This window comes from Halichoerus grypus, chromosome 4, assembly GCF_964656455.1.
Source record: "Halichoerus grypus chromosome 4, mHalGry1.hap1.1, whole genome shotgun sequence".
In the NCBI taxonomy this organism is placed as follows: Eukaryota; Metazoa; Chordata; class Mammalia; order Carnivora; family Phocidae; genus Halichoerus; species Halichoerus grypus.
This window is the reverse complement of record NC_135715.1, coordinates 52,461,289-52,533,377: the sequence shown is the minus strand read 5'-3', so window position 1 is coordinate 52,533,377 and position 72,089 is coordinate 52,461,289. Positions and strand designations below refer to the sequence as shown.

General features: G+C 40.9%; 1 long non-coding RNA gene across 1 annotated transcript; it reads right to left on the bottom strand.

The window, feature by feature from the left end:
• Positions 1–36,126: 36,126 nt before the first annotated feature.
• Positions 36,127–64,982, bottom strand: LOC144381478 (uncharacterized). Its single transcript, XR_013446727.1, has 3 exons — positions 64,866–64,982; positions 62,431–62,536; positions 36,127–36,235 (listed from the first exon to the last, which is right to left on the bottom strand). It is a non-coding gene; the product is annotated as an uncharacterized LOC144381478 (long non-coding RNA).
• Positions 64,983–72,089: the final 7,107 nt, after the last annotated feature.

The window sequence follows — 72,089 nt, the reverse complement described above, 5'->3', positions numbered from 1 at the left end:
TTGTTTTACAAAATGGAATCATGTCACACATGGTGTCTTATATTCTGCTTACGTCACTCACAGTACATTCATTGTAAACATCTCTCCAAGTCAATGACTATAATCTACAACATGGGCCCTCATCAAAAGCTGCATCTAGTAGCTAGGGATGTTCAAAGTTCTTTCAATCTGAGACTTCATAAAAACCATAAAAGAACACAGAATTGTATCACGAATTAAGTATGGTTTATTATCCGATGAACTTAAGTAGGAAAGTACATGAAACAACCCACATCCAGAACACTCATTCAGTTACAATGCAACTCTCTTCCTAACTAGCAATATCTCCCTAATAAGAGATGTGGCCAAGAGTCAGCTTTCTGCTCTGGTTCTGGTTTTTGTTGCCCTATTTTGGGGTCATCTGCCGATCCTTGTTGCACTCCATCTGTGCCTACAAACCACACCAAACATCATCAGATGGTATCAGAATTTACCTACAAATTTCAAAGAATTTCTAGGCTTTCTGCAATTACTCAAAAGTTGATTTTTTTTCAAAGCACAGAATCTTTATTTCCTTCGTTGTTTCTAACCACGTCTATTTTTATTTGTCACTTCATAGATTCCAATTATATGACGGCATAAGCTATATAGAGCACCCAGCATGGCACACAGTAATTATTCCGTAAGTGTTATTGGTTACTGTCATCTATACAAATGCTGTAAACATAACTCCCCAGTGAGTCCACAGAATGACTGCTCTACAATGTCTCACTGTGGTAGGAGAAAGAGTTTTAAAGCCTCTCCTAGCTTTTGGCAGGAAAGAATCAATTTCTGTTCTGTGTAATTCCTAAAAGACCTCCAACTTCTCCATTTTATAGATGTCAGTTACTCTACATGTATTTTTCATATATCACAATATCCCTCCCCAGCCACTCTAATTACGGTCAAGAAAGCAACCTTTTTGCTGCCTCACCAGGGCCCTTCTGTGGAACATTAATCATAATGATATGCATGTTGTATTTGCACATCTGAACAGGAAACTGGATTTCAGACTTACAGAGGTACAAGGAATGTGTACATCTCTTACACAAGTCATAATCTAGCTGTGTCCTCATTATCCCATTTGTGACCTGGGGATTACAAAGCATTTGCAACATTCCTGTTTACACAGCAACTTTAGAAATATTGAAATAACAGTATTTAAGCTCTGGTGAGTAAAAAGCCTCCAGAAAGAAGTACTCTAGTACACGGATCTCACTTATTCACATAGGTCTGGTTTTGCCACTATAGTATTTATATGGTACTGTTTAAATACAAGAAGGGCTCTGTCTGCATAGTTTGCTGTTGCTCAAACCTTGTGTTTCTTTAAGTTAAAAAAGATCTATTCATATTTCCCTTTCTTGTTTATTTGTTATCAGTCTATCCACAGGCATCCCAATTCTCCTTTCACTTATGAGTTACATTGCTATCTTTGTTTTTCAACTTCCCCATATGGATGCTAACCTCTGTGGGTTATGGGTTATTTAAATACTTGACCTTCCCTAGCTTCTCCTTCTGTTTCTCTCATGGTCTTTGTTCTTTCTGGGACCCAGACCCACCTTCTGAAAACGTAGTGCTCCCAAATTCTAGTCCTGCAGGGTGTTTACCTGACTGATCTATGCTAATGTGTGGATGAAAAGGAACAGACATACTCCGTAAAGATCACCGTACCTCGACACAACCTTCTGGAGTTAATGTCGTCACCCAAAGGAAAGCCTGTGAAGAAGCAATTTTCCAACTACAAAGACTGCTGCAGGACAGGCATTTGAAGCAAATAAAGCTTTTAGCACTTCTGAAATCATAGGATGTAAGTAGCTCTTTATTCTTCTTAAGGGTAGGCCTTCTCCTAAGGCACATATGTCCTTGTAAGAAGTGTCACCAGATGCAAAGTGGGGGGAACCGGGGAGTGTTAATCTTATGCCAGAGGGGGAGATAATCATTACGTATACAATTTACTTTACTGCTTCTGCTGGGGAGGAAAGAAAGGCGATGAACATTTATTGAACCTCAACCGTGAGCTAACCATCGTCTTAGGAACTTCATATGTACCATTTCATGAATCCTAAGAATAGCTACCATTTATTAAGTGCTTGCTTTGTGCCACATCCTAGACTAAGAGTTTCAAATGTGTTACTTATTTGAATCCTCCCAATAATCCTATCATCAATCCTATACTGTCCTAAAACACTATGTAAGTATTATATATGTATATAAAATACTATATAAGCCAGGAAGTAAGGCTAGAAAAGTCCATTTGCCCAGGACCATGAAGTTAGTAAATGGCCGAGCAAGAGTCAAACTTTGATCCAACTATAAAACTTGTGTTCTTAACACAGTCCTGAAGATAGCTATTATGGTTCCATTTTTCAGATAAGGAAACTGAGACTCAGAGAGGTTAAGTGGTTTGCTCTATGTCTCAGAGCCAATCAGTTGATAGATCTCACTCCTTCAAACCCAATTCTACCTAAGTATAAAGCCCACAAACTCCCTACCTGCTGACTCTTGGCAGGAGTTGAAGAGATGCTGTCCTCCCAAAGACCTTTGTTGAAGTACATGACAATGCCAAGATAAATAATGTGGGTGAAAATCAAAACAGTATGTACAAAGCGCACAATGACCAGTCCTTAAAATAAAAATTGGCCTAAATGTCTGGGGTCTAATCTCTGGGAACATTAGTATGCCAATGTCCCAATGTCTCTCTCTCTCAATTTTATCATCATCATACTTCCATGTAAGATGAGGAAGGACTTGGTTGTTGAGGGAAGGCTCCAAATATATTTGCTGCCGGTAACTGCTTATGTTGCTTATTCTGATGAAATCAAGAATGGTAGGAGTGCCGAGGGCAGAAATGGGAGTAGAGCAAATGTTGAAGTGAGAAGCAATGCGTGGGTGCTCAAACAAATTATTCTGGAGCAGAGATGGGTGGGGGGGGGGGGGAGGGAAGTGGATAATTGAGAAAAGAACCAAACTTGGGATGTTGGGGAAGAGAGGAAGAAACAGATAAGAGACACATACTAGCTTCCAACCATTCTGTAGTGGGGAAAAGAACACCAGCAAGGACCTTACCTCTTTCTCCAGAGCTGTTCGTGGGTGGCTGCTGGCTCTCAGCAATCCTGGGGGGCTGCTGGGTGGCATTGGTCTGCACTTCTCTGGCGTTGATTTCATGACCCCTCCTCACTGTAACGAGGCTGGGGGCACAAAGTTAGAGCCCCCCCCCCTTGAATTCAATACAGACATTGGTGGGAATGACTGCATGCAGTGAAGGGTGGTGGCCAGGGGAAAGAGTATTGATTCTGGGGCCAGGAGACTCGGGTCAAAACTCAGCTCTAACAGAGTTTAACTTCTCAGGGCCCCACTCTGCCTGACTGTAACATGGGCGTGCTGTGCCTGTCTTGCAAGGTTGGAGGAGTAAATTCAAGAAAGTACATGAAACCGTCTCACACAAAGCCCAGCGTGTGGGACATTTCCATCTTCCCCCTTGTCTGGTGACTTTTAGTGTAAGAAGATATCAATTCTCCCTACCTTGGCTTTAAACTATGACTAATTGTTTAACCTCCTCCCATAGGCTTAGGTTAAAAAAATATATAGTCTTCTTCAAAATCTGTATAAAATTATTTTAATATTTTCATGATACCAAATCTTAAATCGTTTTTTTTTTTTAGGATTTTATTTATTTATTTATTTATTTATTTTGTTTGACAGAGAGAGAGAGAGCACAAGCAGGGGGGAGCTGCAGGCTGAGGCAGAGGGAGAAGCAGGCTCCCCGATGAAAAGGGAGCCCAATGGGATCATGACCTGAGCCAAAGGCAGATGCCTATCCAACTGAGTCACCCAGGCGCCCCCAAATCTAAAATCTTTAATCGTGGCCTTGATTTGGAGAAACATCCAAAAATCACTAAGCACCAAACATGACAGACAAACTAGTTTGTTTTTTTTTTTAAGTTTAAAAATATAGATGGAAAGAAGAAAAGAAGGAAGGGAGAGGGTAGGGGAAAAGGGAAGGAGGGAGGAAGACAGAAAAACACCCTGAGACACTGACTTTTTTGGGTGACTCAAAATGACAAAATGTTAGCCCAAAAGTATGTTTCTAAAAATGGCTACAGCAGTAGCAGCAATCTGGAATAAGAACCTACTTTGAAGGGGACAAGAGGACAACATTACTGGAGATGAATGTCATTTTGTACTTTGGGTAAAAAAAAAAAAAGGCGTGCAGTCACACCTTGTAAGCCTCGGAACACAGGACAGAGGGAGGGGTGGAATGGTGTACAAACCCCCCACTCTCCCTCTCTCAGAGACCCTATTGGGTTGTAGAGTCACCTACTTACATGCCTCTTGGTGACTTTCTGTGTACCTCTAGATGGTCAAATAGACTGCAGTACATTTACTCTGACGTTTTCTCTGGTTTACAAGGTATCCTGAGATAGGGCACAGAGACATCAGCCTGCAACCGGAAGTTACCAGAAGCAGATTCAAATGCTAATTCTGTGGGACACTGGGTCTGACTTACCCTCTCTGAGCCTTGTTTCCTCCTCTCTTCATCTGTGAAACATCAGGGTGGATTTTTTTTTTTTTTTAAAGATTTTATTTTTCAACAGAGAGAGAGAGACAGCGAGAGAGAGAACACAAGCAGGGGGAGTGGGAGAGGGAGAAGCAGGCTTCCTGCTGAGCAGGGAGCCCGATGTGTGACTCGATTCCAGGACCCTGGGATCATGACCTGAGCTGAAGGCAGACGCTTAACGACTAAGCCACCCAGGCGCCCCCATCAGGGTGGATTTTAAGGTCTTTTTTGACCAACACTTCCTGTGGTTCCTGCCACTTCCCTTTCTTCCCAGAGAAGCAACATGAATCCCACTTTCTATAGATGCACAAGTGGATTTATGGGGAAGTAGTGAAGCTTAAGATTCAGGGCCGCTCTCCTGCACAAGGCCCTTCTTGGCCTCTGTGAGGGGCAGCGTGTAACTTTTGTAAAATTTCCTCAAGTAGACGGGCGCCTGGGTGGCTCAGTCATTGGGAGTCTGCCTTCAGCTCGGGTCATGATCCCGGGGTTCCAGGATCGAGCCCCACGTTGGGCTCCCTGCTCAGCGGGAAGCCTGCTTCTCCCTCTCCCACTCCCCCTGCTTGTGTTCCCTCTCTCACTGTCTCTCTCTCTCTGTCAAATAAATAAATAAAATCTGAAAAAAAAAAAAATTTGCCCGAGTAGATATTTTCATATTCCTTTCCTTAAAGAGGACCTCTACCACAGTTTAAGGTTCAAGCTCCACAAAATTTGTCTTTGCCCCTGTACAGAGGATATATTTCTTGCCAAACCCAGCAATAAAATACAGAGCACATGGAAAGTAGACAAAATCATCAAGTCACCAGATGAGTCCTGAAGCTGGTTTAAAAAGCCAAACACTCTCGAGTTTCTCTATTTGTCATCTCCCCTTTGGCTTTTCTGTTTTTTTCCAGCAAAAAGCTCTGATCCCGAGCAGCAAAATGGCTGACCCAAATTTGCAACCTGAACTGAAATCATAAACTGCATTCCTGATGAGAGGGTGCTGTTCTGTGCCCTCCCTTGCCCTGGAGGAACCCAGAGCCCCGAAAACATTGGGTCAATCGAATTTACTAACAAGAAATTGCAAACCGCACAGAACCACCGGTGGGACTGGATCGAGCCAGCTGCCATCCCTAGAAGGTCGGCTTTTCAGCGTTCACATGCACCTCATGTTTTTCTACATCATTTAAAATAGAGTCGCTGGTGGCTGTTTTTCAGGCACTGCAGAGATTATTTTTACTCTCAGTTACAGTGACCAAAATAGCAACTACAGCACTGGGAATAGAGAAAGCACTGGCATCTATTTAATTGGTTTGCAAGACAGAGTCAGTTTTCATAAAAAATTGGTTCGTTGAGTTTAGTGCTTTTTTTTTTTTTTTTTTTAAATGGTTTCTCCCCATTGCTTGATACTCCTTGGGGCTTTCTTTCCTGGATGACATCTGTAAATCCCATGCCTCTGCCTTGCCTTTGTGCAACTAAGCGGTCAGTCTCCTGCCAGAGCTTCACCCGCCATCTCAAGGCTCTTGGCTTTGGCACCCAGGTCCCGGGACCATGCTCTGCAGGCTGCACCCAGTCTGTCTTCCAGCTCCTCTTATCGTGGAGAGCATCAGCAGCAGGGCATTCCATTCCCAGAGGAGTAAGTCACCACGCGATTACTAAACACCAGTTCTGAGTCCAGCGTGGGGGAGCCAGGAGAAGCGTTCTCGGGAGGGGTTAACACACAAACATATTTATTCAACTTGTTGGGAATGTAAGCTACTAAGTGATATTTCACAAGCCACTTATGCAATGGTCAGCCTACTTCCCGAAACTTATACGGCTAGTGGTGCGGGTAGGAAAAATCTATCAAGGAAAATTTTCTAAACCAACAGTAATTATCCAAGTATTAAACTCTACATTCTTTTGTCCTTGCAAATTGTTGCTTCCCCCTATCTCTTCCTCTGACCTGTCTCTGGCTCTCTGCTCTGCCTCTACCCATAGTCAGTATTGTCCTCTAGAGACATTCATCGTCAAACACATTTAGCATTCATTCAGAAAAGTATTCATGGAGTGCCTACCTCCCACCAACACTGTGTTTTGAAGGAGAAATGGCTTCTGCCCTCGTTGAGTCGAGTGGGAGTGCTGGAGACATAAAACAGCACACGAGGGCATTGTAGTAAGTGTTGTGATGGACAGCAAGGTTCAGTGGTGGGACACCTACGTCTGAATCCGTGCAAGTGCTTTTAGGGGCTGCCTCAGGGGAATGCGCCTTGGAGCCATGCTCTACATTTGACCAAAGGAGCTCTGCAGTGATCCAAATATTTCTTTTGAAGAAAATGTTCTACTGCTTCTAACACACATAATTAATACCTGGTGTACTGGTTTTCTATCACTGCCATAATAAATGAACACAAACCTAGCAGCTTAAAACAACACTAATGTATCACCTTCCAGTTCTGTAGGTCAGAAGTTCAGCAGGCTCAGCAGGTCTCATGAGGTCAAAGTTAGGGTGTCAGTTGGCCTAGGCTCTTGCTGAAGGCTTTAGGAGAGAATCTGCTTCCAGGATCATTTGGGTTGTTGGCAGAATTTATTTCCTTCTCACGGTCTCCAAATGGCCCCCTCTAGCTTCAAGCCAGTAACAGTGAGTTGAGCTTTTTCTCATACTTTGAATCCCTCTGTCTTCCTCTTCTGAGTTCAAGGATTCATGGGATGACATTGGGTTCCATTGTGTAGTCCAGGATAATTGCCCTACTGTAAGGTCAGCTGATTAGGAACCTTAATTACATCTGTAAAGTCCCTCCTACTGTGTAACCACAGACCTAAGACCAGGGGCAGAAAGCAGGGGCTACCAAAATTCTGCCCACTCTAGTCTACCCTGTGCCCTGCCCCCAGGGTTCACATCTACCCCATATGCAAAATACATTCATCCCACCCCAGGTTCTCCAAAAGTTTGAAACCAGTAACCAAAGGATTAATGGGTCCAACAAATGCGGCCACAAATTTTTACTCGGGCTTTTTTTTCCCATTTGCCTTTAAATTTCCCTGACTCTCCTTCAGAGAGGCAGTTTAAGGCTTGTTCCTGAACCCTCATTTGGCTGCTTCTAGAATAAACCCTTTCCTTACAGCGTACTCCATGTCTCAGTGATTGACTTTCTACACATCAGGCAGATGAACTTGGGTTCCATTACAGTTTCCATCTATTATCGCATCAAAACCCCACCTAAATCTCATCAGTTCAAAAGTCCCACATCTCATTCCCTTGGCCATCTAAATCAGGGACACGGGAGGCTCTGGGTAGACTCCACTAAGGACAACTCCTGGGGTACAATCCTCCATCTGTGAACCCATGAAACTAAAGAAACATTATCTGCTCCCAACAGACAAAGACAGGACAGGCATAGGATAACAGTTAAAGACATTTATGTTCAAAATGGAGAAAAGAAAAGGTAAAAAGTAGTCACAAGTCCAAACCAGCCAGACAAACTCCTTTAGGTTTCAATGCTTGGAAATCAAATTTCCATGGCTCTCAATTCTGCCATCTTGAGTCACCAGGTAAATTGAAAAGCACTAACCATATTCCGGGCACTGTGCTACGGGTTTTACATATATTGACTCATTTAATCCTCCAACTATCCCATGATGTACACTGTTATTAATTATCCCCATTTTATAGATAAAGGTTCTGAGGCATAAGTGGGCACAGAGCTTACAGTCAGGCAGTGGAAGATCTGGACTCAACCCAGGACCACTATCCTTCCACTATCCTTACACTCAGCTGTCCTGCCAAATCAGTAATAATTTTAAACCACTGAGTTCTGCTCAGGAAGGAAGGAGTTTAGAAAATGTTCCAGGGTTTTCCCATTACCCACAGTATTACCTCTGAGATGTGTGTGTATGTTTATACGTGAATGTGTAGTGCCCAGTTTCGGAACAGGGAGTTAAGGAACATCTGGTGTCTCTGTGGCGGGATATAGAGGTAAACATATGAAAGGAAATCCCAAGTCTTGGACTACTTACATGCAGGACTCTTCTCCAGAAAACATGAATCTATATGTGTCTTCCTCCCACCTCAAAATAATCTGTCCCTTCTTTTTAAGAAAAGAATGTCATAACCCTTTATGTACATAAATACAATTATTTTTGAGTTACCCTTTAGTCTTTTCCCTGATGGAAGAACACAATTGTTTAATATTTCCTCATGGGGAGGGAGGATCCCACTGTGGTTAGGAGTGAGGGCTCAGGGATTGGACTGAGTGTGAATTCTGGACCCTCTCTTCAGAACTGCTTAATCCTGTATGACTTACTTCAATTCTCTAAGATTCATTTGTAAAACAGGAACACAGTGAACCTATTTTATAGAGATATTGTGATAATTAAATGTATACAAACACTATGTGACTGAGATCCAGTAAGTGTTCAATAAATCTTAGTTACTATTATTTTCCTATCTAAAATCATTTTCCTTGTTTTTGTTTTATACCTTTTGCAATTCCTTCAATGCTAAATTGCATATAATATAGATACAGATCTATGGATCAAAGACCTATTCTTTTTATTTTATTTATTTTTATTGTTTGAAATATGTGTGGTTTAGAAACTTTCACTATGAAAATGTTTTCTATAAAGTAATTTATTCCACAGTCTAATAATGATCTGAACTGAAACACCAACAGTTTTCCTTAAATTTTACATTTTGCATTGCATACTCATTTTCATACAAGCCTAGTTTCATTGTGGCTTTTCAGGCATAATTCATTGATACACAATATCTTGCAAACCACTTTCTCTTGCTTAGGTAACATGTCAGTTTTTCCCAATATTTTGTCTGTAGAATTTTTGTTCTAACACTAAGTAGGAAGTTGGCAGTTAACCCTAACAAAAGAGATAGCCAAAATTCATGGAAGTTCAATCACAAGAAAGAAGTTTGTGATAGAGAAAATCAAAAATTTTAAGTTCTACAACTTACACCCATTAAGATGACTACTATCAAATCATCATCATCATCATCATCATCATCATCATGACAATAACCGAAAATAACAAATATTGGTAAGATATGGAGAACCTGGAAACCTTGTGCACTATTAATGGGATTGTAAAATGGTTCAACCACTATGGAAAATGGTTTGAAGGTACTTTAAAAAATTAAAAAAAGAACTATCATGTGATCCAACAATCCCATTTCTGGGTGAATATCCAAAAGATTTGAAAGCAATGTTTCAAAGAGATACTTGCATACCCATGTTTGTAGCAGCATTATCCACAATAGCCAAGAGGTAGAAGGAACTCAAATATTCATTGAGGATGATTAGATTAACAAACGTGGTATACACATATAGTGTAATATTATTCAGCCTTAAAAAGAAAGAAAATCCTAACACATGCTACAACATGGATGAACTTTGAGAAAATTATGTTAAACAAAATAAGCCAGTCACAAAAAAACAAGTACTGGATGATTCCACTTATAGGAGGTATCTAAAGTAGTCAAATTCATAGAAACAGAAAATAGAATAGTGGTTATCAGGGGTTTCAGGAAAGGGACAAAGGAGAGTTGTCATTTAATGGGCATAAAGTTTCTATTCTGCAAGATGAAGAAGTTCTAGAGTTCTCCTTCACAACAATGTGAATATACTTAACACTACTGAACTGTACACTTAAAAATGGTTAAGACAATAAAAGCCATATGTTTTTACCATGATTGAAAAAAAAAAACCAAAAGCACAGAACCCTAATGTAAACTATGAGCTTCCGGTGTTGGTGACATGTCAGTGTAGGCTCATCAATTGTAACACGTGTACCACTCTGGTGGGGGATTTTGATAGTAGGGGGAGGTTGTGGGGGAACAAGGGCATATATGGAAACTCTATATTTTATGATCAATTTTTCTGTAAACCTGAAACTGCTCTAAAAAATTAATGTGTTTTTTTTCCTTTAGTTCTGAATTCTCCACTATGTAAATATTGTAAACATACCTTCAGAAAGATTTAGTTTCATGTGCCAACTACATGGGTGAGGATGTCAGTGGATGGCCTCAAAGCTATCAGCCGTGTGTTGTAACACAAGCTATAACCATGGTTAATTCATGCTCATTTGGGACTCAGTCCTTTGGAACAGGCAGGGCTCGCTATTTCTTCATCTGCAACAAAAGGGGCCACATTAAATGACCACTAAGGCCAAATTGACCAATACATGACCTTATGAGGCTATGAGTATAGGCCTTATACGTGATTTTCATTGAGTAAAAAATTGTAAAATAGATGACTTAACTTGGGATTTGTGTTTGTGATTCATGGTTATGTAATACTTTCCGGATTCACCATTTAGAGATGAAATAAAAATGACTGTTTCTATGAATACCACTCCGCTATAAGTTGAATTTACATTTGCAATCCCCAAAAGCAACTTAGTGGTCCTTCTTTTAAAATAATTCCAGCCACAAAATAAGTCTTAATAAATTCTTGTAAAGATTGAAATTATACAAAATGCCTCTTCCAATCACAATAAAGTGAAACTAAAAATCGGTAACAGAAGGAGAATTGGAAAATCTACAAACATGTGGAATTAAACAGCACTTTTAAACAACCAGTAGGTCACAAAAAAGTCACAAGGGGAATTAGAAAATATCTTTAGGCAAATAAGTATGAAACTTATAAGATGCAGCAAAGGCAGTGCCAAGAGGGAATTTTATAGCGATAAACACATACAATACAAATAAAGTAAGACCTAAGATCTTAAAGGAACAAACTATACTTCAACAAATTAGAACAAGAAGAACAGGGCGCCTGGGTGGCTCAGTTGGTTAAGCGACTGCCTTCGGCTCAGGTCATGATCCTGGAGTCCCAGGATCGAGTCCCGCATCGGGCTCCCTGCTCAGCAGGGAGTCTGCTTCTCCCTCTGACCCTCCTCCCTCTCATGCTCTCTGTCTCTCATTCTCTCTCTCTCAAATAAATAAATAAAATCTTTAAAAAAAAAAAAAAAGAACAAGAAGAACACACTAAACCTAAAGTTAACAGGAGGAAAATAATGGAGATTAAAGCACAGATAATGAAATAGAAAATAGAAAAAAATCAAATAATAGAACAACAGAAATGAAACAAAAACTAAGACTTGGTTTTTCTGAAAACATCAACAAAATTGACAAGTCTTTAGCTAGATTAACTAAGAAAAAAAGTGAGAAGCTCAAATAACTGAAATCAGAAATGTCACAGAAATAAAAAGAATTATAAGAGAATATGAACAACTGTATGCCAACAAATTAGATAGCCTAGAAGAAATGTATAAATTTCTAGAGCACATAACCTGCCAAAACTGAATCGTGAAGAAAAAGAAAATCCGAACACACTGATAATTAGTAAGAAAATTGAATCAGTAATCCAAAACCTAACAAAGAAATTCCCAGGACCAGATGGCTGCACTAGAGAATTCTACCAAACACCTAAAGAAGAATTAACAACAAATCTCCTTAAACTCTTCCAAAAAATTGAAAAGGAAAGAATACTTCCAAGCTCATTCTATGAAGCCAGTGTTATCCTGATACCAAGCCAGGCAAACACAGTTCAAATCAATATCCTTGATGAATATTTATGTGAAAATTCTCAACAAAATACAGTTGAGCATTGAAAAACATGGGGGGTAGGAGCACCAATACCCCCACATAGTGCAAAATCTGTGTATAACTTTTGACTCTCCCAAAACTAAACTACTAGTAGTTTACTGTTGACTAGAAACCTTACTGATAAAAACACCCAATTAACACATACTTTGTATGTTATATGTATCGTATACTATATTTTTATAATAAGATAAGCTAAAGAAAACAAAATGTTATTTAAAAACATAAGGAAGAGAAAATACAAGGGTCAACTGTAATAGCAAACAGAATTCAACAGCACACTCTAAGGATTATATACTATGACCAATTGGGATTTATTCTTAGAATGCAAGGATGGTTTGACATACAAAAATCAATCAATATAATATATCACATTAACAGAACAAAGGATAAAAACCAATGACCACCTCAACTGATGCAGGAAAAGTATTTGACAGGATCCACACTTTCCATTTGATGAGATGATAAAAACACTCCATAAACTAGGAATAGAAGGAAACTACCTCAAAATAATAATAAAGTCCATAAATAAAAAGTTCACAAATACCATCATACTCAATGGTAAAAGACTGAAAGTTTTCTTCTAAGATCAAGAAGGAGACAAACTTGCTCATTCTCACCACTTCTATTTAACATCATATTGGAAGTCCTACCCAGAGCAATTAGATAAGAAAAATAAATAAATAAAAGGCATCCAAATTGGAAGAAGAGAAGTAAAATTATCTGTTCACAGATGACATGATCTCATAAAAAGGAAACCCTAAAGATTCCACATAAAAACTAATCAACAAATTCAGCAAAGTTGCAGGATACAAAATGAACACACAGAAATCAGTTGCATTTCTATACACTAATGTTGAATAATCAGAAAAGGAAATTGTGAAAATAATTCCATTTACAATAGTATCAAAAAGGATACAATATTAGGAATAAACCTAACCAGGGAGGTGAAAGATCTGTACACTGAAAACTACAAAACATTGCTGAAAAAATTAAAGAAAACACAAATAAATAGGAAAACATCCCATGTTAATGAACTGGAATATTTAATATTGTTAAAATGTCAATATTACCCAAAGTGACTACAGATTCAGTGCAATCCCTATTGAAATCCCATGGCATATTTTAGAGAAATAGGAAATTTCATCCTAAAATTAATATGTAATCTTAAGGAATCCTGAATAGCCACAATTTTGAAAAAGAAGAACATCTGGAGGACTTACATTTCTTGATTTCAAAAATTATTAGAAAGCCATAGTACTCAAAACAGTATGGTACTGATGTAAAGAAAGACAAATGGGCCAATGGGCTAGAATAGAGAGCCCAGACTAAAATCAAAAACACAAGAAAGAACAAGTGTTGGCAAGAATGTGGAGAAAAACCAACCCTTATGCACTGTTGGTGGGGATGCAAACTGGTGCAACCACTGTGGAAAACAGTATGGAGGTTCCTCAAAAAATTAAAAATGGAATTATCATAATGTACAGTAATTCCACTACTGGGTATTTACCCAAGGAAAATGAAAACACTAATTCAAAAAGGTATATGCACCCCTATGTTTATTGCAGCATTATTTACAACAGCCAAAATATGGAAGCAACCCAAGTGTCCATTGACAGATGAATGGATTAAGAAGATGATATATATATATATATATATATATATAATGGAATATTAGTCACAATGGAATATTAGTCATCCATAAAAAAGAATGAAATCTTGCCATTTGCAACAACATGGGTGGATCTAGAAGGTATAATGCTAAATGAAAGGACTCAGTCAGAAAGCAAATGATCAAAGAAAAAAGAGATAAAAAAACTGACTCTCAAATATAGAGAACAAACTGATGGTAATCAAAGTGGAGGTGGGGAGGGGATGAGTGCATTAAGTGAAGGGAATTAAGAGTACATGTATCATGATGAGCACTGAGTAATGTATAGAATGGTTGAATTACTATGTAGTACATCTGAAACTAGCATAACAGTGTACATTAATTATACTGGAATTACAAAAACAAGCAGACAAATTTTAAAAAAAGAATAGAGAGCTCAGAAATAAACCCATATATATGATCAAATGATCTTTGACCAGTGCCAAGATCATTCAAAGGGGGAAAGAACAATCCCCTCAACAAATGGTGTTAGGAAAACTAGGTATCCACATGCAAAGAATGAATTTGGACTCTATCTTCCACCATATACAAATATTAACTCAAAATGGATTAAGACCTAAATGGAAAACCCAAAACTATAGAACTCCCAGAAGAAAACATGACATTGAATTTGGCAATGATTTCTTGAACATGACATCAAAAGTATAGGCAACAAAAACAAAAATAGACAAATGGGAAAACATCAAACTTAAAATTTTTTGTTCATCAAAAAGAAGATGTAGGATATATATATAATGGAATATTACTCAGCCATAAAAAAGAACGCAATCTTGCCATTTGCAACAACATGGATGGAGCTAGAGAGTATTGTGCTAAAGCAAAATAAGTCAGTCAGAGAAGACAAATTCCATATGATTTCACTCGTATGTGGAATTCAAGAAACAAAACAAAGAGCAAGGAGGATAAAAGAGAGAGAGAGACAAACAAAGAAACAGACTTATAACTATAGAGAACAGACTGATGGTTACCAGAGGGGAGGTGGGGGGGGGGATGGGTGAAAGAGGTGATGGGGATTAAGGAGGGCACTTGTGATGAGCACCGGGTGTTGCGTAGAAGTGTTGCATCACCATATTGTACACCTGAAACTAATATTACACTGTATGGTAACTAACTGGAATTTAAATAAGAAGTTAAAAAACAAAACAGAACTTTTTTTAGTTCATCAAAGGACATCATCAACAGAGTGAAGAGACAACCTATAGAAGGGAGAGAATATTTGCAAATCATATATCCAAGTTAATATCCAAAAGATATAAAGGACTCCTACAACTCAACAACAAAATACAAATAATCCAATTTAAAAATAGGCAAAGAACTTGAATAAACATTTCTCCAAATAAGATAAACAAATGGCCAACAAACATAAGAGGCTCAACATCTCACTAATCATCAGAGAAATATAAATCAAAACAATGAGAAATCTGCTCATACCTTTCAGGATAGTTACTATCAAAAAATAATAGTAAGTGTTGAGAATGTGGGAAAATCGAAACCCTTGTGTACTGCTGATGGAATTGTAAAATAATGCAGCCATTATGGAAAACAGCATGATGGCTCCTCAAATAATTAGAAATAGAACTACCATGTGACCCAGCAATCCCACTTCTGAGTACATATCAATGAATTGAAAGCAACGTCTCAAAGAGATATTTGCATACCCATCTTCATAGCAGCACTATTCATGATAGCCAAGAGGTGGAAGCAACCAAAATGCCCAAAGGGGATAAATGAATAAACAAAATATGATATATACATACAATGAAATACTATGCAGCTTTAAAAAGGAAGGCAATCCTATCACATGCTACAATAAGAATTATGCTAGGTGAAATAAGCCAATCCCAAAAAGATGAATAATGTATGATTCCATTTATATGAGTTATCTAAAGTAGTCAGATTCATAGATATTGAAAGGAGAATGATGAGGAATTGTTGTTCAATGAGTATAGAGTTTCTGTTTACTAGATTAAAAAGTTCTTGGTTATCTGTTTCACAACAATGTGAATATCCTGAACACTACTAAACTGTACACTTAGAAGTGGCTAAGATGGTAAAATTTATGACATGTGTTTTCTACCACAATAAAACATATACTTAAAAGTCAGCTTTTCCACTACAGCTGGATAGTGTCACTAGTTTATCACCCTTGCCCCCAAATACGCAGACATTCATTGTGATTTGGTGGGAGAGACTTGTGAAGGTCCCAAGGCTTACACTACATCTGGGAGGAGCCTCACAAGCTGGAGAGCCCAGTGGGGACCGGGGATGCAGGGTCACGCCTCTCTCCCTCTTCTCCTTTGCCCCAGAGCCAGCTCATTGCGTCAGTGGGCAAATCCTCTCCTACAACAAGCAGGCAGGATGGGACTCTGTTCTTGACTTCATGGACCCAGAACAATTTCTCTCCAAGATTCTGTGTTCTGTCTGCTATCTTCTCTTCCATGTTTTGTTTGTTTATTTTCCCTAGCCCTTTGGAGCCTTCCTTCTCCTGTAAACACCTAAAACTCTTCCAAAAACACATCACATTCTCCATCCCCTGGGCTTGGAATGAGTTTGGGTTCTCCCTGGAAGTATACCCCTTCTTCTGGGTGTCCTCTACAAAGAGGCTGGAATTCTCACAATGGTGGGCCCATAATAAATAGTGAGTGAGTGAGTGAGTGAGTGAGTGAGTCAGTCAGTCAGTCAGTCAGTCAGTAAGTCAGTCTCTTGGTGTGGCTTCACAATACTTTCATGGCCCCTGATAAGCTGTAGCCCCCATCCTTCTCAGAAACTAGTTTTTCTGTTAATCACCATACATTATATCATTAGTTCTTGATGTAGTGTTCCATGATTCATTGTTTGCGTATAACACCCAGTGCTCCATTCAACACGTGCCCTCTTTAATACCCATCACCACACTAACCCATCCCCCCACCCCCTCCCCTCTAGAACCCTCAGTTTGTTTCTCAGAATCCATAGTCTCTCATGGTTCATCTCCCCCTCCAACTTCCCCTCCCTTCCTACTATCTTCTTCTTTTTTTTAACATAACATAATAAAATTTAAAAAAAAACAAAAAACAAAAAACTGGGTATTATACACAAACAATGAATCATGGAACACTACCTCAAAAACTGATGATGTAATGTATGGTGATTAACGTAACATAATAAAATAAAATTTAAAAAAAGAAGCTAGTTTGTCTTAATCATCCTTCTTCTACCTACAGCTCTCTTCTCTCTCCCCCTTCTCTCTTCCCTCTCTTCCTTCCTCCCTCCCTCCCTCTCTATTTCTTCCTCCCCTTTAGTATGAAGACGCATTCAAGTCTTTCATCGTAAAAAGCACCCTCCCTCAATCTTTCACTTTCTTGCCTTATTTTCATGTGAAGTTTCTTTACAAGTGTGTCAGCACCAGATGTCTCTACTTTCACGTTTTCTGTCATGTCATTTTGTAAATTTTCATCGTGACAAAATTACTACATACAGTTATACAGTCATAATACCCCATACACATACTATAAAAACGGATAATCTTAACACTTATATTTGCTTCAAATCTTATTTTTAAAGAAATATTATAGACATGGTTGAAATTTCTGTGTATACCTCCATAATTTCATTTTTTCCTCTCTCTTCTGAGATAGTAACTAACCTGATTCTGATGTTTATTAATCTGATGAAAATTATTACACTACTATTGCAGATGTGTGTTCATATACAATTTATAGTATTTTTATAGATTTTCTTTAACTTTTCATAAATGGTATCATTTCTCTGTCTTCATTTGTTTACTATTCGAAATATATTTATGGCATCCATGCTATATGCCATGCACAACTCTAGGATCTTAGAAGATACTAGCGAAACATAACCAAAACCCCTGCTCCTCTGGATTTTATTGTTCTTAAAGGAAAGAGATAATAAACAGTAAGCAATAAAATAAATTATAAGACATATATTGGAATGTGATAAATACTATAGAAAAGAAAATGTGGAAACAGGTAAGGGGGTCAGTAGCGTCAGTGGGGGAGGAGTTTGCAATTTTAGAGAGGGTAGTCAGGGCAGACCTCATTGAGATGGTGACACTGGGGAAATACCGAAGAAGGTAAGAATGTGGGCCAAAAGGGCTTCAGGCAGAGGGAACATCCAGTGCAAAGACCCTGAGGTAGAAACACATCTATGTTTAAGGTTCAACAAGGAGGCCAGTGTGGCTGGAATGAAGAAAATCAAAGCAAAAATGACCAGATTATAATGGAGACCAGATTCCAAATAGCATCGTAGACCATGGTAAGAACCTTGACTTCATCTCCGAGATGAGGAGCTGCTACAATTTTGAGCAGAATACCACAGTTTAGGTGTACATACTTCTGTCAATGAATATTTAAATTGTTCCCAATATTTTTCTATTACATAAGTGCCCTAATGAACATTCTAGTACACATCTTCTTGAGTCCATGTGTAAGTTTCTCTGGAGAATATATCCAAAAGGAAAATAGCTGGATCATAGGTATGCATATTTTCAGCTTTATTAGAGGTTACCAAATTGCTCTGAAAGGGGGTTGTATCAGTTTGTTATCCCACTGAGCACTGTAAGACAGTCAGAGTTTCTCTGATTCTCCACAGTATTTGCTCTTTTCAGATATTTTGTTAATGGTATGATATGATACTGTTTTGTTGTTTTAATTTTATTTCAGTATTAATGGTAAGGTCGAGCATCTTTTTGTGTGTTTATTGACCATATGTATTTTATTTTTTGTTAGTGTCCAGTTTATATCCTTTTCTAATTGTGTACTGAGTTTTTAAAATATCTTCTTACTGATTTGAGGGAGTTCATATATTATGAGTATCAATCTTCTATCAGTTATATGCATGTATTAGTTTTCTTTTGCAGCTATAATAAATAAATTGCCACAAATTTAGTGACTCAAAACAACAGAAATTCATTACGTTACATTTCCGTAGGTTATACGTCTGACACAGGTCTCAGGGAGCTAACACGAAAGTGTTGGCTGGACTGCTTCCCTTTATGGAGCCTGAAGGAGAGAACCCATTTTCTTGCTTCTGGAAGCTATCCACATTCCTTGGTTTACATTATCTCTCCCTTTTCTCTTTCTTTCTTACTTCTTAAATACTGATATATATATATATAATAAATGATATAAATATATATATTTTTTTCTGCAGAGGTATAATTTACATGCAATCAAATAACAGACTTTAAGAGCAAGATATAGAACATTCTATATTAGCGACCTCAGGTTGCCATAATACCATAGACTGGGTGGGGCTTAAACAACAAAAATTTATTTTCTCACAATTCTGGAGGCTGGAAGTCTGCGAGCAGGCTGCCAGCATGGTCAGGTTCTGGTGAGAGCCCTCTTTTTGACTACAGATGGCCACCACCTCACTGTGTCTTCATGTGGCGGAAGGAGTAAGATCTTTCTCTTTTTATTCAGACACCAGTCCTATTAGGTTAGGGCTCCACTCTTAGGACCTCACTTAACCCTAATTACCTCCTAAAAGCTTGACTCCAAATACAGTCCCACTGGGAGGGTTAGGGCTTCAACATATGAATGTGATGGGGCGTGGGGGCACAATTCAGTTCTGAGCAATTTCTAGCCCCAGGACATTTCTTCATGCCCCTTTGCCGTCAATCCTGCTCCCCACCTCCACCCCCACACCCCCAGGAAACCGCTCTCTTATTTCTGTCTTAATTGTAATCATAGTCTTATTGCCTCTTGCTTTTTTCACTGAACATAATAGAGATTTGTTCATGTTGCTGTCTGTTCAGTAATTCATTCCTTTTGATTGCTGAGTAGTATTCTTTTTTTTTTTAAGATTTTATTTATTTATTTTAGAGAGAGAGAGAGAATGAGAGAGAGAGAGAGCCCAAGATGGGGTAGGGTCTGAGGGAGAAGCAGACTCCCTGCTGAGCAGGGAGCCTGATGTGGGGCTCGATCCCTGGAATCTGGGATCATGACCTGAGCCGAAAGCAGTCGCCTAACCAACTGAGCCACCCCGGCACCCACTGAGTAGTATTCTAATATATAAATATGCCATGATTTACTTTTCCCTTCCACCTATTGAAGGACATTTGGGTTGTTTTGTGTCTGGGTTTTTATAAATAAAAAATATGAATATTCTCATAAAAGTTTTTTAGGGACATATGTGTTTATTTCTCTTGGGTAAATACTGAGAAATCATAGGATAGGTTGATGTTTAACTTTATATGAAAATTAGTAAGAAACTGTCAAACAGTTTTGCAAAGTACCTACAGACACGCTACTATTTTCCCAGCAGCAACATGTGAGAATTACTCTTCCACATCTTTGCTTACATTTGGTATTGTGAGTCTTTTTAATTTTAGCTATTACTCTTGGTATGAAGAGGTATTTCCTTGTGAAGTGTCCTCCTTTGTTATATTTCCCTAATGTCTAATGATGTTGGGTAGCTTTGCATGGGTTTACAGGTTTTTCATAAAATATTTTTTATTGTATTGTTGGCAATTTTCTTTTCGAGTTGTGAGAGTTCTTTCTATATTGCAGATACAAGTCCTTTGTCAGATATAGACAAATATTTTTAGGAAATAGGAAATATTTGCAATATTCCCTACTCCCCTACTCCCTACTTCCCAAGTACCTGGCAACCACTTTTCTACTCTCTAAGAGTTTGATTTTTTTGAAGAGTCTACATATAAGTGATAGCATGCAATATTTGTCTTTCTCTGTTTCATTTATCTCACTTAGCATAATGCCCTCAAGGTCCATCCATGTTTTGGCAAACAGCAGGATTTCCTTCTTTTTCACGTGTGTATATATACATATATGTGTGTATATATCTCCCATCTTCCTTATCTATTCATCTGTTCATGGACACAAGTTGTTTTCATATCTTGGCTATTGTGAATAATGTTGCAATAAACATGAGAATACAAATAATCTTTTCAATATCTTGTTTCCATTTCCTTTGAATATGTACCCCAGAAGTGGTCTGGCTGGATCATATGGTATTTCAATTTTTAATTTTTGGCCGAACCTCCATACTATTTTCCATAATGGCCGCACCAATTTCTATCCCCACCAAGAGTGTACCAACATTCCCCTTTCTCTACATCCTAACATTTATCTTTTGTCTTTTTTTTTTAAACAATCCAAATAAGTGTAATGTGATATCTCATTGTGGTTTTGATTTTCATTTCCTTTATGATAACTGATGTTGAGCATCTTTTCATGTATTTGTTGGACGTTTGTATGTCTTCTTTGGAAAAATGTCTATTCAGTTCCTCTGACCATTTTTTTTAAAGATCTTATTTATTTATTTGAGAGAGAGAGCAGAGATACAGAGAGAGAGCACGAGCAGGGAGGAGAGGGAGAAGCAGGCTCCCCGCTGAGCAAGGAGCCCGATGTGGGACTCAATCCCAGGACCCTGGGGTCATGACCTGAAGCTGAAGGCAGACACTGAACCGACTGAGCCAAGCAGGCACCCTTCTCTGACCATTTTTTAATCAGGTTTTTTTGTTTTGTGTGTGTGTTTAGTTCTGGGATGTTTTTTGTTTTTGTTTTTGTTTTGCTATTGAACTGTGTCTTTCTTGAATTCTGGAAAATTCTCAGATATTATCTCTTAAAATATTGCGCCTCTAACATTTTATCACCTTTTCCTCTGGAAATCCTCTTAGCACAATACTGAAAACTGTTAGTCTGGCAGTTGTGTCTTTTAAAACATTTTCATATTTTTAAATCTCTCTATTTTTTTGTTCTGTTTTCTGGGTGAATTCTTCCATACTGTCTTCCCGTGTTCCAGTACTCTCTTTAATTGTGTTCAGTCTGCAATTTACCATATCTATTGAAGTATTTGTTTTGGTCTTGTTTCAGTAACTGTTTTTGAACGTGGCTATGTCTTCAGAATTTTCTTCTTTTATATGTTCTCTACCATTACTATGTGCTTGAAGCAGATAAATGTGTGTCAAAATAACACTTTATGTAGTCATCTTAATCAAGATGACTTCTTCTATTCATTCTTCAAGTCCTCCCAATAGGGGTCTAACTCCCAGAATTCTGCTTTGTTTACCAAACCTTCTATTTTGAAACTGTCTTCTCCCTCGGCTTCAGTAGCAATGCTCCTACTCCTCGCCCTCCTCCTCCTCCGCTTCCTCTTCTCTTCATTCTCAGTGGCAATGCGCCCTCCTCCTCTCCCTCCCACAGATTCTTTTAACATCAAGGAAATGAATAACGGCTTGTCAGAGATTCCAATGGAAGGAAGAATTTTTTAGATATTACCATGAGGTCATATGGTAATAGGCACATTTCCACAATAGCAAGTGATGATCTATCTTGTCCATCTCTTTGGGTTGCTGCAGAATTGAAGGTAATAGACAAAGCTGTGACATTTTATGCAAAGACAGGCTCTAGATATTTGAGGAGCATAATACAGAGATTTTAAGAAGTGATTTTGTAAGATCTACACTATGGTCTCTGTCTCTCCAAAGTAAGTGCTTGTGATTTGTTCCTCATTCTGCAGTGAGTAAAAAAGAAAAAAGAATACAACAGCATAAATATTAAAATATGTTTCAATGTGGGGTTAGTTTTTAGATGCCAGTAAAACTGATTTGTTTGAACAAAACCCTCCTCCTCCTCCTCTTTCCCTTCCTTCTCACCTTCCTTTGGGCTCCTCTTGCCCTGGTTCTCCCTTCAAATGGTGGTTGATGCCATACAATTCTATCATTCTATAGGCAAGAAGTTATCAGAGATTTTTGAAAAGAATAGACTATTTCAGACACCCATGTAAAATGGATTTTTTAAAACCTGTATAGAAGAAGCTCTTTGCTGCATTTGTGTCTCTGTGTATTTCATGCATATATATGGGGGGAAAAATGATAAACACAGGAAAATTGCTCTTCCCAGAGCACTAATCATTCTTCTCCACCGTAGAATTAGCACAACGAATTATCTTGTACTGATAATTTGTTGTAGATTCTTTCTCCATAGCAACTGTGATTCACCTTGGGATCAGACATGCAGGAATGCAAATGCAGTCACAATAGCTCCTGGCAGAAATCAGGTGTGGAGCTATTCTGGAAGGCAGATGCTTCTCTTGGCAATGCAGATATCTGAGGCAAGATGGGCACGCCAGTTTGGAAAACTGTCTGCTACCCAAAACTGCTGCCAAATAATAGTCACATGCATAACTCCCTTGGGAAAAGGGGTACCCAGTTTCCTCTTTTTCTACCCTTCCAAATCATGAAAGTAAAGTTAAAGTCCAAAGGATTTAAAAAAAAAAAAAAAAAAACCAAACCCAAGATGCACCCAGTTGCCTTGGACTAATACCAATGGTCCTAATAATAATAATTAATAATAATAATTAACATGAACTGTGTTTTTAGGTGCCAGATATTGTTCTGAGTACTTTACATATATTAATTAGTTGATCTTCATACCCTCCTATGAAGTAGGTACTATCATTATTATCTTTATTTTACATAAGATAAAATGCAGGAACAGAGAGACTAAATAAGTTTATCATGGATATATCTTAGAGATCCCAACCTATTCTGCCTCTTTCCTCTCTCAAGAACTATCTTTTGCTCTTCCAATCACCCAGAGGAAAGGTTGACAGGTAAAATATAGGACACCCAGTTAAATTTGAAGTTCAGATAAATAGCAAATAACCTTTCAGTACCAGTATGTCTCATACAATATTTGGGACATACTTACACTTAAATTTTTTCTGTATTTTTATTTGCTAAATCTGGCAACTCTACCCAGAGGCTTTGTGTTCTCTCTACCTCATCAAAATTTTTTTGTCAAGAAAATTATAAAATATATATATATATAAATTTTAAAAAGAAAATTATAACTACCTCACTTACTCTTTGAAAATTGAAGTCAATTTGTTGTCCTTTCCAAGTGTATTTACAACTTAAATTTCATTTCAAATTGTGGAAAAGGACCTGATGAGATCATCTGGGGCTCCAATGAACGAGTCACGGAGACTTTAGGGGAGGGGCTGAATAGTGTATGTTCATAGCTCCTAGAGCCCACTAGATACCTTCATGCTCTGAGTCCTACCTAGAAATATTCTAGATAGATATTCAGGATGAACATCAGGAGGATCTTTGCCCAGACTATCCCTGTCAAGCCAAGAACATCTGTTCTAGGGTTTCTCAACCCTGGGCCCCTTGACATTTCACCAGATAATTCTCTGTAGTGAGGGGCTGTCCTGTGCAGTGTAAGAGGTTTATCAACATCCTGGGCCCCTACCCACTAATGCCAGTACCACCCACCTCTCCAGTTGTGGAAACTAAAAATGTCTCCAGACGTGGCCAAATGTCCCCTGGATGTAAAATCTCCCTTGACTGAGAACCACTGATTTAGAACAATACCAAAGACAAGAACCTCCTGGAAGGTAAGGCCAAGAAATCTTGGAATGAAATAGATACGACTACATCCTATCTGAAACTAAGTGGATGAGCCTGTAACCAATGTTGGTATCGTCGAAGGAATGGGGCACGGAGGTGCCCTTTGCTGCATATGCTTCCTTTGACTTCAGTGGGCCAGTATGGAACCCACAGTTTTCAAGGCATGGTCCCATCCATATAAATAGATAAGGGAGGGTTGTAGGAACTGCCATATCTAAATAATTTATATACAAAACCTGGTAGAGTAAGTCGGGCTTGATAGCCTCTATTCTTAGTTCTGTTTTGTTTTCCAGAAATCTCAGCTTAAGACCATTAGAAAAATGGACACCCCTTGGGAATCCAAAGCAGTTTACTTAGGTCTCAGACAGTTTGGGCATAGAAAGCCTTACAAAGACGTTTATAGAGCTATCCTTTGAAACGTAACTATTTTCCTTATACTTAATTTATATATTGAAGTTTTTTAAAAAGTCATGGCATCTTTGCTTACAGCTGCAGAGTCCGAATAATGAAAGTTTTGATGAAATAAGATAACACCTATAAATGTGTAAAATATTAGTATCTATGTAGCTCAGAAACACTGTCAATTTTTACTGGCTTGTTGCCCCTGGGTTGTGCTGGGCTTTCTTCCAGAGCTAGAGTGATTTGGATTGCTCTAGAACCCATTCAATTCATCTTTCACTCTTGGTTTTAGTTCTGAAAGAAACCTCTACTTCCTCATATCTCTAGCTGAAATGATACATCAGATCTCTTCTTCGCCTCTTCCTTTCCTTCTCACACACACTTCCCAACTGGGTCTGCAGCTGGCTGCTGGTATCAGAGTTCACTGCGTAGCAGTCATAGTAGTTAACATTGCTGCAAGCTTATCATATGTCAGACTCTGTCCAAAGTGCTCCACACATATCATCATACTTAATCTTCACAGCAATTTTATGTGGCACCATCATTATCCCTGTTTTACAGATGAGATCACCGAGGCCCACAAAGATAAAGCAACTTACTCAACGTAACACAGCAATGATGATGGAGCCATCTTTTGAACCCAAGTGCTTGATTCCAAGGTCCTCCTTGTGACCTGCTATCAATGTAGGTCCTTCTGAAGAGCATGGAGTATATCCTGAGGATAACAAGGGGTCATTGATTATCAGATGTGTCCTTCCAAAAGATGACTTCATCTGCAATGTATGGGGGAAGACTGGAGGGAGATGAGTCAAACCAGAAATATGACAGTGATCAGGCAACAGACGAGGTGGCCTAGACTAAGACAATGCTTGTGCGGAAGGAGAGAAGAGAAATTCGAGGAGAATTGTGGAGGGTGATGCAACAGAATTTGGAGATTAGGTAGGTATAGGGAAAGAAGGGAATCAAGGATGCTGCCCAGATATCAATTTATTGGTTCAGTCATTGATCAAGTCAGAGAGTGAGGGGGAATGATGGATTTATTCAGTATATGTTGGAATCACCAAAATGATTTCTTCTGCACAAGCTTCTACTGCAAAAGATACTTTTAGATGCCTTATTAAATGGTGCAGGGCCGATCGAAGGGTAAACTAATGGGCACGAAGCATCTGTTGGCAGTGGTGGTAAAGGTGTATGGAGCTCCATGACAGAAAGCTGCCTATTTAAAACACTAAACAAAAACTGAGCCCAGTGGGGTGCTAAGAGCTGAATCCCAGATAAGCATGAGCTGGGGCAGGATCAGTGGCTCCACTACGGACTTATCCTTCACTTTCAAAAGCCGGTGGAGGGTCCAGACACCCAACTCGGCAAAGACAAAAGCCTCCTGAGTGAACTTGAGAAAAAGAGATAATGAAGTTCTTGTCCCATAAGGGGGTCAGAGGGATAAGAGGAGAGGCAGGAAGGAATGCAAATGGAAAGAACTTTTGATATATGGAGGTTTCGCAGGCATAAAGGGGATTTCCACAGAAATAGTACATGGATTCTAAGGCAAGGGTTGAACAATTAGCTCAGCCTTCGTCACCCTTTCTAGCTAAAGTTCAATTCCAGAGAGACTCAAGTTATCAGAGAACATCCATTAGAAGGGAACTCCTTTGCACTACAACGGCCTCCTAAAGGAATGAAAGTTCAGACATTAAGGCAGGGAGGAAGGAAGAAGTTTTGGGGTTGTAGCATACAGAGAAGACTAATCATCCAGAAAACCTCTCAGATTTGCATAAATAATACCTAGAATATATTACAGCAATATTAACTGAATATCAGGTATTGTGATAAAGCTCCATGCTCAGTGCATTTCATTCATTAACTCATTTAATTTTCACAATGGCACAGGTACTCCTAATACAACCCCAAATAAGAAAACTAAAGCTTAGAAGAGTGAAGCAACTTATTTCATAACATACAGCTAAGAAGAGCCAGAGTCGGGACTTGAACCCAGGTCTGTCTGACTCCAAAGCCTGAACTCATAACCACAGTGTTAATGCCCTGACTTTGCAGCTCATGCTAAGGCTCTTGGACTGTTCTTACCAGCATTCTGAGGAAATCAGTGGAGAGCTGCCTTGTGTAGCACTGTGATGAAAGGGGGCTATTTCTTGCTGCAAGAAAATAGCCTCCTTCTTCCTTCTGGCTGCACAAAGAGCTGCTAGAGAAAATTGAGCTCATTACATTGATCACACCCCTACTGCTTTACAGTTGGAGAATGTGGTTAGGAATGGAGATATTTCACAATGAAAATAGCAAAGAAGTAAGACCCTATTATTAAGCCCCTTTTAAAAGGATTTACGCAAGGGGGAAATGTAGGTCTTTAAAGAAAGAATTTGAAAAGACTCTGAAAATAGTGGGTTCCTGCTAACCTAGTCTAGACCTTTACTTCTTATCCATGGACTGCAAAAGGTATTGGAATAAAATCTACATATGCTCAATAGATTTCACTTAGACTTAAACATGTAGGACTTACCTAGGTAAATTTTACTTTGACAAAGCAACTTAGATTCTCCAGTTAGTGAACTGAGCAGGTTTCTGGAAGCCAATGAAAAGAAAAAAGAAAAAGAAAATGTATTTTGTCAGATGGTTACATATTTGAAGAAAAAAAAAACCCCAGATCTCATTTAAACTACCACCAGAACAGGGGATAAGACCTTACTATAAATGTTAGTGCACTATCATTGCTTTCATTTCATCAAGAGCCAAGCGATTAAAACTTGTCATCTTTATGCAGAGCATAGGGTATGTGTGTGCGTGCGTGTGTGTGTGTGTGTGTGTGTGTGTGATTCAAGAACATTTGGTAGGGTTCACTAATATGAGATCAGAGAAGCATGGGAGAAGAGATGGCACCACAGGTCAGATTGGTCTTGAGGCACAAAGTGATCATGAGTCTATAGGGAGGGTATGTAAAACACAGCTATGTTTGCCTCAGTGGAAAGAATGGGGATGTGGCAGGGAAGGGGGATAGCAGGGACCACTGCCCTGAGAAACTCTATCTGCCAGGTTGGGGCCACAGGAACTGGCCCTGAATGCTACATGGCCTTTGTGTTCTGATAACAGTGTTCAAAAAGGAAATACCTGAAGTGCAAGTATGTACGTGGCCATCGCCCAGGCCTGGTGTTAAAGGATCTGAAAGGATCAGACATTCAGCTTCCTGAGAACAACCGTGGCCCTGACAGAAGAAAAGAGGTGGGAGAGCCTCTGTTCCTTCTAGGTATTTCCTTCAATCTCCTTTTCTTCAGGAGCACACTCTAGCTCCTCCCAAGCTTAGCTTCCGAGGCCATGCACACAGGCAGCCAGCTCGTGACAGAGAGCAGCCCTGCTTTGCAGCGTGCAGGTGAATCTGCCGAGCTGCTCGGGGCCCCAGCAGCCACCAGCAAACATTCCCCCTTCGTTCTGTTCAGAGGGACACAGAGAATCACTAGGTGGCCATACGAAAGAGTTTTAAACCTTTCACACCATTTAATAGAACACTGTCTTCTGCAGATTTCATCAGTGCCTGCCAGAAACAGAGAACAGTGCCAGCTACATTGCATAGCATAGGAATGATGAAACATAAGCCCCGTGCATAAGATGTTTGCAACCTATTGGGGGCTGAACCATTTACATTGTAACCCAAACCAAGCTATGAGTAAACTCCAAAGGATATATTTGGGAACCATCAACATATAGTTGGCAATTGAAATCACAGTGGGTATTGCTCATAGTGGTCAGAAGGGCATTCAGCTTCCGGCCCTGCTGACCTTCCCCCAGATCCTCACACCGCCAGCCTCCCTCAAATCTCCGGACCTTCACAGATACTCTTCCCCCAAACCTGGCTACCCGCTAGACCGTATTTCTTCCAGAAAGTATTTTCTTTCCCCTCTAATGTGTTCCTAACCTCTCCTGCATTTCCCCTCCCAGACCATGCATCACACAGAACTATATATAATTGCTTCTTAAGCCGCCTCCCTGATTAGACTAGAGCATTGCAGACTAGAAACTACACACATAGCTTAAGGTTAAGCTGATTTTAATTCTGGCTCTACACTTGATCAGCTATGTAATATTGGATGAGGTTCTTAACCTAGAATTTCTCTTTTTCCTTTTTTTTTTTTTTTTTTTTAGGCGGGTGGAGAGGGAGAGGAAGAGAGAGAATCTTAAGCAAGCTCCATGCCCAGCACTGAATCTGATGTGGGGCTCGATCTCATGACCCTGAGATCATGACCTGAGCCAAAATCAAGAGTTGGACGCTTAACCGACTGAGCCACCCAGGCTCCCCTTAACCTAGCATTTCTAAGCTTCCATTTCACCAGGAATAATAATTGTACTTAACTTTAAGAAGTTGTGTCAACTGACAAAATGCATGAAAACACTGGTATGGGCCTGGAAAGGGTTCTGGAAATGCTGAAAAGATACACTGTTATAGGAATTGTATTCCAAATTGTTACAGTTTTATTCTAAGTTCTATAAAGGCTTTCATTCATTAGTTCCTTATTGTGTCAACTCATTCCTTGTTGCACTTCAAGGGTCAGGATAAGGTTTGCGTACACTAAACACTCCCATGTTCATTGAATAAGTAGATGAAAAAATGAAAGTTTTATCCATGAGACCGGAGCAGGGAACACTAAGTCACAGCTCCACTAATTCTGCATTTTTGAGTTATTCCGTATTAGGAATCGGTGTGTGTGAACATGTGTGGAAAACATATAAAATTGGTCATGTTCTTACACAAGAAATAGTCCATGACTTTAATAGTTCGAAAAAGTGACAGCTGTCCCTTCAAAATACAGCCTAAGTCCTTACTTGGCTTCAAACTTAGATCCATTTATCTGCATCCACAAGTCTAGAAAAGCCATCATATCATGTAGACTATCATCCATAGTTTTCCTGCCTCACAGCACATCTTACAATCACCTTCCTGTGTTCTCCCTCTGCCTATACTCCCACTTCCCAGAGTTTTTATCTTGTTATATTATTTATGAGCCCAAACTATAAATACACTGAAACGGGGAACATTCGTTGGTTTGGTACAATTTAAATTGCTCTTCAGTATCATATATATTTATAATATCTTATAAATATTTAAAATTATCATGACAATGGCCCTGCTGACTCAAAATAAATTCTGTATTTTGTGTAGGGATGATTGCCAAGTTGATAATCTAGAAAATTGGAAAACCCCGTCAAACTCGGTGACCGGTCGGTCCCAGAAGAATATCTTTCTAATTACTGGAAGAGCCTGAGTATTGAATTTAACTGTCTTAGAAGCTAATCTTAATAGATAAACATCCTGAAATTTACCTTTTTGGAGAAGATAAGTAAAAGAAATAGTTTCTGCTGAAGAATTTGTTCACTGGACTGTATCTTAAAAACCAGATAACTTTCAGTTCTCAGGCAGCGTATAAAGAGAAAAATCACAGAATCAAGAAGTGCCTGCCGTGCTTGGGAATGTAGAGCTCCAGGCATGACGGGGAAGGGAATAGACGTGTGAGGGCACGCAGCATATAATGGGAGCCTTTGGGAAAGAGCCTTGAATGCCAGATGAGGAATTGAGAATTTATGCCACAAGGCAATGTTTCTCCCAGTGTGACCCATTAAAACTGGCAGCAGCCATATCACTTGGGAGCTTATTAGAAATGCAAATTCTCAGCCCCCGCCAGACCTACTGAATCAGAAACTCCAGGGGTGAGGCACAGTAATCCGTTTTCACAAGCCCTCCAAGTGACGCTGACGCACCCTGAGTTTGAGAATCTCTGCCATATGGAAGCTTCTAAGTACCTGAATGATAGGATCCGATCTGGGCATGTTGGTGGCTATGTGAACAATGGGCTAGAGGGGAAGAAACTGAAATCGGGGGGGGGGGGGCGCTGAAAAGAGTAGGGAAAGTATTGGTTCATTAGGGAGCTTTGCATTCGATCCTTTTCTATATTTTTGCAAGTCTAAGATATAATCAATTTTAGTAACAGCATTATTTTATTTGCCTCTGAAAAGAAAAATTCTACCAATTAAACAAGAACACAATGTTCCTCGTCACTTAGAATTTTTATTTTATGCTTACAGAAAGGGCTCTTTTAGACTCCTACTGACAAATTTTTATCATCTATCATCCCTGCACATACATAAAAAGGAAAATATAAACACAACCATTTGGTTAAGGTATTCCTAGCACTTTTTCCCATGCAGAGTCTGACTCTTCTGAAACACGGTTCTACTCAAGAGCCGTGTGGAGTGTTAATGATGCATCATTTCATTTAAGAATGTTCCACTCTGGTCTCCGGGGTCTCCAAGTGACTGAAGTCCATTCTCCAAGTTTGGATGCAGGTGCACAGGCTGGAATGTCGACCTCATGACCCCCCGTCTGGCCACAGAAACTCAGAAATGCCTCCTGATCGGGGCAATGTTAAATGTGGGAGATGGTGTGTATCTTAAAATTGATGGATTCCCGAGGAGAGCTAATCCAGGCCTCAATGAGGGCAGGAGCAGGAATAATGGAAAGGAGGAGGCAGAGACAAGCAACACTTCAGAGATGAATTCTAAAGGAACACGACCAATTATGTCGGTGTTCGGGAGAGGCGGATGACTCTGAAGTTTCTAATCTGAATAACTAAATGGATGGCATGCCCTTAACCAAGATAAGAAATTCAATAGAAGGAGTGGGTTTTAAGAGCAGAAGGGAAGAAGTGGATGAGAGCAAAATAAATTTAGTTTCAACTTTTTGAGTTGGAGGATCCTGGGGGGACATCCAGGTAGAAATGACCAGGAGATACATGTGAAAAACCATCTATAACTCAAGATAGTGGGGGCTGGGGGGAAAGGGGTCATGGTTAGAGATATATCATTTTTAATCGATAGCATGTCAATGGTAGTTGAAACCATGGGAATGAGTACTATTTTCCAAGGAGAATACAGTAGTGTCCCCTTATCCACAGGGAATACATTCCAAGACCCCCAGTGGATGCCTGAAACCGCAGATAGTCCTGAACCCTACGCATATATGCTATGTTCTTTCCTATACATACATACTTATGATAAAGTTTAATTTACAACTTAGGCATGACAGATTAACAACAATAACTAATAATAAAATGGGACAATTATAACTATAGGAAAGTTATGTGAATGTGGTCTCTCTCCCCCTAAATATCTAATTGTATGTACTCATCCTTCTTGTGATGGTGTGAGGTGAGAAAATGCCTACGCGATGAGATGAAGTGGGTGGATGATGCAGGTAGAGCGACGTAGTGCTTAGTGACCACTGAGCTGGCAGCACGTCAGGAGGACCATCATCTGCTTCCAACTGAGCTCACCACAGGGAGCCGAAACCACGGAAAGCAAAACCACGGAGAAGGGGGGCTGCTGCATACAAAAAATTTGAAGAGAGTTGGTGATAGAACAAAAACAAAACTGAAGAAGGGGCTAGAAGTAAGAAGGAGAACTCAGGGAGAGAAGAAATTGTTAGATTACGTTTACATATCTTATGAGCTCATCAAAGACAAAAGCCGTCTTGTTCCTACTGAGTCCCCAGGGCAATGCTTAGCCTAGTAATTTTAGTTGAGCTAACACAGAAATGGTGGCTCAGAAGCCAAAAAAGGTGAACATTTTAAGAAGGAAGAAGTAGTCAGAAATACCAAATCTTACAGTTGATCATTTTAGATCAAAGGGCCACTGGATTTAGTAAATCTCCTTTAACTTGCAGCCTCTCAGGAGGCCCGGAGACTTGAACAGACAAGGGCAAGGCCAACAGCTGGCTGATGGGTGAGCCAGAGGCAGGACTCTGGTCTTCTGACTCTTGCCATGCAGCAGTTTCTTCCACACTGAGCTTTCCCTTTCAGAGAAGGATTCTGCCCACTGCTAATAAACCTCTGGATTCAAGCAACCTCAGACAGGCTCAAATCCACCCATAAAAAATGAACTCCACTAACATGGCCACATCACTCCACAGGGCAGGAAAAAAGAACTAGAGAGAACAGAGTGAAGGGTCTGGGGTCAGACAGGCAGTCCAGGGCTTGCTCTAATATCTGGACATTGTCTACAGAGCTTCCCCATGAAAAAAAAAAAGGATTCATATGATTTGAATCTCTGGGTCATATCTTGAGCCAGAATTTTCTCTAACTCTCGTTCCTTATAAGAAGACAGAACAGATGCTGCAAGCACGTGGACGAAAAACAAAGCCAACTTCTCTGCTGTGATACAGGGTTGTTAACCAGGAAGCTGATACCGAATTCTATACATAGATGAGCAAACTCTGAATTCAGTGAAGTCAAAACAAAGATACTGACATCATTCTCTTTCATGATAATTACGTTCTATTACTGTTCACATAGCTATGACATCCTGAGAAAATGAGAGTGATTTCTCAAGGGCAAGGTTTCTAAAATATCAGAGCACTCCAGAATTACCTGGGGAGGTCCCCTCTTCAGAGAGCCAGGCGTAGCCTAAATGGGCTTGGCCGCTAAAGTTTAAAATTCTCTTGAAATGTATTCCAAGAGAAATGGCAAACATGACATTTTCCACGTTAAAACACAAAGGTTTCAAAAGGTCAGAATCCACAACTCATTTCCTTCTCTGTGATCCTTGTAAGGCCAGAGGGTCTGTAGGATGAGACATTTGTGGTCACAAACCCTGTGGCTTCAGTGTTTCATCAATAGAGACATGTACAGCAGCACAGAGATTTCCAGAAGCCCCCATCTGGCAGAGATGACTAATGGGGCTTTCCCACTGACATCCTAACCAAGGTGCCAGAAGTATATTGGTTCCAGATCACAGCCCTCAGAGGGCAGTTCCTCCCAGGACATTACCTGTCTTCCCTTTACAGCCTACATTCCATCCACCTGCGCTACCGACCTGTCCACAAGAGGTGGGCCCGGAAATGCATGTCTGACTTGCACCTCTGAACTGACCCCTTCGTAGCAAATGTCAGCCTTTCTATAAACAGGGAATAGTGTAGTTTTTTTTCTACTATGCAGGTTACAATTGTCACTCACTTTTTTATCCCATGGCCACAAAAATTAAAGGCAGAGAGGGTCTAGCCAGAATTCTAATCAATCAAAGGAGTTCCAAGGGGGTGCAAAAGCAAGTGCAAACTCATGCAGTTATTATTGGCCGGTTGCTGACGATCATCAAGGACTTATTTATAAAAGAGAGGGAAGAAATTGAGTGGTGGGTGATTTTTTTCACTGATAGGCCCTATCCCATCAGCGCTCGTAAAAACGTTATGCTACAAAATACAGAATAAATTTACTCAAAGCCCACTTTCACAAAGATAAGCAAGATCTCAAACTAGAGATAAAGCCCATGTTACCATTGAAATTATCCTAGTCCATTAATAATTGCTTTTTTTCCCCTTGTGAAAAGAAGATGAACCAACAGCCTTAATGAGAAGTAGGTATGGTACTATTGACTGAGTGACCTTGGGAAAGTCACCTAACCTTTCTGGGTTTCCCTTTCCTCATAAGGAAAACAAGGAGATGGACTTACATAACCCCCAGGGCACCTTCCACCTCTGAAGTTATTATGTGTCTGTAACAGGGAACACTGGCTATCGATGAGTTTCACAAAGCCATGGAGCATGGTGAGGTGTGTCTTAAAATATCAAAATAATTAATCTTTCAACAAGGACAAGAACACAAATAAACATGTAGAAGCAGGAACAGGACTTGAAGAACTCTAAGCACCCAGGAGCAGGTCCTCCCACCATATCCAGATGTGGCATAGGATGCCAGGATGCCAAACTCTATTTTCTGAACAGTATCTGGCCGAACGGAAGCTCTGCTGGATATTAAAAGGTTTGCAACAAAGTAAAGTAAGTTCTTTTACTGCAGGATGCCTCCGAATGCTTCCTGCCCCATTTAATAGAACTTTCTACAATGATGGAAATGTTCTATATACACACTTCCCGATATGGGAGCAACTAGCCTCTTGTGGCTGTGAAGCCCTTGAGATGTAGCTAGTGTAACTGTGGAACTGAATTTGTTATTTTATTAAAAATTAATTTCTATTTGAATAGCCACATGAGGCTACTACGTGTGTATGAGACACTATAGCTTAAACACCCACATTAGCAATGTTAACCCTAAGGGGGAGGTAATGCATACAGCATTTCCCAAATTTGTTGAGCCATGGAACTCTGTTTTCAGAGAGCTGAAATTCCTTGCAAAACTATTTGGGAAATACTAGTCTATGAGCCATCTTGCTGAGTGGTTGAAACCCCAGAAGGGCACTCTAGCTTTGACATTCTAAATAGCCATCAAGGGCATCAATCACCACCCAGTGACAGAGACCAGGATGTGCTCCTCTGTTCTATATGTGTTGTAATGTCACCCCACAATTCAATCATATCACAATTTCCCAAGTCCTGACAGACACCTGTTGCCTCCCAGTACAAGTCCAGTCCAGGGAATTCTACCAATTCTTCCTTTCCACCAAACATAAAAACAATGATCATTTCTTGCTACTGGGCTTTGCCATTGGCCATGAACTCTTCCATACATTGGGATATGTCATTATTTGAACAACCCAGTGAGATAAGTGGCATTCCTTTTATAGGTGAGGAAAGTGGAACTCAGACGGAGAGAGGGACCTAGTTGCTCAAGGTCACATACTTAGTTAATGGGGAATAGACTTTCATATTTGAATTATGTCTCATCAAACATTCTAACAATACCATTTTGAGTTGACTTTTTCCTCAAAATGTCTAGGGCCCATAAAAAAAGGTGTTAAGATAACACATTCTCAAAATACCAAAAAATCACACATACCTGAGAAGAGCAGTTTGTTTTATAGGGTTTGCTCATATACACTTTGAGAATTACAATAAATACAAGAAATGTTTAATAATCATGGAATAAAGGCCAATATGATTATTTACTAACATGTATAATTCTGATCCTCCAAGAAAGCCTCCACTGGATCTGGAATAATCATGTACTTCTCAACTGAAAATCCACATTGCTGTGTAAATAAGCAGCTACAAAATTTCATTTGTCCAATTATTTCTCCTCTCCTGAGTATGTGATCAATTTGGTGCTTCTAAGTGCCATTTATTCAGACCGCAATCACACACACAACTGCTCATTTTTGCATCTAATTTAGGCTTGGCTCCTCGAGTGGTAGCATGTGGGCCAAAGTCCTTGAATCAATTTGTCGTCATGTCAGATATGAATGCATTTGACTTTGACCTACACAATTGCAGAAATCGAGGGGTTTTTTTCAGTGAAATATTGCTTCTTGAACCATCATTTGGCCTTGTAGGAAACTGGGATCTAAAGTTACACCATGACCCAGAGTTCCAAATCCAGGCATTGCCCAAAGAAGACAATGCAGGCCCTGAAGCAGAATGTCAATGAGGTGACTCTTTACAAATTACACAGGCATGGCCAGCTATTAACAGGGCTCATTGCACTCACTTTGGCTCTCCAGATTAAAATACAATTACTTTCAGTCAGATACATGGCAGTCATTATTTTATCTATAATAAATCTGTGTATATTTAATATAATATTGGACTTTATTATGACATACTCTGAAAGCAATTCATACTACAACTCAGTTTTCATTACAATATGGCATGCAGATATGCCATCTGGGCTCTTCTCAATGGTCCTGAGGAACCTAAAGGAAAGGAAAAACAGGGTTAGAAAGGAATGAACGAAGAACAGGGATATAAAGGAGTCCAAAGGTGAAGTCTAGGTCATCGGGAAGAAACCTTGCATGAAGTGACCAGGCACACTGAGAGCCTGGAAAATCTCAGAGACAGGGTGATTTAAGTAACCAGCGCTCTCAAAGTCCCAGTGGAGGAGATAGGCAGTGTTTTGGGGAGGGAAAAGGCTGGTGAAAGGGGAGCCTGAGAGAGAAGAGGAGAGCAAAACAGCTCCATGCACAAATCCGTTCATCCAGCTGCAAAAGCTCAAAAGGTCCATGGGAGGTGGGGGTGCTTTGGTACACCATTTCCAAGTCTTACCACATGGGACAATTGTTAATGTTATAGATTCCTGGTCTCCACGTCAAAGGCCAGGAATCTGTGTTTTTAACAAGCATCCCCAGGTGATTCTTATGATAGGTAATTCTGGGAAGCACTGTTAGTGGAGAAGGGAATAAACTGAAGGCTCACAGGCTAAAGTTTAGATCCCGACCCATCCACTCACCAGCTCTGTGAACTTGGGAGAGATATGTAACTCTCTGAGCCTTGGTTTTCTTGTCTATACAAATAAAAATACAGTTATGCCCAATAGCAATCCTACAAGTTAGATACTATTATCATCATGCCCATTTTACAGATTAGGAAGCTAGGGCACAGAGTAGTTGGTTGAGTCCTTTGCCCAAAGTCACAGTGCTGGTAAATGCAGACTTGGTTTCAAACCAGAAGCCACCTGACTCCAGGCACCATGCTCTTAGCCCCAACGATTCAGCCCCTCCTCCCAGGAAAAGAACACTGTACTGAGAGAGACAGAGGGAAAAGCTTTCCAGAGAGGCAATTTATGTTAATTTCTTATTCATATCAGATGATAACTTGACGTTCCATTTACATATGTTATTCCATAAACTAGCAACGTTCACTCAAATTAATTTTTGAATCAAGCTTTTCTTCCCCAAGATTAATAATTTATGGGACTCAAGCCATGGCGCCACCTGGGAAATGGCTCAGGCATATTAATGCTTCAACAAACATCATAGCTAATAATAACGCCACAAGGGGTAGAGATAAATATTAAATTAGGTACCAAGTGCTTCCCCCACACCCATGGTCTACAACATGGGTGTAGATTCGGGTCTAGGCTAGCAGAATTCACCAATGTGAGACCCCCTGCCCAAGTGGATTCACTTCTACACTGCTTTACATAGGTATATCGTCTCTTCGGCATATTCCTTGGCTGGAAATTTACATTCTCTTTCAAATCAGGCCTTACTGGTTCATTTCTGAAGACGCCACAGTATATATCAAAATGAAGATCTAATCACCTGCTGTTCTGACAGAGAAGATTTATTTTACTAGGATGTGTGAAATGATTGTTTCTCATTTGTCATCATGCTCTGTACTTTGAGTTGAAAGGAAGATGCAGCCTCAAAGATAGGATATGACACCAGAAACTACTTCTGAATTTTTCTGTTTAAAAGATTCACGTATATATATTGCAGAAGACAGAGTCTATTGGGGGTAGTTTTTTTTAAAGTCCTGCTACTCAAAGTTCTGAAGACAAATAAATATAAAGAAAAGAAAGACAACTGCCAAATTTCATGGACAAAAGAAATACAAATTTGTTCAAGCAAAGCAAAATCAGATGAGAAAAGTGGAGGGTTCTATATGACAACAAGAAAGAGAATAATTCTAGAGCAAAACTAAGGACAGCAGATAGGAATCTATGAGGTAAGATTTAAAGGGCTCTTGCCTTTCTGTAGACCTAATATCTCATGCTAGATATCATTGCTTTCTTTGGCTTCAAGCTATTTTCCTCTAGAAGGTATTCTAATCTCTGCCATGCCTCACATACTTCTTAAAGGATCCATCTCCACCTACTCATATGGCCCTGTGCCCCTAAGCTGTAGCTGATTGGAGCAGGGCTATACACGTGATCCAAGGAGAGTCAATTCAAAGGCTGAGTTGAGCCAACCTGAATCTTTTTCTCTAGACTTATAGGACTAAGAGGCATGGAGAAGCTAATTAATTATTCAGGAGGGAGTTGAGAGATAAATTCAGGTAGAGCCAGGATTCTCTGATGGTAAGAGATTTTCAGGTGGTGAGACATGGTGACATAACCAGCCCAAAACTATGGGGGAGAAGTTATAAGTAGGGTAAGGGGGAGCCAATCTGAGAAAAATTAGAGCAATAAAGACAAGTAGGGGAAAAGACCATGTGCCCTAATAATCCTAGTTCTGGAATTTACAGGTTCAGCTTCAGTGATTGGCCAATACTTTGTTTCTGGTTGATGAGATGGACCGTTATATTCTTACCCTACATCTTTTTGGGGGGGGCTTGAACTCATGACCCTGAGATCAAGACTGGAGCTGAGCTGAGATCAAGAGTGGGACACTTAACCAACTGAGCCACCCCAGTGCCTCACCCGACATCTTCTTTTTACTTAAGTTTGTCTCCTGGGGTTTTATATTCCTTGTCACCAAAGAAACCTCATTAAGTATAAACAAATGTAGCAGATCTTGACACTGGTGGGGAAATTACACTCAGCACCGATGCCTACGCCTAAATCCTCACAACGTTTCCCACGTGGATTATCCAGCCATATTGAACCAAAAGAATTCCTTCCTCCCATTTCTTCACACTGGCAGATGTCCTGCCTTCCAAAGGTTTTGTACCATTCTGCTTAAAATATTTAAAGGAGGCGCCATGTTCTGGAGTTCTACGTAGTGAGTTTTGAGTCGTAAGAGATATTCAGGCCAAGGGTAGTTGATAATCTGGCAGAGATATGTAGAAGATGAATTCAAACACGAGAGGTGTTTAAACTAGATCAGCCTCTAGGATCATTCTGGCCTCCTTAGTCAGGTTGCAAATACCCAAATCTTCCCTCATTCCTCCCACAACATTGTCTTCATATTTTCTCACCCTTTTCCGGATGTACCCCCATTTACCAACATCCCTCTTAAAGGACCCTGAGAACAGAATACTCGTGATCTGACCAGTGCAGAACACCCTAGGACCACTACCTCTTTAATCTGCACTCACTTCTGTAAATGCGCCCAAGAGAGCACGTCCTATTGTTGACACTAGGCTTCACCAGTGGCTCCAGTTAAACTTGGAGTCACCTCAAGTGTTCAAAGTAGTATCATCTTCAACACAGAATTTGATAGGAGGCTGGGGAAGGAGACCATCTGTGCAACGGGTTTGGACACCATTGCAAACCCATTACCTTTCGGAAATGCACCATTACCTTGGGAAAGAGCAGCCAGTAGAGGGGAAGGGAGGTGAGAAACTTCTAGAGGTAAAATTCATTTGGCAGTTTTGCCTGTTTGGCCCTGGGAATTCAGGACCATGGAGACAGCCATCCATGACCTCCCAAGAAAGTTTTCACCTGCCTTCAACCTAAATAATACCCAGAAACATCCTCCCAACACTTTTCCACATCCACACGTTAGGGTTTACTGTCTGAGCATACTTGGACTCTGGATGTCTCAAGGTTCCATTGTGGAAGCATTTTATGATTCAATCCAGACTCAGAGAAAAGGTGCCTGAACACACAAGAAATGATCCCAGAGTATAGCCTGGCAGAATGATGGAGTGGTGGAAGTTTCCTTTAAGTCAGCTGTGTGCGGCTTCACTGCAGAATAGTGACAGGATTCAATTTACCATCCCCCCACACACACACACAAACACAAAAAATACTCATATGCATTTCATATTGTCTCTTTAAGCGTTAGGGCAGACAAGGAATTTCTGCAGATTCATGATTTTTATGTTAAATTCAGCCTATCATCCAGGAATGACTGGCCAAGTAATTTTCTTGAAAATTATCCTCAAGGATTCTACAGGGGCTCCTTCCTTAACTTCAGCTTTGGGACTTCCTCAAGCCCAGTCACACTTCCATGTCATGTATGTGCACGGGGCCAAATCACTCCAAAAATGCCAAAGAGTGCAAAATTCACCTCTTTGTTCATTCATTCAAAAGTACTCTACATCTGCTAAAGGCTTTCCCTCCAAGAACTCACCCTACAGGCAGGGTCACAAGATGTCTCTGTACTAAATTGTTCAGTACAACATAATACTTGGCAAATGAGTTGTAAAAACCTAACCTACTGCAGGAGCTTAAGGGAGAGGAAAGCTAAGGGTTCACCAGCTACAACCTCCTGAAAACTAGGGGATCTGAGATGGGTTATGAAGTTTCAATCTGAGAAACCAGATGACAGGAGAGTGGAAAAGTCTGGCTGCCATTTCCACTGCCAGCCTAGAAGCTTGCAGGGAATCGTGATCATCATTGCAAGCCTGAAGAATTATGTCTTGAGTGTTCCCAGCAACTCAATTACGGCATGCAAATTTTCCGCAGAGTTGACTTCTCGGCTTCGGGAGCCACGCACACGCTCCTTTGGGCTTTTTTGCACGAGGAAAACATTGTTGGGAAAGGAGCCTGAGGACCAACCACTGGAAAGTGCACTCAATAGCACTTTGGTTGAGATAATTGCTGCGTTTTTTTTTTTTTAAATTGTAGGCTTCTGAGGTGACCACAAGCAAAATTTGTGACAGACATTTGACACTGAGAAACTGCCGTGTATGGGTGAAATTTTTCACAGCCCTCCCCCCCAACCAAGACTGGTTTATTGACTAACAAAGGAAAATTATATAAAACCACTGAAGTACGTTGGCCAAGTCTTTTCTTTTGTCGTAATGCTCTTTTGCTAGGCACGAGGACTGCTCCTTATTACAGTCATGCAGACTCTCATCCAGGGAAGCTGGTTCAAGTTCACTGCGTGGGGGATGCTCGGCAGCCCAGTGCGCAGCGTGGCCATTTTGCTCTGTAAGCACAGATGTGCAGCTTGCAGCGAGCCCCTCACCTACCATGGGTTCAAGAGACTTTAGAGCCCCGCTCAGTTCCTGCAGAACTGCCTCCTTATCCTCTGGGCCAGATGCTCTGCTTTATCCCTTCTGTCTGGAGCAAGCTCTGTCTGGACAAAACTTGCAAAGGGAAGCAGTCTGGAAGACAGCGCAAAGGACACAAGTCCACCAAATAAAAAAAAAAAAGCACAATCCAGGGAAAATAAAAGACAGAGCTTGCAGAGGCGGTCTCCCTGCCCACGGTCATCAGGATCCTGTGATGTCAGTTAGCATAACAAGGATATAATCAGAAGAACTAAGGGAGGACTTTAGAGAGACACTTGAGTGGCATGTCTCCAGCCCCAGCTGGGGCCGTGGGTCCAGGCCAGCGGGTGGGAGCGGGCCAGCAGCTTGCATAGTTATACCCTGAAGCACATCCAGCAGGTTCCAGGGCTCCTCAAGCCAACTTCCTAAGCAGGCTTCCCTCTCTGGACAAGGAAGCATCCCTGCCACTTAGCCTTGATAATCTTATTCTCACAGTACAGATGGCATGCCATTTCCTGGCTCAGGAGACCCCAGGGAAGCTCTTTGTGTTTTAGTTCCACCACCTAAAAAATTATGATGATATTTATCTTCTTGGGTCCTTGGGAAGATTCAACAAGACGGTGGAGGTGAAAATGCCTCATAGAACATCTATCACACGGTTTGCCCTAACTGAGAGTTAATGCACATTTATAAACTACCTTTACAAATGAGTCAGCATTTCTGGGGAGCCTTCTGTGCACTAAACAATGAGGATGACAGAAACTAACAAAGTATTTTTTTCCCCCTCAAGGAACTTACAGACCAGTTGAGGAGATGGTACAAACAGAGGCAAAGATGAATTAAACACAGCAACCAAGCATCCAAAATGGATGTACACTGTGTTTGCCATAGAATCTTGAAGGAGAGACCAGGACAATCAGGAAAGCTAAAGAGAGAAGGATTTTAGCAGCACCATGAAGGCTGAGGAAGACTTCGATGAGTCAAGAAGAGGTCCCAGATGGAGAAAGGCTTTGGGGAAAACATTGGTCTCCCATGAATTGACACGATAAAAGTTGGTCTTCCAAGAGCCCAATTGCACTGGAATAACTATTAAAACTCTAAACCAAGCCCCGTATATAAAGAAAAAAAGGTATCTACTTACTGTCTCCTCCATGAGGCTGATTCAGTACAGGAGAAAGCATATCTAGGGTTTTACAATCCCAGGAAGAGAACAGAGACAAGAAAAATACAAGAGAAAATAAAGCACGTGGAGAGATAACCATCTGTGTTTGCTGGTTTAGTCTTCCTTCAAATGTGTAATTATGATTCCCAGGGCTGAATTGGCCATTTGGAGAGACAATAGTCCAGGTCAAGCAAATAACCCAAAAGGAGGCAATCAACCTACAGACAACAGACTCTATGTGCATGGTTTTTCTCTTAAAGGAGATTTGTGTTTGCCAATGGAAAACAAGATGCTTCTTCAAAACATTTTAATTTAGTAGGAAACATCAAATTCACAAGTCTTCAGCAAAGTCTAAAGCAGTATCAACCACCTCATCCCTAGAATAAGACATAAGACTGTATTATTTTCATTTTGTATGAAACATTCAAAGTTCAGGGCTGGAAAATTGTGTGTGGGCCGATGCCTGATAGTGCAGCCCGTTATTATGGAGTGAGTCACGATAAATTTCCAGAGCCACCACACCTTAAAGTCAAACTCACTCAAGCCAGACAGTAAACTATTAGCAGAGGTATTTTTGTAACCATAATTTCTAGTCTTCTAACTAATTTTTTTTTTAACTAGCAACAAGGCCAGTTGTATAAAAGTCATAGAGCTCTCTTTTCTGGCATTAGGGTCTTGGAATATTTATCCTTTTGAAAACAATACAAAATAAAAACATGCCCCTGGGGTATTTTAAGGCATTTTTCAACTGACCAGCTTGGTCAACCAGCATAATCCTAGAGCCCCGGCTCCGTCGTGTCAGCCAGTCCCGGCTCCTCACCACAAGGAAGACTCAGCGCAGGACTGCTGCGGTTGTGGCCACGTCTGCCCCAGGTACCCAAAAGGAAGTCTCTCCATGGCGAGGCCAAGCAGGGGATGGCACCACATGGGGAGAGCTGCTGACAAGACGGGGGAGCTCTGAGAGAGGTTTCCATGCACACTGGAAGTTGACAGGCTTTGCTCTGATACGAAATAAAGCAACTAGTAAAACACTCATACCTCAGATAAAGCCTTCATCCCTTGGCCCGCGTCCAGTTTTGGCCACCTGCCTTCACACACTTCACGCTGCCACCAGGAACCCCATGAGAAAGTTGCATCCTGTCGGTGCCCAAGGGCCCAGAGCTGGGAGCTCTTTAATGTCAGTATGTGTTCTAGAACCTTGGAAGAGGCCCAGGAAAGATTCCGGCTCAAGGTTTCTAGATAGCAACTGAATTGAGCAGCTTTTCTTGGTGTATTTTTAATTCTCTTCGTGATATGCTGTCAGGTCAGTGATGGAGAGAGTTCTCGTGGGCGACTGGGGCAGGTCCTTTGACTCTTTATTTCTGAGCTTGGTTTCACATGAGGTACCCACTGTTAAATGGGAATGAATGGAACAGAAAGAATGTACAATGTGTGCTGTCCCCTTAGCCCCATCCTTGACACTCCTGCAAGGATCTTACATGTGTGAGGAAACGCTTTCCTAGTGCGATATCTCCCACTCCGCTTACACGTTAAATCAGTGGAGTGAATGATTGGGTTTTGGCCTCCACAAAGTCTCCCTGTTTGGGGACAGGGCCGGAGGAGCAGAGGGAAGACCTGGATGGTGTGGAGGCCAGATGAGGCTTCCTGCCCACAGTCAGCCCGAGGGACCGCAACTGGCCGGACAGAAGCCGGGAACAGGAGACAGGGGGAGGCTGCTGATGCACCGCAGACAGCTCGGAGTTCTTTTCTTGGTTAGGAACACAGACTGCGCACACCTCAGTCATCAGCCCTTGAAAAGAGCACTCGGATGGAGGGGCTTGACGGACGTGGAGAAGTCAGAAAGGTGAAGGCAGAAACCATATGTGTCCCTTCACTGGGCTGGCATGGGGCACGTAAGTGCCGAATGAATGATACACAGCTGAGTTTGTGGAGGAAAGGCCAGGGATGCTTGAGGGAATGGATTGTACACCATGGGGAGAAAGACAGAAGGGACCAGCCTCTCAGCCAAAGGTGTCTAGACGGAGGGGGTAGGGCGCGTTCCCAGGTTCTGAGTCTGCTCTTTTCCTGTTTAAATGTCAATCGTGTCTAGGACTGGTCAGCACAGGAGACCTCCCTGTGGCAGCAAATCCCACATTTTCTCAGCAGGTTTCTTCTGATCCCAGCCCTCCGTGTTTTACATGGGTCAGGACCTGAGGTCTGGGGTCTCCTTAAAAGTCCCGAATTCCTTGCCTTCCTTGCATACCTCGAGGGCAGCTTCTGGCCAAGAAACGGTCTTCACCCACCTCTTTTTCATCCTCCTACAAAACCACTTCCTCTCCTGTTCCATCCTCCAGAACCACCCTCGTGCTTTGCCCCCAAAGACAGTTTCAGTGTTTCTGCTCCAATCCATATTAAGATTTAGGGGTCCCTTCATAACATGACACACAGAAGGAAAGAAGAAGATTCTAATCTCGAATCAGCCCTCCTCCTCACATCTGTTTTGCCTTATACACTCATTTCTGTGCTTCGTCCCCTGCCACCCCTCCTACCCCCACAGACTCACTACAGTTGTGTGGGCCTGAGTCAGAAGCTCCACAGCTTTTTTCAGGAGGTTCCCTCTCCATTCCTCCTGATCTTGAATTTCTAGAAAGTCTACCTGTTTCGCAGGGGCTTCCGGTTACACAGATCACGCACATTGTGTCATTCATCTATGGGACATCTTCCCTTGCTGTTTGTACAATCTTGTGTCCACTGACGCTTTCTAACTCCTACTGATCTTTTCCCCAAGGCAGGGAGGAAGTGTGGTCTCTTGACTGGAGAAATTGCCTAGAAATTGGGAGAATATGTGGACTGGGGAAAATTACTTTGACTCTCTGGGTAAACTGGTGTTTTAGCAGCCTTGGGTGAGCGGACGGAAAGCGGCTCAAGTGTCTAGAGAGGGGCATCCTCAGTTGCTGGCCCTTCCTGCAGGTAGGCACATAATACCTCCGGTTTCTACCTGGTTCCCAGGACAAGCAGGTGTCCTATTTCATGGTCCTATTCCTCTTCTCCTTCTCCCCAATTTTGACTTTCGCTTCTCCTGCTTCCATTGATCAAATAAGTTGACTTACTGGGCAAATCAGTGCTTGCCCAGTAAGCTTCATGAACTGATACCCTGGGTGTGCCCTATAATGAGGCATGCATCATAAATAGGTTGGGCCTGGAATGGGTGAATATGTACATAGAACCTCCTGTCAAAATTTTTGGTGAATGACTCCCACTCCCAACTTCTATGCATAAGGATGAGGATACTTTCAATCTCAAGGGACAAAAATTCAACTCAAATTAGCTAAAGCCAAGAAAGAAATCCATGGGTTTATAGACTTGGGTGCATTTGACTTCAGGCAAGGCTGAATATAAGGTCTCAAACAATGTCATCAGAGGTTATTATCAGAAAAGATAAACAATGACAGTTATTGGTGAGGATGTGGTAGGGATGCAGGAATGTGGTTGGATAAGGTGTTAGTAGGAAGGTAAATTGGTGTAGCCACTGTGGAAAACAATATGGAAGTTACGTCCCAAATTAAAAACAGAGCTACCAGAGGATCCAGCAATCCTTATTCTGGTATATACCCAAAAGAAATGAAATCAATACCTCCAAAATATATCTGCACCCTCATGTTCATTGCAGCATTATTCACAATAGCCAGGATTTAGAAACAACCTAAGTGTCCATCAACAGATGAATGGATAAAGAAATTTGTGTCATACACACACACACACACACACACACACACACACACACACAAACATACAATGGAATATTATTTAGCCTGAAAAAAAAAGAGATCCTGTTATTCACAACCACACGGATGAACCTAGAGGACATTATGTAAGTGAAATAAGCAAGCCACAAAAAGAAAAATACTGCATAATCTTATTTACATGTGGAATCTAAAAATGACAAATACATAGAAGCAGAGAGTAGAACAGTGGTTGAGGGAGGGATTTGGAGAGATTTTGGTCAAAGGGTACGAAGTTGCACTTACGTAGGATGAATAATTCTAGAAGTCTAATACACAGTATGATGATTATAGGTTTACAATATTGTATCAAATATTGGAAATTTGCTAAGAAAGTAGTTTCAGGTACTCTCCCCACAAAAAAAGAAGAAGGAGAAGAAAGGTGACTATATAAGGAGATGACAGGTTAATTAGCTTGACTGTAGTAATCACTTCACTATATATATATCTCATCACGTTGTATGTTGTACATCTTAAATACATACAACTTTTATTATAAATAAATTTGAAATGAAAATGTAAATGTCTTTTTTTTTTAAGTTGTTTTTGTTTTTGTTTTTGTTTTGAGAGAGAGAGAGAGCATGCAGGGGGAGGACAGAGGGAGAGAGAGAGAATCCTCCAGCAGACTCCCCGTGGAGCCCGACATGGGGCCCGATCTCACAGCCCTGAGATCATGACCTGAACCGAAACCAGGAGTCCGATGCTTAACCGACTGAGCCCCCCAGGCACCCCAAAATGTAAATGTCTTCAGCGCTCTGCCTGTCTCCACCTGCTGGACAAGCGTTCTCCAAAAGGTTGAAGATGGTTGCCAGCTCAGAACCCCAGTGGAACAAAAGTATTTTCCAATTATTCCAGCAGAAATGCCCTGTTTGGGTCATGTGCCCATTCCTAAATTATTCTTGGATCACGTGGCTTCTTCTGTGGCGGGGGAGCCCTGTCTCGGGTTGTAGAACATGTTCTCCGTAGGAGAGAAGCGTTCAGCTCCTTGAAGGATAGAAAGGGATGTTGGACAAGCAAAAACGTGCTATGTCTCCTACACCACCTTGAACCGGCTAGGAGCCCAAACTGCAGAAACTTGCAGCAAACCGGGATGCCCAATGCACCCAGGACTCAGTATTCTAAATTTCATATATTTCCAATAAAGGCAAAGAGCTGAGGCCATGTGCTAGATATATAGAGCCGTAACTATGTGGCACTCTTTTTTTCTATAGTTGGATAAGACTCTTTCCAGCTTGGTGAAGTTAAATACAAATAGCCATCGGCTTTGCCGCAATCATCAAAATATTTCTATGACTCACAAGATAAATGAGAAAAATACACAGAGGAGTCAAAGTTACACTGAAGTTAGATTGTAATCACACCCTTGAGCTCTGACAACCCACTGACAGAATTTCCTGCTGAGAGCATATTACGGACTTATTTTTCTCCACAAACGCTACTTGATTAACCTAAAGCAGATTATCTTCTCTATGGATTATCTGAGATCAGCTTTTCACACAAGTCGCTATTCCATCAGCAATCAGCAGCTCCCACCTCCACCACTGAGTTGCCCGCTGAAGATAAACACTGACCTATGGATCCAAGAACCCCAATTTGAGGCGACGAATCATCTGATGAAGGACAAATCAGCTTACAGGACATCACTCTTTCTTTTAACACTGACACTGAAGTCTCTTAAGTGGATGAGGACACTTTTCTACAGTAAGAGGATCAGGACTCTCTGTAGTATTGGGGACACTTTAACACCCTGATGGTCCGCCAGGAAGGGATTTCTGAGGCAGGCTTTCTAGTCAGAAAAGGAAGGCCTTGAATGCCCAGTGGAGTACGTCAAGCCCAGTTCAACATGCAGAACTTTCCCTGACTTGAGTTTTCTCACCCTCTGGCCTCTGCGTCTCCAGGAGGGCTGCACCTCAGTAACGCAAACCATCAAAATTTGTGGGGCGCTCGCTATGTGACCAGCATGGGAGCACGAAGAGAAACTGGAAGGGGCACTTCTGGGCAAGATGCTGTTGTGAGCTCAGGTTCTGAACTTTCCAACTCTACCCCAAGCACAGCAGTGATATTTAAAACATTCGGTGATATGTGTCCTGTTTAGGAGGAGGACAGACCTGCTAGATCATTTTAGACACCGTTAGAGTATACATGTATACTAAAAACATACGGATGACTTACCAAAAGAATTAAATGTACAGTGTCCAAAGCGATGGAGAGAAAGGGGAGTTCGGGAGAAATAAAAATACGTATTTTTAAGATGTTAGCAATAAGTCCAATTATGACAATATCACAATCAGTGGCAACATATTAAATTTATTTATTAAAAGGCAAACTACCAGGTTGAATTTTTTTTCACAGTTCATGTGTTTTAGAAAATTCACTTTCCTGGCAAAAGGGGTGGAGAGAGCAAAACCAGATGTCGGGGCATCAGGTAGAAAGTCATAGCTCTTCCAGACAAGAGGAGGCAGGGGCCTCACCCAAGGCAGCCCTGGGATGGGGCTGGAGGGAAGAGAAGGTAAGGGACATGCAAGAGGGAGAACTGATGGGCATGCCAGCTAGTTAGAGCAAGCTGAATTAGAAGGACTTCCTGAGGAAGATCAGCAGTTTTATGCTGGGCATTATCTACATGTAGGTGGTGGTTAAAAGTGAAGAAATGAAACTGCCTAAAAGGATGGGAGAAAGATAAGCATGAAATCCCTGGCAACACCAATTCTTGAAGGACACACAGAAGAGGAGAACCCAACATGGGAACCCAAGACAGATAAGATTAATTTTGTCACCTAGCCACTGGGAAAAAAAAGACTTTGGAGAGGGATGTCCCCAATATCAGATACTTTCCAGAGGTCAAATAAAGCAAGAACCAAAAAGCACATATTGGATTTGACAGTATGGAGGTCACTGGGGAGCTTTGCCCTCATTAACCTCGTGGGTCTTGATGGAAGTGTCAGCTTGAATGCAAACAGTGATCCCTGCAGGCCCATCTACCCGGTCTCTCTAGGTGACCTTGGGTGTTAACCCGTTTCATGCCCATAATAAAATGCCACCGTCCAGGAGCCAGGATTATGTTGGCTTCTCTCTGGGCTTCTTCAAATTCCACGAGTTTCCCAATACCTATCTTCCATCACCTTCAAAGCAGCTGGCTCAGAGCACAGATCTTTGAGCTCCATTCCCTGACTTCTCTCTTCCCTTTTCAGAATTTTGTCACTTTTTTTCTTTCAAGGGACGAATCCTTCTCTCTTTTGGAAGGTGGAATGAGTCAGCCATCCTGCTCTTATATTCAGGGCAACCAGGATTTACCAAGCAGCTTCTACACGACAGGCCCTGAGCTAGGAGGTTTCACATTTTTAATTTACTTCTGACATTTTAATTTACTTCTGACTTTTGCGTGGTGAGGCACGCAGTGTCATCCTATTTTGCAGAAGAAATTCTCTAGCAAAAAGGTACAAATGCTCCCTCTTTTCAGCTAAGGGTAAACAGGAATGTTCATTCCTGGGTCAAAGAAGTTCCTGTACTGTCACACTGAACACAGATCACATTCTATTAGTCCAATACCATGAGCCAAATGTGGGAATTATGAATAATTTTTAAACGTCTTTGGTACTAGCGATGGTAGTGAAACTGCTCAAGGAAGTAGGCTTGGGAAGGGAAGTTTCTAATCTGCTCAGGCTGCTGTAACAAAATACTATAGCCTGGGTGGCTTAACCACCAAATATTTATCTGTCACAGTCCTGGAGAATGAAGGTCCAAGATCAGGGGGCCAGCCTGGTCCGATTCTAGTGAGGCTCCAGTTCCTGGCTTGTAGAGAGGTATCTTCTCACTGCATCCTCACATGGCCAAAAGAGAGCTCTGGTCTCTTCATCCCCTTCTCTAGGCACCCATGTCATCATGGGGGTTCTGCCCCCATAAACACATCCAAATCCAATTACCTCCTAAAGACCCCATCTCCAAACACCACCCCATGGGTGTCAGGGCCTCAACACATGAATTTTGGCAGAATACCAACACGCAGTCTATAGCAGGAAGGAAAGAGAGAAAGAAAAAGAAAGGAAGAAGAAGAAAGAAAGAAAGAAGAAAAAGAAAGAAAAAGAAGAAAGAAAGAAAGAAAGGTGGGAAGAAAGAAAGGTGGGAAGGACGGAAGGAAGGATGAAAGGGGAGAAAGGGACAAAAAGAAAAAAGAGATCGTGGGAGCAGCAGAGAAGATTCTGGTGCGCCAGGGCCTTGGGCCAGAAATGCACAACCACCACAGGAAATTCTCCTCGGGGCCCAGGCAGCGACCCAGCCAGGAAGAGGCGACAGCTCACACCTGGCTTCAATAAAGAGCCCCTCCTGCCAACCCTGTCTCGGTCTTCACAATGGTCATGAAATGCTGGGTTTTTTAAAACCCAAAATGCAACTTGCCTGGCACTCTGCCACTTGAACTACAATCTCTGTATTTTTTGGAAGCAATGGATTTATTTTCCGCTCCACTCATTAACATGCTGTTTGAGAGAAAAACAAAAAAAAAACAAACAAAACCTGTCTGCTAATTAAGATGCCCAAATTGAAATGCCCTTTTCCAAAGAAGAGAATGCAGGTAGAGAAGTTCATTGATCACTTCTTTCTCCTTGTTACCCAACACGTTAATTTTTCAGTGGACTTGCAAGTTAGATGAACTTCCCACTCTCTTACATTTTGCTGACACAGGCACTCAGGAAGGACGCTTTAATGGCATTTCTCTGCCCTCCCTCCCGGCAGCTCCATCATCAATACCATTTGAATATTCTCTATTTATTGTCTATTTTATTTTTATGGGCTTGAGCAAAAGCCACTTTCATACTGGTCACTTATGGTTTCCTTAACTTTCTGATTAAGCCAGAAAAATTTGGTTTGAAGCTGCATATAATTTAAGGCTTCAAGATCCAACCATGTATTTCCACTTGCCTGTGGTCCAAAATGATTTCAGTATTTCTTCTCATCCTCGAGGCTCCCCAAATCAATAGATATGACCTCCCACTGTCCCACAGCAGCAGCTGAAGAAAACTGGGGAAAGACTTTTTTCACCTAAGACCACAAGTTCTGAAACCACTTCCTCTTCTCACTCTCCTTGACCTTTCTTCCCCACGAGGCCCCATTAACCGCACCCTCCTTGAAACACTCTCTTTGTGTGTATGTGTAAGAGCAAAGATTTTGCATCAACAAATTAGGTTGATTATGAGTTGTAGTCTGGCACTTTCTAAATGCCAGACATTGAGGAAGTTACTTAAAAATTGTGAGCCTCCATTCCTACATCTCTAAAGGAGGGATGAAAATCACTCCTTCATAAGAGTTGTGATGAAGACTACATCAGGTGCTTGTAAAATGTTCACAAAGGTACACGGTCTCCATGAGATGGCAAACGGCTGATGTTCCCCACCTCACCCTTGGAGAAATGGCTTCATCCCTGGGTCCCAGTTTCCATGTCTACAAAATGAGAAGCTGAGTGGGTGAAGGATAAGGCAAGATTCCCTCTTCTCCACTCCTAAATAAGTAATTCCCCTGCCTCTTCCCCAGTTCTCCCCTTGCCCCCTCTTTCTTCCTCCCTCCCACTGCTCCCTCTTTTCTGAGGCCTGGAATAGAATTTGGATAGTTTACCAGATTACAACAGTTTAGGTTGGAAAATGCTAGTATAAGGTTCTGTCTCTAAGCCCCCATCACCTAGCCAGCTATGGCTTTGGAAATACAGATTGACTTGGATACTTCTGATAGGAGTGGTTTTGAGAACTTCCTTAAGAAATTTAGCTTAGGGGCACCTGGGTGGCTCAGTTGGTTAAGTGTCTGACCTCAGCTCAGGTCATGGTCTCAGGGTCCTGGGATCGAGCCCTGCGGCAGGCTCCACACTCAGTGGGAAGTCTGCTTCTCCCTCTTCCCCTCCCCCAGCTTGTACTCTCTCTCTCTTTCTCTCAAATAAATAAATAAAATCTTTTAAAAAAAAGAAATGTAGCTTAGTGAAGGGCATAAAATTAATGAGGATACTGAGGTGTTCCTCATTAAGCTGAGCTACATATGTTGATAAATAATTTCCATGAGAGAGTAAGTTTGTGCAGCCATTCTGAAAAGCAATGGGCAGTATAATTGGCAAATGACTAATTAGTTATACTCTATCATCCAGCAGTTCCACTGCAAGTACAAGGGTATGAAGCTGTATGAGAATGGTCACCATGGCAGAGATTTGAAAGCAGTTTTGGTGTCCACTGGGTGAACAGATAGATAAAATAGATGATACACATCCTGAGATGGTATTCAACAAGTAGAAGATAAGGATTAGATGTGCATACAGCAGTATGAATAGATTTGAAAAACAGTCCTGAAAAAGAAATAAACAGAATGCAATACTTAGGACAATAGCATTAACAATACCTGCCCACATAATTGGTTTACCATTGGATAATTCAAGGGAATCAACTCATTGGTTTTGAAAACTAGTAAACGAGAGGAAAGAATCAAGCATGTAGTCTGGCTTTCCTCTGTGAATTATACCATGGATAACCAGCTAATATATCAAGGGAAGTTTCTTGTTCTAGAAGTGTTCCAGCTAACAAACAAAGAAGGAATGCTAGAGTTAGAACATCACCATTTTGCACCATCTAATTGTGATCGACTTTAAGGCAGCCCCCATTTATCCCTGGTATTCATGCCCTTGTGTAATCCCCTCCCCTGGATGATGAGTGCGACCTGTGACTTGCTTCTAACCAATGAAATGCCGTAAAGGTGATGGGCTGTCTCCTCCATGATTACATTACATAAAACTGTACTTCCATCATGCTAGCAGACCCTCTATTGACTGTCTCTCTTGCTGGCTTCCATGAAGTAAGCTGCTATATGGACAGACCCATGTGGCAAGGAACTAAGGGTGGCCTCCAACCAACAGTCCACAATGAACTGAGACCCTGTCAGACAAGCTCAAGGACCTGATCTGGTCAATAGTCACATACGCTTGGAAGTAGATCTTTTCCCAGTCAAGCCTCAAATGATTTCAGCCCTGACCAACCCCTTGTTTTTAGACTTCTGAGAGACCCTGAATTCAAGGCCACAGGTAACTCATGCCTGGATTTCTAACTGTAAAAGAATGTGTGTGTCAATATTGTTACACACCAAGAGACAACTAATGTACTAATAAGCTAACAGGATCCTAGGCTTTGGTCATCAACGGCTGTTAATATCACACACAAAAAAAGAGACAACCACATATTATGGGCATCCTGATGGAAGGACACAAGAGAAACCGTGAAATAGTCTGGTCCAAAAAATTGAACATCTGATCAAGTCCTTCGATTCAGGTACCAAATCAAAAAGACTACAGAAAACAGAAGAACTGGTCAAACCACCACAGCATTGCAATCAGCAAAATCACGCTATGGTAAATCCTATGGACAAACAACCTGGGATTGTCACCAAATAAATTACAAGGAAAAAAAAAAACCACGCTTCAGTGGGAAACCTATTGATTAAAAGGAACTTAAAGGAATATCAATCAATCACTATGTAGGTATTACATATTCACTTATTTGAATCCTGATTCATATAAATAAACTGAAAAGAAATAACATTTATGAGAGATGAAAAATTTGAGCACTAGCTATTCAATGAGATTAAGGAAATGTTGTTCTTTTTTAAGCTATTGATAAGGATATTGTGGTTCTATTACCTTGTAGAGATATACACAAAAATATCTATGGATGAAATGAACCAATGCCTGGAAGGAGGGAAGTGGATGGGGTATGGATAGAGACAGACTGGCCATGGGCTGATGGTGGTTAAAGCTCAATGATGGGCACAGAATGTTTGTTTTATTCTTTCACCTCGAATTCCTCATAACAAAAAGTTTTAAAAATTACATGCAGGGGCACCTGGGTGGCTCAGTCAGTTAAGCGTCTGCCTTCTGCTCAGGTCGTGATCCCAGGTTCCTGGGATCAAGCCCTGCATCAGGCTCCCTGCTCAGTGGGGAGTCTGCTTCTCTCTCTGCCTCTGCTCCCCACTCATGCGCCCTCTCTCTCTCTCTCAAATAAATAAAATATTTATTAAAAAAATTACATGCAGACAAGAAAACAAACATTTTGTAAGAATACTTGCAAACAAAAGGATATAACATTAGAGTGGTTTCATACAGAGAAGGAAACAAGATTGGCGAATGGGGATAAAAAGAAAAGAGTAAAGCAACCCCGCTCCTCAGTAAATATCAGAAGGAAATGAAATCGAGATTTCGAAGAGGTACCTGCACCCCCATGTTCATGGCAGCATTATTGACAAAAGCTAAGACATGGAAACAAGTGTCCATTGATGGATGAATGGATAAGGAGGTGTGGTAGTATATACAATGCAATATTATTCAGCCATAAAAAAGAAAGAACTCCCACCACTTGTGACAGCATGGCTGAACCTTGAAGCATTATGCTGAGTGAAATAAGTCAGACAGTAAAGAAAACATACTGTACATTCCACTTATATGTGGAATCTAAAAAAGACAAACTCATAGAAACAGGGAATAGATTGGTGGTTACCAGGGGTTGGGGGTGTGGGGGGGAAAGTTGGTCAAAGAATACAAATTTCCAGTTATGAAATGAAAAAGTTCTGAGGGTCTAATGTATAGCATCGTGACTATAGTTAACAATACCTTATTATATACTTGAAAGTTGCTAAGAGAGTAAATCTTAAATCTTCCTATCACACACACACACACGCACACATGCACACGTGCACACACAACAAAAAAACAATGAAAAATTATGTGAGGAGATGGATGTGTTAACTAACCTTATTGTAACACTGCACAATACATACATGTATCAAATCACTTGTATACCTTAAACTTACACAATGTTTTATGTCAACTAAATCTCAGTAAAGCTGGGGGGGGGGCAGAGCGGGTGGTGAGTAAATAAGTAAACGAACAAATAAAGTGAATGAGGGCACTACCAGAACCAATGATGACAGTGGGTTATAAACAGAAGAGTAGGATTAACTCTTTACTCATTGAATCCAAAAGGAAAAAAGTTTTCCCAGGGCTTTTCCTGTCCTATCCTGCCCTTCTCTGGAGACTGACACTAGGACTGTATTTCTCTCAGTCCCATCCAGTTTCCCCCAACGTCTCCGGAATCCATCCCCAGCCACCTTTCCACTGTCCGCTCCTACATCCTAGTCCAGCTGTGCATCACCATGGTCCTTCAGTGGTCTCTTGTCCTTGTTCCGCAACATTCTCTCCCTACAATCCTCCTCGGCCCCCAACACCCATCGACTATACGATCATCATCTAATACAACCACATCACTGCTCTGATCAAAATCCAACAACGGTTTTCTGGTAACTTACAAAATACTGTTAAAATTCTCTCCCCAGTATGCAAGGCCTTCAACTATGGGCTGCAACCTCTTTTCCACCATTAGCTTCCACCACTTCTCAATATGAACTCAAGCGCCCCTTCCCTTCCTGGCACCCCCATTTCCCAGCTCAGCCAAACCAAACCAACCCACCCACCAGCCCTGAAGCAAGAGCAAAGGGTTTTTCCCCCTTGACTTCTATAACCCTATCTTCAGCTGGGGCACAAACCCCACTTAGCTCCGCCCCAAGAAGTGGGGCTGCTGATCTGATTGGCTTTCATGTGCAATGCCTGCTCTAGGGGCATGGTCTATGGTCCTGCACCTAGTCTCTTGATGCTGTGGCCTCCCATTGGCTGAAGCCATCGGCAGTATCTGGAGCTGCTACTCCAGGGCAGCTGAGTCCCAAACTTTGCTCATCTCTCACCTGTGAGACAGCAAGGGTAAACTGAGCTAGGACTGTCTTGCTCTGGGCCAACCCAACCATCTCTCTCTCTGTCCTCTCTCCTGTGTAGGAGAAGGGACAATTTCATTTAGGCTGTGAGCCAAAGTAGGTCGCTGCTCAGGGGACCAGAGAATACCCGCAGGTAATCAAAGAGCCTGATTTCATATGATAGGGAGTGATGGTAAAGCATAGGTCAGCACTACAGCGAAAATTATGAATAGTCAAAATTACCCTTGAAGCTTTCTTAAGCTATCCCTAGAATAATGCCTGGAATAAAAGGCTGTGTATACAATCCTGTGTCCATCCTCCCAATTCTTTGTTGGTCCCTGCTTCTCTATGACCTTCAATTAATTCTTCAATTTATTCATTGAGGGTGCCAAGACCTCTGTCATCACCCTCAGCCAATCCTCCTGAGCAGAGTGCTTCCCTTCTTGGTCGGTGGCTGGAAAATCATTAAAAATCATTTATAAGAAGGAGAAGGGGAAACTGGAGTGGGAGGGGGGAGATCAGGGCACAACGGGAGCCTCTAAGGATCTCAGGTGTGTTCACTCTATCAGAATTAATCAACCTGAATGCTTGTGATTGGTGCACTTTTCTATGTACATATTATACTTCAATTGTGTGTGTGTGTTCATTTATTTATTTTTTTTAATTTTTTAAGACTTTATTTATTTATTTGTCAGAGAGAGAGAAGAGAGAGAGAGCAAGCACAAGAAGGGGGAGCTTCAGGCAGAGGAAGAGGGAGAAGCAGGCTTCCCACTGAGCAGGGAGCCCGATGAGGGACTTGATCCCAGGACCCTGGGACCATGACCTGAGCCGAAGGCAGACGCCCAACTGACTGAGCCACCCAGGCATCTCGTTCATTTATTTTTTAAATACACATTCTTTCCTTGGATTTTCCAGCAAGTCTTGACTATTTTAGGCTTGATGCTCAGGACCTATCATATTCAGCAGAACAGGCAAAGTTCTTTCTCTCTCTGTTTCTCTCTCCACCCATCTTCCCCCGCCTCCCTTTCTCTGTTTTCTTTTACCCAATAGTTGAATTCTAGTCAATTAATTTAGGATAGGATGAAAGTCAGCTAGAAAGAAGTTCTATCACTGACTTGGTATATGCATTCTGGCAAAATTGCTTAACCTCTCACACCACAACAGTTTCTTGTGTGCAGAGTAAGGGTTATAACATACCTACTACATACTACTTCACAGAGCTGTTAAAAGAGGATTAAATGGCACAAGTGTAAATGGCTTAGAAGAGTGCCTGACACATAGTTAGCACTCAATGATTGTAAGGTTTTTGTTTTGTTTTAATTTCCCATTTGTCACTTTTCCCTGAGCATAAATCTCCATCAAGAACCTCATCAGGAGGAAGAGTGCAGCATCCAGATAAGAGTCATGACTCTGGATCCCTTGAGCCAAGACCATCAAATAGGACCTGAACCTTAAGAACTCTCCCAACACCCTTTTCCCACCGAAACACCCTTAGTCCTCCAGACCCTGATGCCATCCACTTCTTCAAGAAGGTTTCCCTAACCACTCCAGCCGCTAGGCTTTCTCGTTCCTCTGAATGCTCACTGGATCTTTGGGAACCTCTATGGCTCACCAGCTCTGTGGGAAAAGCCTTCCTGAATCCCTGGGGCAGAAGGACTCCACCTGCTGCTGCATTCTGTGTCCTGTAGGACCCAAAGACTAAGTCAACGACCTGAAGTCAGCAGTTTGCCTCTGGTCCCAGCTTCTTTCCTGAATCCTATCCCTCCTCCTCAGCCTCCCACTTCCCCTTCCTCGTACATACCCAGAAACTTCCTCCATCATCTCCCTCCTACCAGACCAGCAAGATTGTGTAGCCACTCATTCACACTTGCTGGTTGTCTACTTATACCTTGACTGAAGTTTAGTCACACTTGCTGGGGACCTCAGCCAGATGTTCATGTTTGAAGCCATTATTATTTGTACTCAAAGTCATTTAACTCTATTTGTACACAGCTCTCTTCCCCTTTAAGAAATTTCAAATATCAGTAGAGCTAATGAATTATTTGGAAGAATACCCTGAAAGTGATCTATTCCATTGGTGGACATCCTGAACTAAAAATAATTTGCATTTTGTTGAGCACTTACTCTGTGCCATTCCTGTGATGCTTGATATGTATTAACTAACTTAATTCTCAATCAATGAGATGATTGCTATTCCAATTTTACAGATGAGAAAAGTGACACTTGGGGAATTAGGTACAATGACCAAACCATACAGTCATAGATTGTGTGTCTCATGGGATGAGATCCAGAGCCATCTAATCCCTAAAACTGCCCTTTCTGAGTGACTGTGTGGAGGGCAACATGAGGCCTCTCCTTCCTATCCTATCCCCAAATATTTCTTCTCTCACATCTCCCTGGAGAGCTTCCTGGGATGCTAGAATTGGGGAACCCTGTGTCTTTTGACTTCTGGGCAGTCCTGGGCACATGGCCCAGATTTCTTCTCCAAACCCTCCTCACACCACTTTCTCCATTCTCCATGCTGTGCCTTTTCATTCATTTATATATTCAATTACCATTTATTGAAAACCTACTATGTGTCAGCTGGTAGCACTGAAATAGCAAGACAGATGCAGTCTTTGCCTCATGTTAACCCATGGTCTGGTCCTTTTCATGACTCTATGCAGTTCCTTCTATAGGGAACATTTTATTGTGTTTTGCTTTATCACACTTTGCAAATATTGCATTTTTTATGAATTGAAGGCTTGTGGCAACTCTGTACCCAGTAAGTCATTGATGCCATTTTTCCAAAACATTTGCTCACTTCTTGTTTCTGTGTCATGCTTTGGTAATTCCAGAAATATTTCCAACATTTTTATTATTATTATATTTGTTATGGTGCTCTTGATCAATGATCTTTGATGTTACTATTGTGATTATTTGGGGCTCCATCAACCACACCCATATAAGATGGCAAACTTAATCAGTAAGCGTTGCGTGTGCTCTAACCGCTCCACTGATCAGCCTTTCCCCTGTGCCTCTCCCTCTCCTTGGGCATCCCTATTCTCTGAGACACAAAAATATTGAAATTAGGCCAGTTAGTAACCCTACAATGGCCTCTAGGTGTTTATGTGAAAGGAGGAGTCAATCAATGCGGCAAACTTCATTGTTGTCTTATTTCAAGAAACTGCCACAACCACCCCAGCCTTCAGCAAGAACCAACCTGATCAGTCAGCAGCCATCAAACATGAGGCAAGACCCTCCATCAGCAAAAAGACTGTAACTGACGGAAAGCTCAGATGATGGTTAGCATTTTTTAACAAAAAAGTATTTTTTAACCAAGGTATGTACTTTGTTTTTTAGATATAATGCTATTGCACACTTAAAAGACTATGGTATCATGTAAACATAATTTTCATATGCACTAGGAAACAAAAAAACTTCATCTGACTAGCCTTTACAGTATTCTGGAACCAAACCTGCATCATCTCCAAGGAATGCCTGTATTCATAATTCCCTGCTCTTCCTCCCCAAACTATTCCCAGCCAGGCAAACTCCTACTGACCCACAAGATCCGGTTCACAATCTTACCTCTTCTTCCACCTTCCACAACTCCCCAGGGGTGACATTCAAAATACTTAGCAACTAGTTTAGCAATCATAATGGACACCAGCTGTGAACTACCAGTCTACCATATGTCCAAGCTAAATTTCTGCCCTGCCACAACCCTGGTCAGAGTTAGTCACCCTTCCCATGGGGGTTTTCAGCACCTGGTCCACACAAATATCGATGTCCTTTATCTTTTCCAGAGAGGGGCCTTACGCTCCACCAGCCCTCCCCACTGCACTCATACCCACAAACACACAAATGTACCTGTGAGCTTTCAAAAGGAAGGAATCATTCGTTATTTATCCAGCAGACTAACAAAGCCCAATATATAACAGGAGCTCAATAAATCTGTATTTAATAAATATGTTCGGGTAGGAAGTAATCTGGCCTTTATCCTGGAGAATTTCCTAAAATATCACCCCTGTTCAGATCAACAACATTTCTTAATTTGAGACTTAAAAAACAATTTAATGTGTATTGGGCTCATTTTCCTCTATTTTAGTTAGCATTTAAATATTTTTTTTAGTCCAATAGCCCTTATATAATACCTCAGAATGAGTTTCTCTGTTTCTTATATTTCTACCTCTGGTTATCAGGTTATAACAAAAGAGTACTGTTAGGGCTGAATTATGTCCCCTCCCAAATTTATATGTTGAAGTCCTAACTCCCAGTACATCAGAATGTGACTGTATTTGGAGACAGTGTCTTTAAAGAGGTCATTACACTTAAGTGAGGTCAGTAGGGTGGGCCCTAATTCAACATGACTGGTGCCCTTATAAAAACAGGAGGTTAGGGCAAAGACACAGAGGGAAGATCATTTGAAAGCACAAGGAGAAGACATCCATCTACAAGCCAAAGGGAGAGGCCTCAGAAGAAATCAACCTTGCTGACAACTTGATCTTGAACTTCTAGCCTCCAGAACCATGAGAAAATAGATTTCTGTCATTTAAGTCACCCAGTCTACAGCATTTTGTTACAGCAGGCCTAGCAAACTAATATAAGTACAATCTCCCTTGCAAGTGAACTATTGCCTTAATAAATAACACAACTTTTCATTGAGTATGTACTGTTGCCAAGTAAATTGGAAACTTGATGTCAGTGAATAGGACTTTTTATTCTTAGACTCTCTTATAAAACCTAGCACCACAATAGATGCTCAGCAAAAATTTAGAAGCCATTTCCTAAACCACAGAATATATGAGGATATTTCTTTGTTTTCATCTATTCCCCCTCTTTTCAAACTCACATTATTGACATTTGGGACTAGATGATTCTTAGTTGTGGAGAGCTGTCCTGTGCCCTGTGGATCTTCAGCAGTATCCCTGATTTCTACCCACTAGGTGCCGGTGGTACACATGCACCCCCCATGTTATGATAACCAAAAATGTCTCCAGATGTAGTCAAATGTCTGCTAGGATTCAAGACACTCCTTGTTGAGAACTACTGATCTATTGTGAAACTATCTTTCTCCTCTTCATGGGTATTTTTTTCAAGTACTATCCAAATCTTGGAATTCCCTAGAGAAACATGCTATGAATCAGAACGATAACAAGAAATGGGGCCAAGCTTATTGGCGGGGTATCAGCTGGTGCATCTCAGAATATGAGCTGGTAGAGAATATTTTGTCAAATTCGGCCTGTAGGAAGAACAGTCCATGCAGTGGGACAGGACCAAAGAAGAGGCTAAAAATGTCAGATGGTGGTTTCTGCTGAGTCAGAAGCCCAGCCTTCCATTCCCAAGATTTCACCTCCTGGTCCCTGGTCACTAAGCTAGGATCAACATAGACAGGGAGTTATTTCTATCTGCAGTAGGATTGACTATTTTAAATGAACTTGTGGTTCCAGGCCATTTCTTAGTGGACAAATCCCCACATCACAAAAACCACCAGAGAAATTGCCACTAATCAGCATGCTTGTTAACGAGCTTAGGAAACAAGGCGGCAGCGAAAAGGGCTGGGGCCCCAGAATGCGGTCTCCCCTCTGAAGCTGGCCGGGCACACTGGGGCTGCAGCTGGATGTGAGCAGAGAGCTCGGTCTCTTACTTCCTAAACCACCTCTTTCCTGGAGAACCATCTCAGGGTTTCAGAATTGTTCTCTGGACCCCATCAGAGACTCTCATAGGTATAAAAATAAAATTATGATGGGGAAGGTCACAGGGTCCATCTTATTTATTAGGAATCTGAAAGAATGATGGGTCATGCTCTGCGACCAAAAACCTACCCTGATGGTTCCAGTATCTACCATCTCAGACCAGTTCACAGGGCCACAGAAAGCAGAGCCTGGAAATATGGCAACCTGGAGACTATGAAGGGCCTCTTGTGCTCCAAAACTAAGGAATTTACATTATTTCCAGAATCATCGCCATTTTGTCTGATATTACTAGGTGAACCATGGACCGTATTTAAGACACGGTTAACTTAGAACACAGGAAGTCCCTGCAATCCCCGTGCTACTAGAATTCCCGGCAATACACCCACTTAAATAACTATAACATGAGACAATAAAAAGCTACCTGGAGAGGAGAAGGAAGCAAGGAAGCATTTTCTTGATGCAAATCCCAAAGCAGACCCAGCAACATTTTCTGTCTCCACTTTCTGAATGACTCACTGGACTGTTTACCATGCCAGGTGTACCAAGGGTATGGATGAGACAAAAATGAACCTGCACTTGACTTAAAAGGAAGTCTGTCTTGAATTCTTACTGTGGCCTGTCACACCTGCTCCCTTTCCCTCTACTCTACCCTGGGTGACAGATGCAAATCTTCCGATTTGAATAAAGAGCACCCATACATCTAGAGCTTGAGTGAATACCCACAGGCCACAGACTAAATATGTCAGAGGGAATTTCAGAGGCGTCCCCACAGCTTCTCCATTCCCTTTCAGTTAGCAGCATGACACAGAGGCTTCTGTCTGTGGGATGCAGCTTGGGGGCTGGATAAATGCAAGGGAGTGCATCAGTTTAGGGGAGGGCAAGGCTGGCTGCCATCTACCATACACTCAGTACAAACCCCATGTATTTACCTCATCACAGTTTGCGTCATCCCCGATGCCATTTTCCAGGGCGCGCTGAATTCCCAGTCCAAAAGTCATTCTTTCCATGGAGTTATTTCCCTGTAGTCCAACTTCACTAGAAAGAGAAGTCAACAATGGCCACTTTACTTAGTGCTTTCAGTAGCTTTACCACTTCTGTGCTAGGTTATAAAAGCCATAGCACAGTCATTTTCATTTCTTTCCACAAACAACAGAACAAAATGAAAAGAAATGAAGGCTGGTGCAAATGCTGAGGACACCTAATACGCGCCAAGCACCTATGACCGGAAGTGGAGCTTTGCCCGCCACCTTGGAAAAGAGCATTAGAGGACTCTTCTTTTTCCCTTTTAACGCCTGTTGTGTCTCACAAGTCTTTCATCCAATTGGAAAACAGCAAGTGTGGAAAATTTAGAACACCCCTTCTAATTAAGGCATAGCCCAAGCTGCTGCTGGAGCATGGCCGCTTCTAGAACACAGTGCCTCCTTGAGCAGAATAGAAGCGTGTTTCTCTCTCATGGAGGAGTGCGGAGGTTGTGGGCAGCTCAGGAAACTGACTCTGCTCCATGGGATCTTTCAGGAACCCAAGCTCTTCTGGGTTTTTTCTATTTGTTTTTTCTATAAAGGTCTAATTTACTGAAAGCCCAATTCACTTTTTAAATGTACCCTCCTACCTTGTGGCTCCACTGTTCCCCAAGATGTTGCTCTCATCTGCAACGGGAAAGTAAAAGAGAGCACAGACCACAGCTTCTTTCTAGAGGGCAGCTCACATCCCACTGACTAGAATTTAATCACATACCTAGCTTCAAGGGAGTCGAGGCGATGGGGTCTGCGTGCCCATCGGAACTTGGGAGGGTTTATTATTGACAGGATGAGGGGGAAATGAATATAATTAGGGGACTGTGCCATGCATCAAATCTTAATGGAACTTAAGAATTGGGTTATTTTCCAACATATTTAACAAATGAGGATGTAGGAGTGGAACACAATTTGCAAATCATCAACAAAACAAAGATTTTGTGCAGCAATATCACCTCTGGTATCTTTCTTTGTTGCTATATTTTTGCTCCTCAGATCCAAAGACCTGAATCAATTAAAAGCATGACATTTTCTGTCAAACACAAGAGACTGTTACCACATAGTGTCTTTGTTATTTCCCTGTAGCACAATCTAAAATTCACCTGCAATGACTCTGGCGATCATAAAATGAATAAATCTGTGGCACAAGAGCCCCTTCAAGTCCAAAGCAGTTCTGCAATGTTTGGCGAGTGTCTATAGTTCAGAGTATCTGGTGACAACGAGAAAAATATCCTATACAGTCTTCTGAATCGTATGTTTCCTACACCATAGGCTATGTCTCTGATTGGATCTTAATTTTCCATGACAGTTATGAAAATGCAAGGAGGATGATTTTCTGTAGAATGTCAATATTCCTTTAGGTAGTCATTGTTTTTGATGAATGTATGACTCGCTGTTGGCAGAGAAAACTTTGATTGAGTAAGGAAAAAGAAAAGATGCTCTCTGTGCCTTAATGAAGAGATTTTTGGGGGGTGCCTATGGAATAAATATACGATGATGTCAATTCCAAATTATCAAGGCAGCAGCTGATAGTTGATAGGATGTTTTATCTGTTCAGAAAATGTCAACGCCTAGGGGCAGTAACTGCTCTGGTCCATTGGCAATGATGTGTCCTACTGAGTGGATGGCTTACCAGAAGATATCCTTCCAGCCTCAAAAATAGTAATAGCACAAACAATAACATCAACAATGATAGTAGCTATGATTTCTTTAGTTCTGCTATTTATTGACCACTATGTTAATTACTTTTTTAAGATTTTATTTATCTATTTATTTATCTATCTATTTGAGAGAGAGAGAGAGAGCGTGACTGGGGAGAGGGGCGGAGGGAGAGGGAGAGAGAATCTCAAGCAGGTTCCCCACTGAGCACAGAGCCCGATGCAGGGCTTGATCTCACCACCCTGAGATCATGACCTGAGCTGAAATCAAGAGTCAGTCGCTCAACTGACGGAGCCACCCAGGTGCCCCTATGCTAATAACTTTTAATGTATTCTCTCTTACAATTGTTGCAATAATATTGCAAAGTAAATACGATGGGCAATATTCTCAGTTAGCTCAGCCTGCTCTTTGTGATGCTGAAGGTAATAACTAACATACGTTGAGTGCTTCTTCCATGCCAGACCATGTTCTAAGCACAGGGGAGCAGAATTCATACCCATGGCATCCTTGCGTGCTACCTCCCAGAATGAGACCTCTGTTATCAGACAGAAGCCAGGTGTGTTGCAGCCACGGGCTTCAGCCTGCTGTATGCAGCCGCTCAAGTTGTCTCCGAAAGCATGGGTTCTGAGCATACGAACAAGTCTAGCAGTGCTGTGGCTCTCCAAAATAAATCTGACCCATGGAGCACTTACTTCTGCAACGCATCGCGCGTGGTTGAAGTGGGCGACGGCCAGGCTAGAGCGGAAATGCTGGGATGACATCTGTGGCTATCAGCAGCTGGCCTTTAATGCAAATCCCCCAAGTTCATCTGAAGTAGAGAAATAGGATTTTGCTCAGAATGGTCCTTATGTCCTCAAATACTCAAAAGTGAAAAAAACATTTAAAGGAAGCAAATTTGAATCAAGTGCCACGAAGAGAGATTCTGTGTCATTTCTGAATTCTTTCTATACCTAGCACAGTGCCTCTCCTATTGCTGGTGCTCAGTAATGTCCGATAAATCGTTGTGATTGGCTTGTAAGGGGGAGAACTGCCTTGACTAGGCAGGTCCCTTGAGAGTCTTTCTCTGCTTCCTGGATTTTTTTTTTAAGATTTTATTTATTTATTTGACAGAGAGAGAGACAGTGGGAGAGAGAACACAAGCAGGGAGCCCGATGCGGGGCTCAATCCCAGGACCCCGGGGACCATGACCTGAGGGAAAGCAGATACTTAACTACTGAGCCACCCAGGCGCCCCAGCTTCCCGGATTTTAAACAATTGGATTTATGACTAGTGAATTTAACAAGATTTGGTTGCTGATTGAAAAACGGAGATAATGGTGCCTATAAAGGTGGAATGGCAGATTTTTCTGTTATGATTGTCTTCCATTAAATAGAAATAAAGACCTTCTTGCTGGCAAATTGTTTTTATTGCAAGAGCCTGCATTCTGTCATCTAAAATATAACTTCTGCCTATAAACCATATTTTAATAGTTTGTAGAAAATCATGACACATGGCCGGGTGAAGACATAAAATAGTCACAAGTTATACTTACTGTTAATTTTTTTGGATATAACTAAATTTAAAATAAACTTGTCCAGTTTTATTAGTCATTATTACCCTTAGCAATAGTAGTTGTATTTATCTGAATCCTACCACTCCATATCTTTATTCTAAAAAAAATTTTTTAACTCACAGAAGTTTTTAATTGTTGAAATGGCTGTTACAGTTTTGTCCCCCTCCTATAGTAGCTCACCCCAATAACAGGCGTTAACCAAATAACAGTGCCCCCGACAGGATCTGCCTCTAAAAGTTCATGCTTCAAAGTGCATTCCTCATACTGCATCTCCACACCCACAGAAGGAGATTTTGGAGGGTAGGTCTCCATCTTATAAGACACTGTGTCTTTTTTTTTTTTTTAAGAATTTTTATTTATTTATTTGACAGAGAGAGAGCACAAGCAGGGGGAGTAACAAGTAGAGGGAGAGGGAGAAGCAGGCTTCCCGCCAAGCAGGGAGCCCGATGCAGGGCTCGATCTCAGGACCCCGGGATCATGACCTGAGCTGAAGGCAGACACTTAACCGACTGAGCCACCCAGGTGCCCCAAGACACTGTGTCTTATAAGACACCCTACCACAGCCCCTGTAAATTCCCACAAATCTTTCTAAAAAGAATAATTGCCTTAATGTGTTAATTCCTTGAAGGGAAGGACTTTGTATTTTTTTTCTAGAAGTGACTGTGAAGCTTCTTCTTCAGGTTGGATGTTTGATCACTAACTTTGACAAAAAGAAACAGAAACCAAAGTGAACATGTTAGTCATCACCTGAATTGATAAGCAAACTGAAGATGATTTGAACTGATAAAATACCAACAAAAGCAAATATTTAGATGTTTACATTTCCAGGTGCACACAGTTTTTCAAGAATACATCTATTGAATCAGTGAGCTGCGCCCATAGATTCAGGGTCCACTCTGGCCACAGCCACAGAAGTGCAGCTTATGAAGTTGGTGAAGAAGTTCACATTGACATTATTCATACTTACTGAGCACCTACTAAGCCCAGCACTACCTTGAGCACTGTGAAAAATATAAATAAATAAATAAATAAATAAATAAATAAAATTCTATGAAGAAGAAGTTACTAAGAATTCAAGGTAATTAGTCCCCAAATTAATGGTGTATGTGACCTTGCTTTGTGTGGCTTTCTAACTTTTTGTTTCAGGACCTCTTTACACTGTTAAAAATTACTGAGGACCCTAAGGAGCTTTATCTATCAGTAATTACCAAATTAGAAATTAAAAACTAAAAAATTCTTTAATGTATAGTAATTCTTTTAAAATAATAAAATATTAATACAACATATTAATACAAATAACATGTTCCTAAGAAAAATAACTATATTTTCAAACAAAAAACATCAGTGAAAAAAGTGACATTGTTTCACATTTTTGCACACCTCTTTTATGTCTGGCTTCATAGAGAAGAGCTGCATTGTCAAACCCACCTGTATATTCAATCTATTATAATGCTTTTGGTGGAAGTGTATAAAGAAAATTCGGCCTCACAGAGATATGTAACTGCAAAAGGAGAAGTATTTTAATGGCCATTTTGGATCACTGTGGCTATTCGTCTTTGATACTACACCAAACGTTAACAAGTGACAGTTTCTTAAAAGTTCGCTTCGATGTGAAATCTAAAACCATGCCATGAAAACCCATCCGTCTTTCCTGCAGTTCAAATTTTGTAACATCATGAGTTGGTCTTTTGAAAAATATCAGCAGATCTTTGAAATGTCGACACTTCAGTTATACAATACAAAAACATGAACACTTGTTCGTATCGCTACTGATCTCACTCGAAAAGTCTTTAAGTACTTAGAAGCTGTTGAACTCATTAATTGTTGAACTAATTTTCATTTAAAAGCTCAAATTTTATCATTAGGACATAAGCACTGTCACTTGTTTCCCTTGAAATGTCAGACTCAAGTTCCTCATTTTTGAGAAAAATGTCTGCCCAAGACACAGGACTATCGATCATTCGCTCCGATAAATGTGGTGTTCCATGGAAAAAGCAGCTAGTTGCTTGCAAATTGATCACAAAAGTGCTCAAGTTCAAGAGCCTGCATTTGTTCATCTAAAATGTAAATTTCTGGGGATGTCTGGGTGGCTCAGTTGGCTGGGCATCTGCCTTTAGCTCGGGTCATGATCCCGGGGCCTCTGTCTTTAGCAGGGAGCCTGCTTCTCCTTCTGCCCCTCTTCCCTCTGCTTGTGTGCGCTCACTCTCTCTCTCTCTCTCTCTCTCTCTCAATCTCTCTGACAAACAAAAATCTTTAAAAATAAATAAACAAAATGTAAATTTCTGTTTGTAAAACATTTTTTAATAATTCGGAAAAAGTTGTGAGAGATGGGTCAGGGCGGGACCTAACAGCAATCACAAATTATGCCACCGGCGCCTGGAAGGGAAGAATGCCATGACTATTGGTACAGCTTGGAACCACTGCCTGGACTTGTCCTAAGGTTTGAGCCATTTAATCCACCATCAGTGCAAATGTCAACCTAGTGAAATGGGCAAAGGATGTTCTTAAAATATTATGAAAATGGTTGTTACCCTGCAGTCCAACTGAAAATGTATCAGGACCCAACCCTGAAAACTGCTGAGGGAAGGAGAACCTACCACACCCAACCTAGTTTAAAGATTTAGCGGTTTCTTGTTTGTTTGTTTTAAAGATTTTATTTATTTATTTGAGAGAGAGAGACAGAGATAACGAGAGAGAGAGAACAAGAAGGGAGGAGAGGGAGAAGCAGGCTCCCCGAGGAGCCAGGAGCCCGATGCGGGACTCGATCCCAGGACCCTGAGATCATGACCTGAGCCGAAGGCAGACGCTTAACCAACTGAGCCACCCAGGCGCCCCAGATGTAGGGTTTTAATGTCCCTTGATTTCAATTAGCTGCACCAGTGACTATGAGCTCAAGTATATAAAGTGATATATTCAATATGTCCTGATTATAGAGCCATGCTTCTGTACCATTAAAATCACAGAGGTTTCAGCACCGGGTGGTGTATGGAATTATTGAATCACTACCTTGTATACCTGAAACGAAGGTAACACTGTATGTAAACTAACTGGAATTAAAATAAAAACAAAAAAATAATAAATAAATAAATAAATGAAATCACAGAGGTTTCTTTTGTAAGTGGCCACAGCAGCTAGTTAGGTGCCAACAAGCAAACAAAAAAACAAATCCCCTGACCAATTTTCTTCGGTCCTTAAAGGTAAAAGCATTTTCTGACCTTTTCTCTCCAGATTACCTCTGATGGATGGCTAGCAAGATGAGTTAGCCTGTCTGATTTCAGCAAGCTCCACAAAGGCAATCAAAAGGGAAGGAGAGGGTTACATGTCACCAACCCCACTTACTAAGATCAAAAGGTCCAGGGCTCCAGCAATTCAAAGCTTCTTTTCAAAACCTTTTATCAAGTAGGTCCATGTGCTTGCCACAGTCTAATTTAAAAGCAAGAGTGTTCGAAAATGGGTCAGAGATTTATAGCAATGCCAGAAGGAGACTCTGACTTGGTTTTTAGCCCTGTTACCTTTTTCTTTATATGGCAAAATATACCCAGTATAATAAGTATTTTTGGACATTTTATGTATAAAAGATAGTATACTCTATTGCCAAATATTTTATTGCATAAGAACAAAATGGCTTGCGGATTCTCCTTATAAAGACAAAATCCAGAAAAATATATGCTAAGAGCTAGCTTAGAGGAAAGGTTATAAAAGGGGCCAGAGCAGGATAAGGGAGTTCATCCTGTCTGCTTCCAGTTCAGCCCAGACTGTATCTTCCTGCACCCTGTTCCCTCTCTAGAAAAGCAACATTGGGTCAAAAATGAGTGGGCCAAATTAATAGACTTTACATTTTTTAGAACAGTTTCAGATTTCCAGAAAACTTGAGCAGGTAACATAAAGAATTCTCCTATACTGCCCCCTACCCACACGCACACACTCAGCTTCTCCCATTACAAACATCTTGCACTGGTGTGGTATGTTTGTTACAATTAATGATCCAATATTGAGGCGCTGTAATTAGCTAAGTTCAGAGTTTACATTAAGGTTTACTCTAGGTGTCATATAGTGCTATGGGTTTTGACCAATGCATAATGTCATGTATCCACCACTCTAGTATCATACAGAATACTTTCACCACCCTAAAATCCCCTCTTCTCTACCTGTTCATCCCTCCCCTTTCAACTCCTGGCAACATACATCAAAGCAAATAGTAGACTTTCTTTTCACCGACCAGCGAGACACCTGGTAATTTTCTGACTGCAACACAATAGTATAAACTGACAATAAAATAAGATCTAAAAAATATCCTCTTGAAAATGAAAACTTGAGGGGCCCCTGGGTGGCTCAGTCGTTAAGCATCTGCCTTCGGCTCAGGTCATGATCCCAGGGTCCTGGGATCGAGCCCCACATCGGGCTCCCTGCTTGGCGGGAGGCCTGCTTCTCCCTCTCCCACTCCCCCTGCTTGTGTTCCCTCTCTCGCTGTCTCTCTCTCTGTCAAATAAATAAATAAAATCTTAAAAAAAAAAAAAAAAGAAAATGAAAACTTGATCTATAAATAATTCTTCAGTCAAAGGGAAACTAAAACTTATATTACACATTATTTAAGGATTAATGACAATAAAGAAACAAAACAGACAAGCAAAAGGCAAAAAGAGAGAGAGAGACAAAACAAGAAACAGACTCTTCACTATAGAGAACAAACTGATGATTACCAGAGGGGAGGTGGATGGGGGTGGAAGGGAGGATGGATGAAATAGGCGGGGGGTTAAGGAATGCACTTGTTGTGATGAGCACTGGGTGATGTATGAAAGTGTTGAATCACTATATTGTACACCTGAAACTAATATAACACTGTATGTTAACTAACTGGAATTAAAATAAAAACCATTAATTAATTAATTAATTAATTAATTCAAGATTAAGAAAGGCCCTTGGAAAACTGGTGAAACCTTCAAATATTAGTTTAAAAAAGTATTTCGGGAATTAAAGACTATGATCCTGCCAAAAAAGTGAAACATGAAGTAAAGTTATTTCTGGAATAGTTCTGTCAGAAATTTTTTATTCTGAAAATTGGCATGGAGTTTTCATTACAATCTTAACTGTATTAAATCTAAGATTGATTCACTTAAAAAAAGAATTAATGACAATATAAATACTCCACAGAAAACTCAAGAAATACAGCCAATGCCATTTTCAATAGAAAATCCATAACCTTAGACATTTTACTAATACATAAGAAAAATTTCAATTAAATGAAAAAAGCATTCAACTTAAGAAGCTTAAAAAAGCGTAACAAATCAAAAATAGTAAGAGTAAAGAATGAATAAATATAAATCAGAAATAAATGATTTGGAAAGAAAATAAAAGCATCAGAATGAATAAGACTTATCAGTGAACAGATGCAAAGAAAACTAACCTATGAGAGAGAAAGCACAACTCTATATTACTAGAAAAAAATTTTTACAAGTTTACAAATCATAGGTACAGGTCAAAATTTTTGTAAAGAAATACTGTGTAAAAATGTATAATTGTCATAACTGTTTTCTAGAGAAGCTGAAATTAACAGAATTTACCCCCCTCCAAAGAAACCATTTTTTTAAATTGAAAACACAGTTAAAGATTTATCCCTAGAAAGTAGATAAGACCTGATTAATTTTATAGATAAGTTACAGCAAACCTTCAAGGAATAGGTAATACCTTTGGTATTTATTAGTTCCAAACAAACAAAAAGTTGGGAAGGTTTCCATTTCTCTAGACCTGCATGGCCCTGATCCCAAAATTTGACCAGGACTGCAAACAGAACTAACCGAGGAAATCTATTCACAAAAGTGTCTTAGTCCCTTTGGGCTGCTATAACAAAATACCGTAGAGTGGGTGGTTTATAAACAATAGAAATTCAATTCTCACAATTCTGGAGGCTGGGAACTCCAAGATCAGGTGCCAGCAGGTTCGGTAAGGGTCCACTTCCAGGTTTGTGGCTTTTTTTTGCTGTGTCCTCACTTGACAGAAGCGGGGGGGAAGAGGTGAGGGGGTTCTCTGGGTCTCTTTTATAAAGACACTAATCCCATTTGTGAAGGCTCCACCCTCATGACCTCATCACCTCCCAAAGACCCCACCTCCGAACACCATCACATTGGGGGTTAGGATTTCAACATATGACTTTTGGAAGAACATAAACTTTCAGTCCATTTATAGAAATGTTCATTATATATATATATATAATGACTTTTAATAAATTTTGATAACTATTCCTACTGATCAAAATACTCAGTAAAGTAGAAATAGATGGATACTCATTATCACAATGCTTCTCTCTCCCCATACCACCCCACCCCACTTGTGTGTGTGTGGGGGGGGGTAATCTAGACATATTCCA